This window comes from Octopus bimaculoides, chromosome 23 (genome assembly GCF_046866305.1).
Source record: "Octopus bimaculoides isolate indiv1 chromosome 23, ASM4686630v1, whole genome shotgun sequence".
NCBI classification, from domain to species: Eukaryota; Metazoa; Mollusca; class Cephalopoda; order Octopoda; family Octopodidae; genus Octopus; species Octopus bimaculoides.
In genome coordinates this window covers 38627333-38688280 of record NC_142950.1, presented here as the reverse complement: position 1 = coordinate 38688280, position 60948 = coordinate 38627333, and the positions used below count along the sequence as shown (strand labels likewise).

General features: G+C 37.9%; 4 protein-coding genes across 5 annotated transcripts in view; 2 read left to right on the top strand and 2 right to left on the bottom strand.

Moving 5' to 3' along the window:
- Positions 1 to 1733: 1733 nt before the first annotated feature.
- Positions 1734 to 27934, bottom strand: LOC106875825 (coiled-coil domain-containing protein 25). 2 transcript variants are annotated; one of them, XM_014924112.3, is made up of 9 exons: positions 27249 to 27934; positions 24028 to 24075; positions 22603 to 22642; positions 13767 to 13818; positions 11449 to 11524; positions 9876 to 9979; positions 6821 to 7023; positions 5645 to 5690; positions 1734 to 2399 (listed from the first exon to the last, which is right to left on the bottom strand). In XM_014924112.3, the coding sequence occupies exons 1-9, from the start codon at positions 27271 to 27273 to the stop codon at positions 2367 to 2369; spliced, it is 627 nt and encodes a 208-aa protein (XP_014779598.1). In that variant the 5' UTR covers positions 27274 to 27934; the 3' UTR covers positions 1734 to 2366. The 2 variants fall into 2 exon arrangements, with proteins under 2 accessions (XP_014779598.1, XP_014779597.1); XM_014924111.3 differs by lacking the exon at positions 27249 to 27934 and adding an exon at positions 26257 to 26492.
- A 1444-nt stretch (positions 27935 to 29378) lies between these two features.
- LOC149131364 (uncharacterized) lies at positions 29379 to 32195 on the bottom strand. Its single transcript, XM_089340609.1, has one exon. It carries the CDS (start codon positions 30713 to 30715, stop codon positions 29963 to 29965), a length of 753 nt encoding a protein of 250 aa, XP_089196735.1. The 5' UTR covers positions 30716 to 32195; the 3' UTR covers positions 29379 to 29962.
- On the top strand, positions 32195 to 35227 carry LOC106875827 (D-aminoacyl-tRNA deacylase 2). Its single transcript, XM_014924113.3, has 2 exons — positions 32195 to 32596; positions 34816 to 35227. Exons 1-2 carry the CDS (start codon positions 32461 to 32463, stop codon positions 35196 to 35198), a joined length of 519 nt encoding a protein of 172 aa, XP_014779599.1. The 5' UTR covers positions 32195 to 32460; the 3' UTR covers positions 35199 to 35227.
- Positions 35228 to 56265: 21038 nt separating this feature from the next.
- The window catches only part of LOC106875824 (beta-1,3-galactosyltransferase 5), a 16800-nt gene continuing 12117 nt past the window's right edge, over positions 56266 to 60948 (top strand). Inside the window, exon 1 of the mRNA XM_014924109.3 lies at positions 56266 to 56459. The gene's annotated coding sequence lies outside the window, so the exon portion shown is untranslated. The remainder of the gene's footprint in view (positions 56460 to 60948) is intronic.

Below are 60948 nucleotides of genomic sequence, written 5' to 3'. Positions count from 1 at the left end.
CTGACCAGGGAAACCTTTATAATCTAATACATTTATAGCCTTGTCCATGCATACTGCTTACACCTTCCCTTTCCTTAGAAGTAATTGTCCCTTATGCTATCACCACTAGATAAGAGACAATAAAATCAGAGACAGTTAGAATTTTTGCCTAGAATCAATTACTAGCCTGATAGACTCAGCTATGTCAAGATGGATTTATGTATTCTTCCTCCCACTTGGATTTTTATGTATTCTTCCTCCCACTTGGATTTGAAATGTTGCCACAATTATAATATGTCTATTCTACTGTAATTTTCTGCATTTTCGTGCAGCTGAAGATTGCTCTACATATTGCATTTAATGTAATGCTCGCATTACTTAAATAAATGGAGTAGCATGAAACGTGCATACTGCAATCATCTTAGAAATCCATGTTGCTTATTTTGATTTATATAAATATATATATATATATATATATATATATATATATATATATATATATATACATGCATACCTAGCAATCTATTTACTTATCTTTCTATCAATCGCTCTATCTTTTTTGTCTCTCTATCTATCTGTCAGTCTAGTTATGTGTCTATCTGTCTGTCTTTCTATTTATCTTTACATGTATCTCTCTATATGAATGCCTCTATTTATGTATGTCTATGTATACATCTATCTATCTGTGTGTCTGTCTTTCTAGTTATCTATCGCCTTTTCTGTCTATCCCACTATCTATCCATCTCACCTACTATCTTTCAATTTATGTATCTTTATCTTTGTTTTTATCTATCTACACATCTATCTACCACACTATCTGTCAACCTACCTTTCTATGTGTCTATGTCACAAATAGGAAGAAGGTTTATTAACAATTAATTATTCGTGACAGAAGCAGTATTAGTACAAAAAGATAATCATTAGATTAATACTGCTTCTATCATTAATACTTAATTTTTAATATGCCTGAAGGCAATTTATGACATTAGCTTCTGGAGAGATAATTGAAATTTGACAGGCAAGCAGCTACCTCATGCTTCCTGCTGAAGAGGTCCAAAAGACCAAAATTATGTGATATGAAAATTCCAGTGTCCGTAGCAGCTGATTCTCACCTGCTTTGATCTATCTGAGTCCATTTATGCTTCAAGCACCTATATGAGAGGGTCCCTCAAGGCTAATATTCAGTGTCCTATCATGGCAGCTATAATAAGTAGGATATATATATATGTGTGTGTGTGTGTGTGTGTGTGTGTGTGTGTGTGTGTGTGTGTGTGTGTGTGTTTGTGTATATATATATATATATATATATATATATATATATATATATATGCATGTGTGTACATATGTAGATACATATGCATATACAAATGTGCACGGAAATTGCACACGCAGGCAAATGCATACACACAGCCATTGCTTTAAAAACATTATTTTAAGATATTACATAAACAAACAACAATGCAATTTCATTAGGTTAGTTATTAGAGTAACCTCACTTATATGAAGTTTAACATGTTTGGAATATTCTCACAAGAGTTAATTTTAAAAATGTGAGCTTAAAGGAGCTGTCCTTGTACATGTAGCTTACAAGGGCTTGTTTAAAGTTAAGCGTTTTCTTCAAAACTGTCAAATTATGTTTGACACATTCAAGCATGCAATATAAAAACAAACAAATTAATGCATCTGATGCTTCATTGCTAGTGTTTTAAAGGGGAAAGACAAATAAACAAATACAAATAAATGAAAAGACAATATTCAAATATGTCCGCTTATGTTTATTGTGAAGTTTATTAACAAAGCCACACAAGAAGCTTGGATGTCTTTACAGATTGGAATCACATTTCACTCAGTAAAAATGCTCAGGTGTTGTCTTTTATACACTTGTCTTTCACTCACTCACTCGCTCTCTCTCTCTCTCTCTCTCTCTTCCCTACTGTCTTGTTACATTTATGTATATGTGTATACATCCATAACCACACAAGAATGTGTTTGTGTATAAAGTCACACAGATATGTGTTTGCATAAGTGTATATTTATATATACATGTGGGCTTATATAATAAACACACATATATACAAGTACACGAAGACAAACATATGTATACAAAGTCATATACACACACATTACATACAAGCATACAAACAAACATTTTAAATATATATATATATATATATATATATATATATATATATATATATATATAGCTACAGAAATCAAATTCCAAAGTATTCTGGGTGTTTGGTGCTTCTTCAAAGTGGAATGTAATATAGCCAAGAGGTTTGAGAGGGTCTAGATTGGGAGGATGGCAAGTGAGAATTCCCAAAATGAAACAACTGGTTGTTTACCCATCAAATATTTGCTGATATCATTTGAAAAAGAAGCTGGAGTCACATGAAATCATCAGAGTCATTGCCAGAGTCCTGTTAAAATAATAATTGTCAAATGAGTCACAATTATCATGTCATGGGGTAAGAAAGAAAACATGTTAACGCTAATTATTATACTTTTATAATAGGCACATGCATGGCTGTATAGCTGAGTAGTTTGCTTCCCCATCATATGGTTTTGAGTTCAGTCTCACTGCATGGTTCCTTAGGTGTCTTTTATTGTAGCCCTGAACTACTCGAAGTATTATGATTGCATTTGGTTGCATTTGGTACATGGAAACTGAAAAAAACATATCATGTGTGTGTGTGTGTGTGTGCCGTAAAAACCCATATAATTTACACACTATTTTTTGCAAAAACAGAAATAAACTTTAGAGGGTGCGTAAATTACAGGAGTAGATTGTTTCCAGAATTTTTTAGAAATTTCTTTTTGTTGAAAAATGTCATACAAATGTAAACATTCATACCAGTATTTGACTCATTTAAGGTCAGAATAGGTTTTTACAGAAAAAATATAATGAAGTTAACTTTTATTTATGCTGGACGGTATAATGCTTGCTTTTTTCTGTATAAATTTACCAAAACCATTAAACGGTTAACTACTTTTTGAATGGCCTGGGTCATATTTTACTGCATCTAGTGCTGACAACAACATCATAATTCATCCTTGCCTATGTAAACTCACTAATATGACTTAGCATTCCTACAGAAACTTTCATTTACCTTATATGGTGTTTAATGTTGTTTCACATTCATGTTGAATTATGCAGTAATTTTATGTTCTCTTCATAGAACATTTGTAATGTATATATTACCAGTTCTTTTGGTACAGATTTTGGCTATTCTTGTTTGTCTCCTCACAGACTTGTATATTCTAACAAGTTGCTTCTTAAATTTCACACCTCTCTTGTTCAATAAACACTGAGTTAAACTTTCAAAGGTGGAAAATCAGAGCTTGAGACAAGAAGACACTTTCAACTAATCAGAATTGTTTACATAATCAGTTTGATTGGTCACCTTCCTGTGTCGGCTGAGTAAAGTGTCATCCAAGCTGATGTTTATTGGTAATTAAACTTATTTTGCAACACTTGTGCATATTTATCAGCTTTGTTTTTGTTGATAAGAATTATCAACAACTTTTCCTGTGATTGTGATTTGAGAAAACATACAAAAGTATGCTAAAGATCGGACCTCATCTCTTGTGGGCAAGAAATGTAAAATAAAGTTTATCATAAACAAGACAAACACTTTGTAATTTTATAGCTTTTATTTTTATTTAATGAAAATTTAATAAAATCTAATCATAAGTAAGTGAAATTATGCTAAATACAACTAAATTGAAAACCTTTTTCCCCTGGCCATATTGGTAATTCTGAAAACTTTGGGGTGTGAATTTTACACGAGTAGAAGCTTTTTTTAATAATTGTTATCCTGGAAATCACCTGTGTAAATTGCACAGGTGTGCAAATTACTTGGGTTTTTACAGTATATACATTTATATGAGTGTGTTTGTGTAAGTGTGTCTTGACATCATGTGGAAATTGTAAATGAGTGCCAGTGTCACATAAGAAGTATCATACATTTCCAGTATTCTACGAAAACATTGGCCATGGGGAAATATTACCTTGCTTGGAAACAGGTGATGGTTAGTGACAAGAAAGACATCAGGCCATAATACTTCAGTCTCAATAACTCCATCTAACCATGCAAGCATAAAGAAGTGGATGTTGACATGAACTTGAATGATTTATTTTCTAAGCAATTCTATTCTTCTCCCATTAATCAATGTACTACTTTGTACATAAACTTATTTAGTTTTTTTCATTACTGTGACAATAATGAAGGAAATGCAAACATGTTATTTAGGGTAAAATGACACAAGCTGAAGATAAGAAAAATATCATTTGCTATGAATGTTTTTTACATCAACAGCCTGGACCTTCTCATTTTGCAAGTAGATCTTCTGGTTCAGCTCTTTCATCATGTATACTGTTCATGAAGCCAAATCTCCTGGAAATAATCCAAATATGGACAAATGCCAAAGGAACTTGGCTCTATAACAATAAGTGGATAGAAACAGATTCTGCTGAATTTAGGAAGTTTATTGGATTGATTATTCTTGTAGTTTACAAATGAAAGCATGAAACTGTTACATACATCCACATGTACATATATATTAATGATGTACACAAATACATCCAATATATAATGATATTTGGACACCTAATTAAAGCTGGTCCTTTAAAATCAATACCTTTCATGCTCTTGATGAGCCCAGAGATATGATAAGGTTTCAAAATCTATTAGATGATTGTTAAACTTGATTTTTTATGTTGGCTACATAAATCTTGTGGAAAATACATTTGAAACTAAAAAAATTTACAAGACTTTAGCTCTCATCTCACAAATAGAAAACATAAGAGTAAAATTTGTAATGCTCTGCTTTAGAGCAGAAGATGAACTAGTGTCATTGGTCAGCTGATGGAAAAATCACAAGTTTTCCTTTCTAAATGTCATCGCCAGAGATTTAGAATATGAAGTGTGAAACCTTGGGGCAGTAATACAGGATTGTGGGCCCCAGAGAGGAGATGTGATGTTTACTTCAACTGGGGTAACCAGATGATGATAATGAATCATCATCATCATCATCATCACCACCACGACCATCGTCATTTAATGTCCTCCTTCCATGCTGGCATGGGTTGAACATGGCAAAAGACTGCACCAGACTTCTGTATCTGTTTTGGCATGGTTTTTATTGCTGGATGCCCTTCTTAACACCAGTCACCCTGTAGAGTGGGCTGAGTGCTTTTTACGTAGCACCAGCACAGGCAAGGTCAGTTTTGACATGGTTTTTACAACTAGATGACCTTCCAAATGCCAACCACTTTACAGTGTGGACTGGGTGCTTTTCAAGCGGCACTGGCACAGTCACCAAGTAATTTTGCAAGACAAGAAGTCTTTGAGAGTGCAGGGAGCATTAGAAGAGGTGATCTTATGTTGGATGATGAAAAATTAGAGTGTGACGGAGAGACAGAAACAGTTGTCTTGCTGTAGAGAAGGTACATGGTTACCCAGCCAGAGAGAGAAAGGGTGGGAGTGAGAGTTAACAAGAAAGGGAGCAAAAACAGGTGCGCTGCTGTAAAGGAGATACATGGTCACCTAGCAGAAGGAAAGAGCAAGAGGAGAAAGAGAGAGGGAGTGATCAAGAATGAGGGCCAATGATAATGATTTACTAAAAACCTTGAGTTATACAAAAGTTAAAAACCACAACTTACGAAATTTGATGTCATGTTTTCTGGTTTCATCAGAGACGCATAAGACCTGCAGAAGAAAGAGAAATGAAGAGAGTCAAAGGTAAATAGAGATATTTGGGTTGATGGGTAGGTAGGTGGTTGAATGAGAGAGAGAGAGAGCAACAAATGCATTAGTGGTTCCCAACTTGTGTCCATATGACTCAGGAGGCAGGGTCCATAGAAGATTTTTAAAATTTCTGTGGAATGAATAGCTTATATTTTTACAATATAGAAAATATTTAAATTTTTTTAATACAATTCCTAATAACATTTAATTATAAAAATACAGTACAATGCACAAACCATCCAACTTACACCAGCATGGAAAATGATGATGATCAGTAAAATATGAATCCAAAGGGTCCATGGGCAAAAAATGGTTGAGAACCAATCAGACAGACAGACAAATAGATGAGACACAGACAGAGAGATAAGGCAGAGCTAGAAAGTTTTGAAGAGGAAGAGAAAGGAGATACATGAATTAGAACTAAGTAAAGGTAAAGGTGGCAGAAAATCTTCCAATAAAAGCAAGGGAAGTTTTCCACTGTTGGTTTCCATTGCAGATACTAACTGTTGGTCACAACTACTAACAGAGGTGTCCTCATTCTTTTTAACAAAAAATAAGATTTGAACTCAGAAAGCAAGGGATAGGAACAGAGAACACAAGATGTCTCATTTAATGCTCTAAAAATTCCATCAATCCACTGCTTTAGATTGGGATTTTATTTATTGATTCCAAAAGGACGAAAAGCAAACTTGACCTCAGCAGAATTTGAACCTCAAAAGGCAGTGACTTTGACAGTCCTGGTCAAACTGTACAATCCATGCCAGCATGGACAATGGACATTAAATGAAGATGATGATGATATACTCGTTACATGAATATATCCATACACACAAATATATAATTGTCTACTTCCCTTAAACAGTTAAAACATTTGGAGATAGCTTTTGGTTATACTAACAGTGTATTAAACATGAACAAATGACTATCAAAAAATTAAAAGTTCTGAATTTCATGGGGATGCAATGGGACTGATCTTGAAACCATGTACTTACAAAGTGATTTTAACCACACAGCCATACCTATACCAACACATTCACAACAACATTGCAACACACTACCAAACTCTATCATACACACACACACACACAGACCTTAGCTCTTCTTGTTCTTTCCGTCGTCTGATCTCCTCCTTCTCTCGCTGTTTCTCCAGGAGAATCTGCTTCCGTTTCTCAGCTTGCTCCTCTTTGTCTCGTTGCTCTCGTTCAGCTCGAAGGTCAGGTGATCTTTCTTCCTTGGTCTTTAGTAACCGGTTCACGATACTATTCTGTCTCTTTTCGACATGCACTCTGTGTACCTGACATACAAAATGCAATAATATTAATGTTTCTGAACATTGGCAAAATACCACAAACATTGTAGGGAGAATTCAATCAGTTACACAGACTCGAAAGAAAGACAAATTTCTTCCGGCAAGAATTGAATTTAGAATCTAAAAGAATACATACAATTACATATGCGCTACTGATTCTGCAAATTCAGTACCATACCACCACCACCACCACCACCACCTACTAGTAATAATGCTTGGTAATTATGTCCTAAGGCCAGCAATTCTGAGAAGCAGGAACAGTTGATTACACTGTCCCTTGTAATCCACTGGTACTTATTTTATTGACCCCAAAATATTTGACAGGCTAAGTCAACATTAGTTGCATTTGAATTCAAAATGTTAAAAGAGAGAAGAAATACTGCTGAACATGTCCAGGATGGTAACTATTCTGCAAGCTAACCACTTTAATGCAAGCAACAATAATGTAGGATCAAATAAACAGTGAGAGAAAAATGACACAAGTCAATGACTTAGAGGTTTTGCGTTTTAGAATTCTGCAAACCACATGGCTTCAGGTTCAGTCTAACTAAACAATACCTTGAGTGGCAAGTGTCTTCTACTATAAGGTATTCAGATTAAATTTGATTTTTTTAGGTCTCCATTTTTTTAAAAACAGTCTGATGTATTGTGAACAGTCAACAGCATTGGCGAGTGTAAAGATTAAAGTTGTAGTTAAGAGAAAATTATATGACATGGAGGACTGGAAGCCATCTGAATTTTGGAAAACAGTTAGCTGTATCATGACGATTCATGCCAGGTATCAAATGGCTGATATCATAACTGTTGTTCAATGTTCAGTGAACATTGTAAAGGCTGTAAAATGTGACATGAACAGCTGCAATGAAGACTATGAAACCATGGCTAGCAGGAGAGAAAACATTAGGTATTCTGTCTGCACACTGGAATTCATGCTCACATCTTTGAACAGGCCTGTGAATTCAATTCAGACTGTTATGTGAAGCTGCTAGAGACTGTGGTCAATACCTAGCTGGAAGACTATTTGAGTGACAGTAAGATTCAGCCCCTGCCATACTGCCACAAAGTGCCAGAAGTGGTTGACAGAGATTTTCTATGACTTCAGCAGCCCAATTTCTGGTCACCTAATTCTCCCAATTCTACCAATATAATGTATGGGGATATGGCTGAGAAAGACGCCAGTTGCTCTGTTTTCAACACCAAGGCCAACGTGGTGGACAAGATCAAGGAGTTGTTTGAAGAATCTCCCAGGATCACAGTGAGGAATGTATCCACCAGGTTCCAGAGCCATCTTGAGGCTATGGAGGAAGCTGAAGGCAGCTACTTTGAGTAAACTGTTATCTCCCAACCATAATTTAGTTGATATTTTTGGATTTTTTAAATTGCCAGAACCGCCTGACTGGCCTTCGTGCCGGTGGCACGTAAAAGCACCCACTACACTCTCGGAGTGGCTCGCGTTAGGAAGGGCATGCAGCTGTAGAAACTCTGCCAAATCAGATTGGAGCCTGGTGTAGCCATCTGGTTTCACCAGTCCTCAGTCAAATCGTCCAACCCATGCTAGCATGGAAAGCGGATGTTAAACGATGATGATGATGATGATGATGATACATATATATATACATATATATATGAGAGAGCGCACAAGACTAACCAATGTCTTGCAAGAGAATTCAGTAGCCAGAAACTGAAAGCTTGTGTGTGTGTGTGTGTGTGTGCGCACGTGCGTGTGAGTGCAAATTTGTGTCTGTAAGATTGGTAACAAAAATACACTAAGTTTTGTCTACAGTGACACAGCTACAGACAATAACATCTTTTTGTGGCTGGGCTGCAACAAGTGACATTTGTTGACATTTCCAATCAGCTAATCGGAAGCCAACACTTTGCTTTCAAATTATTCTGAGATTAAAAAAAACATGCCTTCGTTAGAAAAGAAAAAACAATAATTGGTGACAAAGGGTGCATTCAGATTTAGAAATCCTATCTCAATGTTCATGTCTAAGACATGCTAGTATGGAAAAACAAAATTATAAAAATTGTGTGTGCATATATCATATAGTTAGGAGTATGTAGCAGTGTACTTGTGAGGAACTTTAGAAGAGTAAAATAGGGTCAACAAGCAATGAAAATGAAAGAATTGTTGATGACCAACAAATATTTTTGTTTCCATTTTCTGGCAAGGGACACAATTCTTGATCTATATTAAACATCAACAGAACTGTACCTTCACTGTAACACACTGTGAGGTTAGGGTTAGTAAACAAATCGTTAAGTAAATTTACACAGATGTTGGTGATGTAGAATGTCAAAATTGCTTAAAAATTAAAATAATTCTATGACGCCATCTACATAATAATATATAGGATAAGCTGAGTTATTTCGCTTTGCTGCAGGAGGACATAAGGTTACTTAATATAATCAGAAATTTAAAATAAACAAAATATATAAAAAAGAAGAAAAGAGAGAGACATATAATCCTAACTCGCATAATCAAATTTAGAATTGAATTGTTAATAGAGTGGCTTCTCTTCTTCCAACTTAGTCGGAATCTTTGGCTCATCATTGAAATGCATCCTTTGTCAAGACCTTTAAATATGTCACCTGCTTCTCTTCTCATGTGCATCATTTCACTGATGAGCTTTTTTGACATAAGTCCTTTTATTCAAAGAGGTTCTTTCCTGGAAATGCTGCTCTCTGTAACTCACTACCATCATCTTCTTTGATATTCAGTCCTTTAAACCTTCTGTCTATCAACATATTTTGAATCTGTAGGCCTGTCTTTCATCTCTTTACAGTGACCTCAAACCTTGTTTGGGACAAAATCATAGAAAAAAAATACTGACCTCTTTTTCTGAATTAAATCCAACCTGCCCCACATCCATACTTGGTGTTTTCTTCAGGTTACTCCACATTGTATAAACTACATCTACATTGTTCATTTTGTTGCCTGCAAATAAAAGACAACATCAGTACTAACTCACTTGATTCAAACCAATCAAAACTGCCCCTGGTTCTGTGATATAAATTTCTTATTTAAAGTTATCTAAATTAAAATATTTCATTTATGTAATTTGGTTTGCAAGGTTCTTGATGAAAGGACTTTGACAAATGTAGCTGATTGATTGATTAAATAAATGATTAATCAAACAATCAAGTGGCATAATGACCCTCCCAAGATACAACAAAATTAAATAAAAATCTTTTATCAAAACTTTATGTTAATTTATGTTCCAAATGAAAACTAAAAGTCCACTTTCGGTCATGAATGACCATGGGATTGTATCTAGAATGTTCCTTTCTTAAGCACAAGTCCAGGGGAGGCTGTTTATGGAAGACCAGCAGTCGCCCATGCATACCAGTTTCCTTTCTCCATACCATCAATGTTATCCAAGAGAAAGGCAAAGGCTGATACAGCTTGGTACCAATGACGTCGCAACTCATTTCTACAGATGAATAGACTGGAGCAACATGAAATAAAGTGTCTTGTTCAAGAACGCAACACATAGCTCAGTCCAGGAATTGAACTGACAGTCTCCCGATTGTGAGCCTGATGCTCTAACCATTGAGTCATGCACCTTCACTATATTCCAAATACCAGCTTAATAATGATAACGTTATTTTACTACATTCTCCATTATTTCTTTTCAAAATTAATTGAAATATAGACTCATGCTAGCATGGAAGGCAGACATTAAACAATGATGATGATGAATGTGCAATTCAGTAGAAATTTGGAAACAAAAGAGTTAAGGATTTCCTAAGTAGCAGAGAGGGAGAGAAGTGCTGATACTAATATGACTCCCAATAACAATTATGAAAGTTCATTGATATTCGAATTTGCCATTAATGGTAACAAATTATCTGCGGTTGCCAAAGAAAAGATTGTTGGGTGAAAGGTATATGGCAATGGCGATTATCCTAGAGAATTAGTGTTCATAGTGGTTAACTCTGACAAAAAAAACCCCACAAAACTGTTTATTGTGACTGCCATAAATGGGAGTAGCCATATTGAATAAAACTGGTTGAGTCCACCATAGACATTGTATAACATCTTGGCTCAGTGAAAGACTATGCCATTTATTTAGAACTAATATTTGAGAAAGGCTTTATAACAAGAATAAGGGCCACCATGAATGATATAAATTTACCAGAAACACAACCACTGATGACAACTGGCACATCCATATGAGATGGTATCAAAAATTTCCAGACTAATTTTGTAGCATACCAACAGATGGCAGCACATGGTTGCATGCACAGTGAGAGTTAGTAGTGACCTTCATGTGCCAGCTTAACCACATGACCATGCATGTGCATATATGAATTCTCTTATAAAATAGATATAGCTCTAGTTATAATGCTGATTCTGAAATGAAAAAAACAAACAAAAGAAGATGTTACCAGCTGGCTGCTCACCTTGAATGCTGTTTGCTTTGACTAACTGAGCACAGTCATCAATCACAGTCTGTGGGATATCATCTATTGAGTCTCCCTGTTGAGAACAATATGAAAAGAGAAGACACACGAGATAAAGTATAGATTCTAGCAGAACAAATGAGACGGTGTCTATGTTACATTTCAAGGTTTAAAAAGGGCAGTGGATTGAGGGTTGAACAAAAGACCTTGCAATTTTCAGTTACCACTAAGTTCTGAACTGAAATCCTACAAATTATAACAGTACTATGATAACCACTACACCACGAAGAAACTTTACAGGACTGCTTGGCTTGATAGAAACAACAGCATTTGTTACCTCACACAAATACACTTGGATGAAATGAGGGAGTACAGTGTTATTGCAACATAAGAAAGAAAAAAAGAGCAAAAGAAGGAAAGGAAGGAGAAAAAGAAAGAAAGTAGGAGAAACATTGAGCAGTAATCGATATCTCCAGTATACCAAGAAGAGAGCCTTTACAACAGGGATAAGGGAACTCCTCACCTGTGTGCAAGATGTTCTTACCTGTATTCAAATTTGAAAGAGCCTACTGAATGAAAGAGTCATTAAAATCCAATATGAAATGAAAAACTTTGAGATCCAAGACTTAAACAGAAATTGACCACAAGTTCCAAAACTATGAATTGGTAAGATTAATGATTAATTAACCATTTATGTATTATACTTCACGTATATACACCATTGATAGGTCAGTTGCTGCAGTATTCATCCAGAGACAAGAGTTCTTATGGGCATGCTGTATTAAAAACAATAAATACAGGAGTAAGACAAAAAATTACCCCAGCAGCAGCAGCAGCTGAGGCTCAAAATGACTGACATGTATCTGACATTCTCACTCACCAATTCTTGAGTGATTTTTGTCTCCCTCTGATAGTTATTTTTTAACATATCACATCCATAAGAAATGTTATTTTAACACAAATACCATAGTAACTGGCCTATCAATAGCGAATATATGTTAAGTATAATACATAGATGGCTATTTTAATTTAATATTGCCTTGATTGCATAATGTTAATTATTTTCCTGAGCATGAATGAATCCTTTCAAGTCATTATACACCTGCAATTTAGTCTTGTAATGCAAAGATAAATAAGGGTCCAAACCTCTGTTCTATGTTGTCACTTGACCAGCTAGAAATGGAAGTAAGATTTTCTTTAAATCACATAGTTTATTGTCTCAAAAAAAAAAAAAAAAAGGGCAATATTCAAGGCTACATGGGATAACAAAATATTAGAAATACAATATCTAAATAAAAAACAGGATGGCTGTGGTTGAAAAATTTTTTGATTATCTACAAAAGCAGCATTGCACCAAGGGCTACACAATAACAAATACCCAGTCATTATATCTCATAGCATATAGGGTAGAGACAAGATGGCAAAATGGATTAAATATTGAGTAGCCAACTCATTGGTCATTGAGTTCAAAACCCACAAGAGAGATGTCTGTTTGTGTTTCTAGGTAGAACACTTCATTCTGCACTGCTCTAGTTCATCTATCCCTCTGAGAATGTTACCTATCATGGAACTGGTTTCACATATTTTGTGATGAAGATTTATGTCCTATATACTAAGTTCCAATCTCAAATCAACAGTCACACACTTCCCTACTTACCCATCTTTTCTGTTCCTCTATCTCTGTTCTCTCTCTTCCGTTCACCTTTGTATTCATCTCTTCAACAAAACCCCTTTCCCTATCCCTCTATCATACTTTCACATCCTTCAATAATATATCCTACTCAGCTGAGGTCTTGTCTTATGAGTACTTGATGACCTCATTAGTGCTGGGGCCATGTATAAAGTGGTACTGTATAAAGTGGTAAGCATTAGGAAGGGCATTCAGCTGCAGAAACCATTCCAATGCAGATGTTGGTGCTTAGTATAGCACTCTGGCTCATTTTCTGTTGAAACTATCCAACCCACACTTGCATGGAAAAAATGGAAATTAAATGATGATGATGATAATGATGACTTCATGCTAACCTTAAAAGCCAAAACGGAGCACTTGCACTCAGAAGCATCCCTTACCATTATCAAAGATTTTCAAAGGTATTTAGATTGGAATCTTTTTTTTAATGGTTCAGTTAAGAGGAAGGAGCTGTGCCTATCTCTGCAGGCAAATAGTAAAATTGATATTATTGGTGTTCCTCTCAAATGAATGCAAGTTTAATAGCTGTAGGAAAATCCAGGAGTTGATATTCAGGGAGAAGAACTCAAAGTGGTTAGGGCAGATATGGAAATGAGGACACAATATGGAAAAATACAAAGGGAGTTACCTTATGTAGACGTAGGTAGACATGGGCAGAGGAAACTTTATCAACATGAAACCTGAAACAAAAAAAAATGATATGCTGTTGTGACTATTTAGACAAAAAATTCTTCAGTAACCACAGGGCCCAACTCTGGCATTTAGGCAGGATTCTTTAGCTTATTTACAGCTAGCTACCTCATTTATCTACAACCAGTTACCTTGGCCATTCTCGAATGGAGTAAGTGGAGCAAGAACACAAATGGAAACGAAAAGTGTCACTGAAGAGGTCACCAATGTGTGATGAAAGATTTCTGGACAATTGACAGGCATTAAAATAATACAATAAGAACAGTAATAAACAAGTGAAGAAGAAAAAAAAAGTCTGTGCTTATTAGGCAGAAAATAAATGAATAATAAATAAAATGACCCTCTCAAAAATACAACAATATTTGTTTCAATACACAATTTCATATTAGGAATCTTGTAAAATGAATTTATAAACATATATATATATATATATATATATATATATATATATAAATAAATAAATGGAGTTAAATGCAGATGTTATTCAAATTCTTTTACTTCCGACATGTTTCGAAGATATCACTGGTATTATTCCAAAGGAATGAAATGGGGTAAAACAATGTAATCTTCTCTTCAGGGAAATGAAGAAATGAAACTCGTCAATAAGACATCTTAACAGAATATGATGGAAATGTAAAGTGATTAACTGAACGCTATTAAGTTTGTTTTAAAAAAACGTTAGAGGATATAACGTCAAAGGTAGCCTATAGAAGGAGGGGGGGGGGGGGGGGTAAAGGAAAGAAAAAAAAACCAAATAAATGAGAGGTATATAACAATATGTAAATTAAATAAAACTCTATAGTCATGGAAAAAGATATATTTAGTGAATGTGAAATGTAAGAAGAAAATCAATGTTTAAATTATATATAATGATAGATATCACTTATATGAACAAAAGGTGTGTTTCTGCCAACATTTACATTGGTATGCACGCTCTATAACCGTGTTTACAAGGGGATTTTTAGAAAAAAAGAATAAAAAATAGTTCAGAATTACAGAGAAGACAGAATTCCTTGCCTTTAACATAAGGTATTGAAATTGAGATAATCAACCAATCTAAATTAAATTGTTTATTGTGATTTTTTAGATACCAAATTAATTTACTAAGCCGGGAGAGAAGTTGTGGTTTTTGGGTCTCTTGGGGAGTTATTGTTGAAACTTGTAATCGCGTGAGCTCGTTTTGTACTGCTGTTGTTCTTGTTGTTTTTTCTCCCCATTGTGGGTAGGAAAAGTTTTAGCTTCCCAATGTGGAGGGCTGTACAGGGGCTGCTGTGGCGAGGGCAGCTGCACCAATGGAAGTGGCACCAGTGGTAGTAGACATGGAGGATGTTTTGAAAAAAAGTGAACAGTTGGTGACGGGGGAGGAAAGTGCCATCAGACTGGTGCCTCTAAGGGAAACAGTGAGGGACAGGAAGGTGGGGACGGTGGTGTGCTGCACGTGGGTAGTCGCCGCCAGTGGGATTGAAGAACTGTTGGAGAAGGACGTCGAGGAGTGTTTGGAAGAGGTGTGTGAGGAAGCAGTGTACATTGGCAGAGGTGGAAAGTTCGGTGCGGTTTGCTACCAGGGAGGGGGCGGCCTGGTATTCCACCAACGTCCTCGAGGATGGGTGGGGGGTATAGCACTGTTGCCCTCTTTCGGGGGAGGGTGTGGCATGAGGATGGGAATACCAGGGATGCCACCTAAAGTTGAAGCTGAGTGGTTGGTTGCAGCCATTTTGGCAGCAGCAGAGGGCAGCCCTGAATTGGGAGGGGCGAAGAGGCAAAACTGGTGGGGATTCGGAGTCGAAATGTGGCTTTTTTCTACATTTGAAGACATAGACTGAATCCCCTACCAGATTGAGATTGAGGAGGGAGAAGAGCTGTGTGTGGTGGTGGAGGGATGTCCTAGTTGTTGCATTTGCAGAATGCAGGGCCATATGAGGACTTAGTGCCCCTTGTCTGGCTTTGCTCTGGGTGAGGGAGAGGAGCAGGAGAAGGGGAGGGAGATGGAGGGGAGAACTGAAGTAAATGAGGATGGAGGTGATGATGAGCGCGTTGGCGATGTGAGGGAGAGGGAGGGGGTCAAGGTGAAGGAGGGGAGTGAGGGCTTTATCAGCCCCAAAGGAAGGAAGGGGGTGGGGAGAGGACAGTATTCAACAGAAGCTGGGAGGAGGCCGCAATGGGGTGGGGAACGACTTAAATCTAGAAGTGCACAAGCAGCGGAAATAGCAGCGGGGGGGAGGGGGAATGTGGTTGTAAGGGTGTGCTAATGGTCTATGAAGGAAGTGTGGAGGTGGAGAGGGGAATGGCGGAGTGGAAGGGAGTGGTGAGGGGGAGGCTGCCCAGAGAGGTGTTTGACGCAGATGACAGAGGTGTTTTGGTGCATGGCAGCAGTTGTGAAAGATTTTTGGATGCGTTCAGAGTTGCAGAAGTGTTAGACATGATATGGTTGTGTGGCGCTCCGCCATCTGTGGTGCAGTGTGAGGATGTACGATGAGGGTGAACGTTTAATTTTGGGAATGAAGAGGAGGAAGGGACTGTAGGATCATGTATTAATGTGAACTTTTGATGTTAAAATTGGGGACAGTGAGAATAATGTATTGGTGTGAACTTTTAATTCAAAAATGAGAAATGAGGAAAGACTGTAAAACTCATGTATGACAGTATTCAACTATGATCCTACAATTGACTACAGTAATCATCTTGACATTCAAATAGGCTGCATGTCCACAATCAGGCTAATTTTGCAGAGCTAAAAAGTAGCCTGGAGAAACTCCCAGCATGTGCTGCTCCAACGGTAAGATTACAGTACCTCTTCTACAAGATCCTCCACCCCTTTTGATTGATCTTTTTGACAGGGGCGTTTCTTTATTCTCATGACTTTCTCAAGCAGATACGTGCCTACAACTGTGTGTTCCAAATGACTTCTTTCAGTGCCAACACCATACGTGATGGGCATTTCATGCCTTCCTTTAAAGTGCAGGGTCAGATTTACTATAGAATTCATTCCCTGCAGCCACATGACACTGCCTCGCCTCAGTTTCTTCAGCTCTACTTCATGGGAGACTACACTGACTAGGCAGCCTGGAGACAAGCCGTAGCTCCCTCTACAAACATAGCTCTGATACGTCAGCTGCAAGAAATGATTCACATGACAAACAGCTATGTCCACAGTTTCAGGTATGCTCTAAAGGCCTCCATATTACCTGAGTTAACTTTAGTTGTTAACACTGAGAACATTCAGGAGAACATTTTTGCCACTTCAACACACCTGCATGCAATGAAGTTGCCGTACTTATACAGGGTGAACACCACCACCACAAAGGAGACATTGTTCTACAACATCTCAACGATGCGTTCCAGTGTATTTGTGAAACTTGTCGGTCTTACGATGCCCTACAGTATCCACTGCTGCATGCATATGGTGAAGACAGCTTCAATCTGCAAATTTCCCAAAACACTTCCATGGAAAGCAACACTTCTACAAGCAAATCTGTAACTTGTATGGGATGCTATGCTCACCGCTATATGATTCAGGAAAACAGCCTAAACCACCTTCACCTTTCACGCGACCTCTTTCAGCAACACGCAGTTGATAATGCAGTTAAGATGGAATCTCAGCGTTTGCGGTATATACGATTCAATTAGGCTAAATTACACGCCGAGAAATATATCCAACAACAACATGGCACTGGGGAGTATTGGTCAACAATGCATTCTGCCTTCATCTTTCACTGATGTTCCACACTACATGTATAAAAGGACACGGGACACCATGGTTTACGTTTGACATTACAACAGACCAGACCTTTTTATAATATTCACTTGGACCGGAAAGTGGAAAGAGATCCAAATGAGCCTCCTGCCTGGACAACAGGCCCACGATAGACCTGACGTTATCACCAGAGTTTTCAGACTCAAACTGCTCAGATTCATGAATATTCTTACAAAAGATGAGATATTTGGTGCTGTCCGGTATTACATGTCTTCCGTGGAGTGACAAAAGAGGGGTATGCAGCATGTCCATACTCTTCTGTGGCTAACTACTAAAATAAACGCCAACGACAGGCAGGTTCATATCCACAGAAATACCAGACCCAGCCACTGACAAAGAGTTACACGACATTGTAAAGGCGACCATGGTTCATAGTCCTTGTGGACAGCAATTGTATCATGGATAATGTTTGCTCAAAAAAAGGTTCCCAAAACAATTTGTGCATGAAACTCATACTGCTACAGATGGCTATCCACTGTAGAGAAGACGAAAACCAGATGATGGAGGGTTCACCATAAACGTTGGAAAATTCGAGGTTGACAAGAAGTGGATCGTCCCTTACTGCCCGCTCCTCTCAAAGACCTTTAAAGCGCACATTGACATCAAATTTTGCAACTCCATAAAGTCGATAAAGTATGTTTGCAAATATGTGAACAAGGGATCCATTGCAGCCATGTTTATCCTCCAAGGCGATATCTAAAATGATGAGGTCATCCAGTACCAGGCCACATGATACATTTGCAGCAATGAGGTGTTCTGGTGTATTTTTGGTTTTCAAATACACAAAAGGTGTCCTGCTGCCATGCAGCTTGCTGTACACCTGAAACACAGCCAAGGAGTAAACTTTACCAATGCCAATGCTGCCCAATTGGCACAGGAGCCAGGGGATACAACTCTAACTGCTTTTTTTAAACTTTGTTAGACCCATTTGCACGCACACTACTATACCCATAGGTGCCGTCCTACTACATGTGTTACAACAAGACCTGGAGGAGAAGAAAATCAGGCAAACTTGTTGAAGGATACGATTAAGTTTGACGATTGCCTTGGGCGCGTGTACACCGTTCATTGAAACAAAACCGATTGCTTTCATATTCGTCTTCTTCTTCATGGGGTCATGGGGCCCACATGTTTCCAAGATTCGTGAACTGTTGACGGCCACACATTTGCAAAATACAGAGAGGCATGTCTCCATTGAGGTCTTCGGGAGGATGACAAACAGTGGGAGGCCTGCCTAGCAGATACTGCCATATCCGAATCACCTGGAAACCTTAGAACACTTTTCACCGTGATACTGCATAATTGTGCACCAAGTTGTGCCCAAGCCTTGTGGCTTCACTTTAGGGACACCTGTCTGATGATTAGAGGCAAGCTGCACAACTTCGGTTTCCAACAATCAACATAGGCTATACAGTGGCTACCTACAATCAGCCGCTCATTTACATAGAAGACATGACTTTATCTCTTAGTGGCAGTGCTTTGAGCATGTACGGTCTCCTGCTACCTGAGCATTCTGCTGTAAATAATCTTCCATCGGAAATAATACGAGAGACTACATATAACAATGACGCGCTATCACAGAATGTGGTTGTCAACGAACCACTTTTTCTTTCTGACCAGAAACATGCATACGACACCATCATTCAATCAACTCGTGAGCATAGAGGTGGCATCTTTTTCTTGACACTCCTGGTGGGACTGGCAAAACCTTTGTTACAAAACTCATTCTTGCCAACATAAGACTATGCAAACGCATTGCAATAGCAGTTGCGACATCTGGAATAGCTGCAACTCTGCTTCATGGGGGCCAGACTGCCCACTCCACTTTCAGCCTTCCTCTTAATCTTGCAAGTTATCCTATGCTTGTTTGCAACATCACGAAAAAGGGCAACTGCTTGCTAAATGTCACCGCATCGTCATGGATGAGTGTACAATGGCACTCTTGAGGATACTTTGAGATATATGAGAATGCTCTGAACCAATGGGTGGTGTAACAGTCTTGCTGTCAAGAGATTTTAGGCAAACACTTCCAGTCATTCTAAATGGCACAACAGCAGATGAGGTTATGGTCTGTCTAAAGTCATCCTCATTGTGGTGACATGTCATAACTTTGCGACTACAATCCAACATGAGAGCACACCTCCATGTCGACCCATTGTCAGAAAAATTTGCCAAAGGCATTCTACTTCTTGGCAGTGGGAAATATGTGGAAGATGACAACAAAGATGTTGACATTGACATTGGCAGCATATGCACCATTGCAGATACCCTCCAGGACAAAGTTTTTCTGGATATTGCGTTACACTATGGAGACTTCGATTGGCTATGTGAAAGAGCCATTTGGGCTCCCCAAAACGTTTCAGTCAATGTGATCAATGTCAGTCTCTTAGTACATACGAGATCATGCTTCAAGCTTTACTGTTACTGCTCTTAAATTTACGAGTATCTCAAAATATGCATGACATCATATGACCAATATCCATCCACTCGCAAAAATATACTGCCAAATAGAATTCACATCTTTCTTTTATACTCACATGTAGTGTGTTAAGATCTAGACCGCAGTAAATAGTTTCAATCATGGAGTAAATTTATTCAAATATTAATTATAATAAAAGGGTAAAAATCAATAATAATTTTACCCGGTGGTCAGTGAGGTTTTTATTTAATGAAATTATCAGGTTTTTCTAACATTAGTGTATTCCACTTTGAGTAAGAAAAATGTTAATTACTCTCCAGCCTCACCAGAAGAATCATGAAGCTAATCAGGGAAAAAATGACATTTTCATAAATGATTAACCATAGCTCAGGATTGGGAGTTCATAAAGAATTGGAATAAAGTTTGACTGGAAGCTTAAAGTTTTATTTCAAAGTGCCAAAGACAATCCTGGCCAAGATCCTACCTGTTAGGCATCAAGAGTTGCTCCTCTTTAGGCAAGGACTTCCAAAACCCACTTCTTGACTGCACCACAAGCTTTCTTAATGAGTTTCTCATCAATTTCCTCCTCCTCCTCTATCCTACATATGGAGTTTTTGAGGGCTTGCAGGAAGTGTGGGGTTTCTCACAAACTTTTCTGACCAATTCAATCCAGATGCTGAAGTCAAATCAGATGATGAAGGGGGCTAAGCGTCCTTATCTCAAAACCTGTTCCTAAGCTCATTCCGGAGAAACTTCTGAGCCATTGCACTTGTGTGACAAGGAGCTCCATCTTCTTGGAATATGAACTTGTTGGGGGTTTCCTTCATCAGGATATTTAGAAAGAATCCAGATCTTTACATCTTTCAAAACCCAAATATAACAAACTCCTGTCAGTTTTTCAGCCTTCTCAAACATGATCAATGGTATTTTTTTGCCATGAGAGGCCATGCAGGCGAAAATTATCACCCTGGCAGGGTTTTTGCACCTGAAAATGATATTTTTGGCTTTCTTGTGAGGGTCTGAAGCCAGAACATAACTGTTACATCTGTTTGTGTGCATATTTTGGGTGAAATTCCTTTCATCTGTGTAAAAGATCACTCCAGGATTATGTTTCACTTTGTTCAAGATGATCTTCGCCCTCTCTAGCCTTCAAACCCCTTTGTCCTGTAGTAACAAGGTGCCTCACAGGTCTCACATATGATTTCATTTTCAGATTTCCTATTACTGCTCTTTGAACGATCATAGCTAAAACTTTTCTCTCATATACCAAGCATTTTATAAATTCAGTTGGATCTCTTCTGATTGATCACATCAGTTCCACATTGAAATGATGATCCCACCCCCTCTTGCAGTTATGACCTACTGATCCAGTTTCCCTCTCTACTATTTCCACTTCCTCAAACTTATTCACAATTCTCTTGTTGATTCTCGGATGGACTTTGAAGATGGAAGCCAGAGAATAAATGTTGGTCCATTACTGAAGGCCTGGATGATCTTAGCCCTCTCAACATTGCTCAGTTGTGAAGGCATGGCGAGGCTGGCACAAAACGATTTCAGCCTCTTCTCTTTCTTTCCCGGATTCTAACAAAAATTGGTCAGATGTCTTATTTGGAAAACATGGAAAATTGCAAATCAATCAAGTTTATTGGTTTTAAGAAATTTTAAGAATTTATGAGAGCAACAATTTTGATGGTACACCCGGTGTGTGTATGTGTGTGTGTATTATTTATTTAAAGGCACAATACATTATTTAAGCGCTATTAATAGTTTCATATACTGAGAAATACTCAAACATATTCTTCAGGTGCAAACCACATATCATAACAAACTGAATAAATTGAATATAGAACAGTACATTATATATGACTGTGTGGTAAGAAGCTTGCTTCCCAACCACATAATTCCAGTTTCAGTCCCACTGTGTGGTACCTTTGGTAAGTGTCTTGTACTATAGCCTCGGGCTGACCAAAGCCTTGTGGGTGGATTTGATAGACAGAAACTGAAAGAAGCCCATCATATATATATATGTTTGTGTGTCTGTGCTTGTCCCCTGCCACCATCATTTCACAACTGATGCTAGAGAGTTTATGTCCTCGTAACTCAGCAGTTTGGCAAAAGAGACTGAGAGAATAAGTACTAGGCTTACAAAGAATAAATCCTGAGGTCGATTTATTCAACTAAAGGCAGTGCTCCAGCATGGCTGTAATCAAATGACTGAAACAAGCAAAAGGATAAAAGAATATATATATATAATACTAAGTCCACTCTGAGTGGTTGGTGTTGGGAAGGGCATCCAGCTGTAAAAATCCTGCTGAAACAGTTGCAGAAGACTGGTGCAGACTTCTGCCTGGCCGGTTCCTGTTAAACTGTCCCACCCATGCCAGCATGGGTGGGATATATACATATATGGAAGTTTTCTTATGACAGTTTTCTATCTCTTAGTTTGTTAATGAAGATTAAAATGCAACAGTCTTTTCATGGGGCAAGTTACCCTGTACATGACTCTAAACTGGTATTTACCTCTGAATAAATATATACATGAATACTTACACAAAAATATAGAACTCAACAGCATATACAGTGCACAATATCAATACTTACCATACATCTTCTGGAAATCCCCATTTGATAAGATCTTCATCTTCAGAGAGAAAAACAACAACCACAATAAGAACAAGAAGCATTTCAATAAAAAATAAACATTACAAATGAAGATGAATGACATTAGATATTGAAATTTATGCCATAAACAATATTATAGATTTGAACATACAAGTATGCAATCAAAATACAGATCTTCGTGATAAGCATGGGAATAGAACATATGCCAATCATGTCAAGCAAATATGTTTAAGTCTTGCTGATTTCTATTTGTTACTGTTAAGTTATGGGACATAAACACAGGCACTCGATTTTCAAGTGTTGTTTACATAGACATGGAATCAGACACACACACACACGTGTAGTTAAGAAATTCAGTTTGCATCCATTTGGTTTCAGGTTCAGTCCCACTGCATGGTATCTTGGGTAAAAATTTTCCACTATAAACCTAGGCCAAACAATGCAATGAAAAGTAATTTAGTAAATAGAAATTCCAGGAACCACATCATGTGTATGTTTGTCACCCGTTACTCTGCCCTTTCAAAGACCTGTGGAATATAGAAATTTTGGATTGGAAAAACAGGAAGCATACCAACAAAATTGTGCCTCATAACTCTCCTTTTACATGGGCATTAAACTAATACAGCCTGGTTGTTATACTGATGATCCTCATGCACAAACTGATGAATTTTTACCACATTTCTGGGTGTGGTCTTCCAGGGACAGTTTTTCCCTTTTGAAGCACCTGTGCCACTCAAAACATTGTATATGACCTACTGCCTCGTTGCCATAAGCTTGCTGAAGCATGCTCAATGTCCCTGTAGCAGACTTCCCAAGTTTAATGCAAAATTTCGTGTTGGCTATTTGTTCCAGCTTCCTGTCCATTACAAAAATTGCAGACAACAGCAGACACATGATCACAAAAATCCAAATTTCACAAATTGTGAAGTAAACAAGTGATGTCACTTGGCATACTGCCTCATGAAGGTCACTGCTAGCACTCACTGCGCACACAACTGTGTGCTGCCATCTGTTGGCACACTACTGAATTAGTCCAGGAACTTTTTAATACCACCTTGTATGTGGTAAAATGTGAAACTAAAATGTGTTCTACTAGGAAATGAAACTAGATTGTATGCCAATTAAAGCTCCCTAAGTGGTGGTGGCTTGCTTTGCTAGAAATAGCAACCAAACCTTCCCCAAATGCCTTAAAAATAGCAAGATACATTACAAAAAATTTAGTGAGATAGATTATATCAGAAGCAAGGATGGATTTGTCATGGCTGGAATACCATTAATCATAGGATACATTGCATCAGTGTTAGCCTATGACCTAAACAATCAAACTATGATGTCACTACCCATACCTGTACAGAGAGATGGTTCACACCACTAGAATAAGATATTCAAAGATCAAATACTTACTCTCATACTTGTCTAAACCCATGTAAATCTGGTAGCTCGGAGATACAACTAGAAAAATAAAATAATAAAAATCATTAATAAGAATATATTGGATTCAAATTTTGGCCAAGGCCAGCAATTTCAGGGGAGGAAATATATCAATTACATCAGTCTCAGTGTTCAACTGGAATTTACTTTTCAGCCTAGCAGAATATTTGAACTAACAATGTAAAAAAAAAAAAGATGAAATACTGCTAAGCATCTTGTCTGGTTTACTAACGACTCTGGCAGCTTAGCTGCTTTTTATAGAATTGTTTAAATATTATTAATATAATATAATCAAGAGGAGAATAGTTAGTTGACTGGAAGTGGCCCCTTAGAACATTAGATATCTTTTACTTGTTTCAATCATAAGATGGTAGCCATGCTGGGGCACCACATTGAAGGATTTTAATTGAACAAATCAACCACAATACTTGGTTTTTCTGATAAAGCCTACAATTTATTCTATAGGCTTCTTTTGCTAAAGTTTATGGGGATGTAAACACACCAACACCAGTTGTCAAATGATGATGTGACACACACATGCACAAATGTACATTAAACACCACCAGTGCACAAAAAAAAAAATACTCCCTTAACTGCCAGGGGAGGGGGATCCCTAGAAGTAGTAGAGTTTCCATTACTTAGGTGACAAAGTTAGTGGGGGTGACTGTTCCGAAAGCATAGGTGCTAGAAAAAGAATAGGCTGGGCAAAGTTCAGAGAGCTACTACCTCTGTTAGTAACAAAGGGCCTCTCCCTCAGAGTGAAAGGCAAATTGTACAAAGCCTGTGTACAAAGACATGGGCTATGACTACTGAGGATATGCAAAGACTTGAAAGAAATGAAGCCAGTATGCTTCACTGGATGGGTAATGACATTGTGCATATATGACAGAGTGTAAGTAATTTGAGAGGAAAACTCAGTATACACTTCAGATATAGTGTGCAAGAGAGAAGACTGAGCTGATATGGCCATGTAATGCATATGAATGGGGACAATTCATAAAAAGGTGCCAATTTCTAATAGTAGGGGGAACGAGTGGAAGGAGTAGACGTGGAATGAAATGGGGAGAAAGGTTCTGCAGATGTTGGGATTCATAGAGGGGATGACAGGAAGCCGAGACCCATAGTGGTTTGCTGTAGAAAAGGCATAGGTAGAAACTCCACAAGATGTACCCAGTGTAAGCTATGGACACATAAGAGGTGCAGCAATATCAAAGGAAGGCTAACTAGGAAGTTAGTTTTTGTATGTGGCAGATGTTCAGGTGCAATAAACACTGAAAATGTGCAGAAAACTTCTTCCACATACCTGAAGGTGTTTGTGGTTTGTCTACCTTTCTACTTATTAAGGACTTTGGTTTTAGCTAGGTTGACTCTAAAGCCCTTCAATTCTAAACCTTGCTTCCACACCTGAAACTTCTCCTCTAGTTCTGATAGTGACTCAGCAATTAGAGCAAGATCATCAGCATAGAGGAGCTCCCAGGGGCAACCTGTCTTGAATTCCTGTGTTATTGCCTGGAGGACTATAATAAATAGGAGGGGGCTGAGGACTGAACCTTGGTGGACCCCTACCTCTACCCGGAATTCTTCACTGTACTCGTTGCCAACCCTCACTTTACTGACAGCGTCCTTGTACATGGCTCGCACAGCTCTCACTAACCATCCATCTATTCTTAGTTTCCTCATTCTAATCTTTTTCACGTGTCCAACATCATAGCAAGAAAAGAAGAATTATATGGATGCAAACTGTATTTTGTTTTCTTAATAATAAATGAAGGTGGCAAAGAAGTTTTCCTAATATTCTCGTGGGAATAGGATTAGTATTTGTCTGTTTGAGAACTGCTGGCCCTATCCTAATTTAAGACATTGAACATAGTGCTTTCATTTCATCCTGAAGGTATTCAGTTTTCCAAAAATTTTCTCTTTTAATAAATCTAAAATCTACTCTTAAAATAGAGCATTATGAATATATATATATATATATATATATATATATATATATATATATATATATATATATATCAAGGAAAACGCGAAACATTTAAAGTTCAAAGGTTAGGGGATAGTAAGACGAATTTCAAATATGGTTTTTCATCGGTAAAGTAAAACGCTAAGTAAATTAATTATTAGTATTATTTTCTGGTTAGTGGACATCTTTAGTACTAGGAAACACTCTCTGAACTTATGAATGGTATGTATAAGTTATACCTGGGCAAAGTGACAAATCTTGCCTAGACATGTGGCTGGCTGCTATGGTACACATCACTGATAAGGCAGAATAGGACCAAAAGGCATCTGGCATTCTCTAACCCTAGTTGCTGCCTGGACGATTTTTCGTCAATCTTCGGTTTATACTGTTTTCAAACACAGCACGTCCACAGAAGACTTTTATCATGGGCGAAAACCACAGCAGCTTGTTCGTCGATAAAGTATAAACATTAAGTATGGCGCGCACACACACATATATTTAGGAGCTTCTTCTTCGTCATCGCTCTGAATTTCAAAATGAAACGACGAAAAAAAAAAAAATGAACACTGATGATTTCGTATAAATATATGTATAATACTTCAATTATTTTTTCCAGTTTTAATTCATTGCAGTTAAGGAATCTATTCTTCCTGATGGTCAGTTCTTTGTGTGTTACGATCTCTGCAATCGTAACACTCATGTTTTAAGTCTTTCTGATTGATGCCTGATTTAAACTGTGCATTACGTATATACATGTGATATCCCATGTTCAACGAGAAAACAACCAGAGTTTCTTCAAAAATTCTGTTTGGCTATTGTCCATAATTCTCAAATGAATTCTTTGTAAATTATAATTTGAAGTGACAGTGGTTATTTAATCATGACAATATGGGCAATGAAAAAGGGACATACGGTAGGAGATAATAACGAAAGGTCACTATAAGAGATGTGTGCATAGACAGAGAAAGGGATAGATAGATAGATAGACAGAGAAAGGGATAGATAGATAGATAGACAGCGAAAGGGATAGATAGACAGAGAAAGGGATAGATAGATAGATAGATTTGTGTGTGTTTACAATAGGTATGTATATGGCTAAAACCAATAACTGCAGGAAAATAATAAACTATTAATATTGAAGGTTCTGTTTTACTGATTTCCTTTAGGTTTGCACTGGATCTTAGGAATGAACAAAAATAGAAAACAATTAAATTGAAAATCTGGAACTCACCGGTGCTGGTGTAATAAAAGACCATGGTCTTTAAGAGACTCTTTAAGAAGAAATGAAAACAACGAAAACGGTGAAGAGATTTCGTTTGAAATAAATCAAATAATCTCTTTCCAGTCAGAGTACTCTGAAATAACTGTTAGATTACCAGACGGAGCTGTTAGTGAGTACTATAAATATTTCAAAATCATCGTTTTGGTGAGATTTTAAAAATCTTATAAAGTTTTTGGTCGAAGAACAACGACAATGTCGGCCAGAAAAAGCGAAGATGGCGTTGGAGAGTCAACAGGAGAGAGAAAGAGAGAGAGAGTCAAGAGGAGAGAGAGACAGAAAGGACGGTTGAGCAACATCAATTATCTGCTCGTTCTCTTCTGGTTTCCCTTTTTCTTTTTTATATGAAATAAAGGTATAACGCGAAACTATACTATTTACTTGTGAGGCAACTAAATATCTTTCAAACTACATTCTACTATTTTAAAAAGGAAGGCCACATTTGAATGTGTAGCTTTGAATACTCTACATTTGAGAGTAAAGCAAGATAATCACACTAATGTACGCCTGATTAGAGCTGATCGGGAATGGTTAAATAAGGTATATAATTTATTTAGTTAGTTCTTGTATGTTACTTTCTTTTTTCGCTGTTCGGTTCAGCTTCTCAAGTCCGACAACTCTATCAGCATTTACATAATGTTTTCTTACATTGGTACGAAACGATAGATTCTGTGGTAAAAGAGTGAATTGTTATCGATATAAAGCGACGAGTTGGTAGAATCATTAGCACGACGGGCAAAATGCTTAGCGGCATTTCGTCCATCTTTACGTTCAGAGTTCAAATTCTGCCGAAGTCGACTTTGCCTCTCATTCTTCCGGTGTCGATAAAACAAACACCAGTCGAGCACTGGAGTCGACGAAAACGATTACCGCCTCTCACGAACTTGCTGGTCTTGTACCAAAATTTGAAACCAATGTATGACTGGTATTCACTTTTCCAAACCTGGAGAAATTTTTAAAAAATAAAAAGAGAGAAATCGAATTGGCTCCGTACACGATAATCTCCACCTTACACGCTATACATAAGAAAGTGTAAATAGGATTCCTGGCAAGGGTGGGACATTGGTATATTTAGACCAATCCAAAACCTTTGATAGGGCTGACCATCGGTATCTGGCGGTGGTCCTCGAGGCGACCGGTTTTGGCTCGACATTCCGCGGCTGAATCAACGCTTTATATAACAACATCAAGTTGGTAGTTCAGGCGAACGGTTTTTTTACGGAGCCGTTCAATATCGAACGCTCGGTTTGTCAAGGTTGTCCATTCTCGCCCCTGCTGTATGTATTGGCTCTCGAACCACTACTGCGAAGATTGGAGGTGACGAGTGGAGACCCGCAAGATCAAGGGTATGGAAAGTCAGTTACAGCGTATGCTACAATGTCACTATCATCGTATCCAGAGACCAGGACCTACAGAGGGTAGGTGACGCCCTAAAGTATTATGAAGCGGTAGCAGAAGCAAGAATTAACCGGGATAAGTCGGTCGGCTTGCAGCTCGGCACTTGGAGAGGCGAGTCAATGCCATTCAACAGCATCGTTGGACACTGGACAGGCGGTCCGGTGACAATGCTTGGAGTCTGGTTTAGTCCAGACCTCCAGATAGAGAAGAACTGGAGCGAGGTTACAGGAAGGGTGGCGTCCATAACTCAGACCTGGTCTGGGCGGAGGCTATCCCTGAAAGGAAGGTCGGAGGTGGAAAATGTGGTTAAAGATGCGCTGAGGCTGAGGTGTGTCTGGCTCTACCTGGAAGGTGAGCAGGTGTGGTCTCCGTTCGTTGATGAGATATTTCCCAGGTTCACCTCTTTTGGTGAACTGGAATGTTGGATCAAGCGTAGACCAAGGCTGGGAGTTGGCTCTTTTACCGTCATACCTTGGCAAAGGAACCACAAAAATCGCAATAGAAGGGTATCCGCCTGAAATTAGATCGGCGTGGCCTCTGGCAGTCGCTTGCTCCAATATCAAGGAGGAGGTGACACTGTTGGAGTTCAAGGAGAAAAAAGTGTTAGCGTCGATTTTGATAAGAGCCAAAATGATAGGAAAATAAAAGGCACGTCTTAGAGTTTCAAAAAACTTAATTATCAGAAAAGGTTCAAAATTTAATTTTATTGATTTAGAGTAGGGAACAAACAGGCATACTCCACATTGTACAGTAGTGGAAAAACAAATAAATTGAAGGTCTTTAATTGAAACAGTCTCTTAAACGAGTAGCACAATTAAAATGTTATACAGCAAAAGGTCATGAACGATTGCAGATTTCTGAAACTAGGTCTTTATCTCAGAAAGCGCGATTGACTTTTAGAGATAATTGCATTTCTAAATTCATTGGTGTTAAGTATTGCCGAAAATCATTAAAAGCGTAACCTGCCGATCTGAAGAAACGTTCCAAGATGTTGGACGATGGTAACAAAAATCTACAGTTCAAATATTGCTGAGGTGAAATTTTATCTTTTTTCAAACAAACTGAAGCAAAAATCATCTTCTGCAGGTAAATTAGACTGTTGTGATGTGTCTGTCACTACTTTCAGCTGATGTAGAGCAGCCACTTCATCCACAGTTAGCTCTGCTTCTGCATGTTGTAAAATTTTCACAACTCTACTTTCAAAAATTTGGGCTGTGCGCATTGGCTGCTGATAGAAGCAAATATTTTTAAAACTCCTCGTAAGGATACTATGCGGGAATTTCGTCAAAAAGAATTCGAGCTTCTCCCAAATCTATTCCTGTTCTTTGCAAGGCGGCTGTTACTGAGCGTAATTTTCCTAAATTGCTTTTTAAAGTCTGCAGATCATTATGATCGCGTGAAGTCAACAGATAATCAAATAGCTTTGGATCGCCTTGAACAGAGTCTAAAAACGACTGGAGTTGGATGTACCGCTCAATCATAAGTACTGGACCAACGGGTTTTATTTCTTTGTAAAGGTTTGCAAAGGCGTTTTTTTCCTGAAGTTTACCCGCAAGTTTTAATGATTTTGTCTGGCCCATCAACGTATTAACTTTATCAAGCAGAACTTCCTGCTTGTCGAGGTAAGCAGAAACAGCTAGATAAAATTTATGAGAGGCACATCCAATCAATGGTATTCTACACAAATTCGCTATAGATTTGTTCTTTTTAGTATTATTTCCAGTAATAGCTACATTTTCTAAATTTTTGTTATAGACACTTAACACATTCTCTATGAATTCGACATAACCAGAAGCAGTGAATAATGCTTCACCTACCATTGGCAAAAATGCCAGCAAAACAGTACAATAGTCATTTTGATAATTGAACGAATAAGATGCAAGCAGTCCAATGAAATGTGTTGGTCCCTTAGTCCAACCGTCGATTACCAACGAAAATTTACTTAGAAATTCATCAGACATTTTCTTTTCCACTTCTTGAATAAGTTTCTCCATGTGTTTCTTTAAGGTCACATTTGTCATACTTCCCAAGTTTGTGGACTTACGAAGCCAGTGGGTCTTCAATAAAAGAAAACGGTTTTAAACCAATACACACCCACTCAATCCAACCATAAACATTTAAGACCGAGCGACTGACCTAACTACTTCTTGGTGAAAGAAAACTCGATTAAGATGGTTGTCGAGTTGCTTGTATGGTAGAATACCCTGGATGCTGCTTTTTATGTGATTTATAAGATTTGTCCATCCATTTCCTTTTTTCTGGGTCAACTTTTCCCACACTTGCATTTTCATACATGCTCACTGTCTATTTGCTTAAAATATTTTCTGACGATTTGCTCGTTTTTCCGCGCCATGGGTTAGTTTAAAATAGAAGATATTTCGCCACTCCACTGATGAAAGTCTGATTCAGTTAATATGTTGGGGCGGAATTCAAGATACAACTACGTTGCAGGCGAAGTTACGATTTAATTTGAAAACAGAATGTGTGAATCATTCTAGGCAGTCAGAACTAATAATCATTCGACAGCGATTATTTGACAACATACACAATAACCGATAGCCAAGCATCATAGAATGTGTATCATTCTCAATAGCCCGAATCAAGCATCGACACTTGACAACATACACAATAATCAAATCCAAAGCACAACAGAATATATGAATCATTCTCAGCAGTCAGAACAAAGCGTGAACACAATACCTCAAATAATCCTTTCTACTGGAAGCACAAGGCCTCCGATTAAGGGGAAGGGATTAAGTCGATTACATCGACCTGAATGCGTAACTGGTGATTATTAAGTCGACCCCGTCGGAATTTGAACTCAGAACGTAATGACAGACGAAATACCGCTAAGCTTTTCGCCCAGCGTGCTAACTATTCTGTCTTTTCGCCGCCTATAATACATCAAGTAATAATAGAGCACTGTATTTGCCAATTGTACGTAGAATGGAGTATAAGCCATTTGAAAAACTTTCGCTGACAATGTTGCAATTAACTGCAATTAATCGATATGATAGCAATCAATTATGTAAACGGCAGTACGACTCTAATCAATTAATTGGACCAATATATTGCAATTAATTTTTACAACCTCTGTTTCGAACGTGTCAAACGCCACAGGTTGGAAGAGATAGTTCACTGTCGAGTTCCGATACTTCAGGGTTTTGTTCCGTTCGGCTACGGAATCAGTGACCTTCTGATTTACTGCAGTATCCAGGATGTGGGAGGGAGCAAAAGAGTCGCAGACTGTGACATCCCCAATGCGGCACCTACCTCTAACCCTGAGAGGGGGCAGAGGTTCTCCGGTAATTTGCTTTCGTTTAAATAAATATCGGAATGTTTAAAGACATCTTATAAAATGACAATGTTCTAGAAGAAAAAAAAATTGTAATGCAAAGAACTAATATTTAGCGCGCTTATAACTTGATGAAGTTCCGCGCTGAATATCGTTCAAGAAAGAACAAGATTCAATGTGAAAAGACATTTGCAAGTTTTAGAGAGTTACCCTGGCCAAGGGGAACTACTCTCGACTCGCTGGTTTTGTTTCGGCAACGTCAACCTCTTCTGATAAAAACATTAGATAAGGTCTTCTTTATCATCAGCTTACTCACACCATCATCATCATCATCATCATCTACTATTATATATACATACATATACATACATATATATATACACACACACATATGTGTGTAATTTTATTTAAACTTAAGATACTTAAGAACGACAGATATTTCGTTTATATTTGTTGAAACAATCGAACAAAATGTCTTCTGAGACGAAATCCAAGTCAGAATCGTCCAACTGTGTCAAAGCCCGGTCCATGTTACAGCAATGCCTGTCGGCGAGGTTGCTGGTCCAGCCGAAAACTGATGACAAAGATGCAGAATTTGTTGAAATAGGTAACTACCACCCATTTATTGTATTTTATTGTTTAGCCTCATATCAGCGTTAATATAGCAGGGTTATGATGAAAGATATTCCATCAAACCATGACCATCCCATCTATATCTGGGATTAACATAAATGAAGGTGGCCCTCTATATTTTTTTTAATAGTAAGGATATTGAAAGAGATTTGACTGCTGTTTCTAGCAAGCTGAACAAACAGGCTCACGCACACATACACTTGGTTGTCGTTTTTTTCTTTTGGTGGTTGTTTATTAGAGAATCTCTTGATTCCATTATTAAGAAATCAAAGAACAAAATCAGAAGAAACTAGCTGTGGCCTATGTAAAAAAATATTTTTTGGAAAAAGCAAAAAAAAAAAAACCCCAATTTCTCTCAAACGAAGGGTCAGTCCTATATTGTTAGATTGCTATTCTACAGACTTAGTCAAACTCTGAATTTTCATTCCATTGCAAAGTGTTTTCTTTCCTTGCTACATCTGTTAAAAATCTTTGTCGTTAGTTTAACTTCTCGTTTATTTTTTTCTTGCTATTGTTTTATTTTCTTCAGTTTCTCTGAAACTAAAATATTATCTGGACACCTGAGCCGAGCCTCATATGATCAAAATTAAGCTGCCAGCGGTTCCTAATGTATTTTATCAAGGAACCCTTACATAATTTTAATAAGACTTTAAAAGAATTAATTATTAACTAAAAAAAAACTTCCAAAAACTATATAAAACAAGGGAAGCCTTCGACTGTTTCTGTAAACACAGGGTGTGCGTATTATTTACCTTTGCTATATATATATATATATATATATATATATATATATATATATATATATATATATACACACACTATTATTTATAACTTTATATACTCCGAGTTCCACGATTAAAAACAGTTATTTTCACAACCCCCTTAGAGAAGTACTTTGCTAAGTTAAAAACGAATAGAAGGCTCTTTACAGTTTCGATTATTTAAGGAAACTTCCTTTCACTTTGTTGCTAAATCTATCGATGTTACAGTGAAGTAAATCGGAACAATAAACTTATTAGAAATAGAAAAATCTCCCTCGGAGATTGACTATGTTGGGCATGGCTAGAATACTTTTTGAGCAAAATTCAAGTCACTTTTTCTGTTGGTAAATGTCCTTGCTTCACAAGAGCTAAAGTGTCATTGACCTGTAAAGATGGGAGAGTCACAGTTTCAATTATAGGTCTTGCTCAGAGTTGACTTAGAACTAAAGTACTCTATCAACATTATATGAACTAAAGACTGACGTTTTTAAGTGGCCACTCAATCTGGTAGAAATAGCCATCAGGTCTCCCTCAGATCACAACTTACTATCTTAATCAAGGAGTGATACATTAGATATTGTAAGTATAGATAGCTGTGGAGACACTGTGAAAATAAGATGGCATGGTTGCAGTTGGATTACTTTTTATCATAAGTAAGATCAGGTTAAACTTAGTGGATTGCAAAATTTAAAGCTGGAGAGTTTAGCTTGGAAGATGACAGTTGCAGTGGAAGTCCCTCACAAACTATCAGAAAGGAATTGCTTGAACCAGTATTCTGTTTGTGATATGCTTTTTAAACGGAATGAAAGCATCTTTTTTTTTTTTTTTTTTTTTTTTTTTGAAACAACTTTTGACTAAAGATAAAAAATGGATTGTGTACGAAAACGTAGTGCGCAAAATATCTTGGAATTTGCATAAGGATCCCCCAAACAGCAACCAAAGATGGATATCCATGGGATCATAAAAGCATTATTTATTATGAGCTTCTCCCACAAAACCAGACCTTTAATTTTAATGTGTACTGTTGTCAGCTGGCTTATGTTTGTATGTGTAATATCTGTCTGTCTGTTTTTCTCTCTCTCTGCATGTAGTTCTCCACTGCCAAATATGTATGTGTACACACACACACACACACACATATATATATATATATATATATATATATATATATATATATATATTCCTTTGTCATTTGATATTTGACATAATGCTCTGTACTCACCTAATGCTTTACTCTAAACCATCTGTATATTGGGTTCTAACAAGTGGTTATTAGTATTGTAAAATCATTATAGAAATGTATGTATATATACATACATAGATACATAGATACATATATATATATATATATATATATATATATAAATGTGTGTATGTGTGTGTATAGCTAATCAAATTATGTCTGTTAATACATTTGTCTTTCTCTGTTCAGGTCGTGGCCTTATAGCATATGTGTGCTTCATGAAAGGATCCAATGAAGAATTGGTTGACCGCATGGTGAAATCAGTTCTAAATGTGAGACTGAGTGAAAACGAGGCTGGGAAGCTTGTGTCAATTATGGACCTTCCAGGAGACGTGTTGATCATTCCACAAGCGACTCTGGGAGGAAGCATGAAAGGCAAATGTATGCAATACCACAAGAATATTGCCAAAGATGAAGGACAGTTGCTTTACACTCGTTTTGTCAATATATGCCGGAACACAGTACAGAAGCAGAACCAAGAATGCACAGTTCAGAATGGTACTTATGGTAACCGGCAAGTTTTAAGCACTGTAACAAATGGACCATTCTCTCATTTTCTTGAATTTTCTTGATTAAAATTAATATTATTTGAAACCTGTAACATTATTGTTAATTTCTTTTTCTCACACACTCCTTCTCTTCTACATTACTCCAACTGGGCCAGTGAGAGGGATGTGTCCTATATGGTGTTTCAATGTGGTAGAAGTAGCAACCAAAATCTCTCTTATATCATCCACATCTTTAATCCTGTCACTCCATGTTCCCATTATAACAGGAATAGCTTAAACGCCATCTCTGCTAAATTCACAATAAAACAGTGGTGAAAAAGAAGATACAACTGATTCTGTCCATCAGTTTGCCTGCAATTGTTACTCTTGTGTTGTGTATGCACCTATTTATCTTTTTTGCTCAGGAGCTCCAGTGGAGGGTAAAATTAGACACAGGGGACCCTGGCCTGAGAAGGTTAAAAATGGAAAGACACATTGATGGTCATGGCTGGAACACTGCTCGACTCAGGCTATAAACATCAACAACAATATCTACAGGCAACTCCAACTATGTCACTTGGCACCTCTACATGGTTGTTCAACCTGTTAGAAATTGCAGCAAAATCTCCTTCAAATCACACATTACTGACATGGAGAATATCTTGGATTCTTTACACACACACACACACACACATTCAAACTAGATGTTCATGGCTGGAATGCCTTTGATCATGGGTTTACTTGATCTGGAATGGCCTGGGTTAAACTAAAACAATCACCAATAATTGCTTTCCCTTCTCAAAAACTGAGTCTTTCTAAAATCTCAGCCTAATGTCTTAAATGAAGACAAAAAGACAGCCGAGAGGAAGGCCTTCAGTTTGAGGTTTAACCTGGAGCTAATAATTATTTCTACTCTAGGCACAAGGCTTTGAAAATTTGGAGGGAAGGAGGCTAGTCGATTACATTGACCCTCAATGTGTAACTGATACTTATTTCATTGACCCCAAAAGAAGAAAGGCAAAGTCGACCTCGGGGGAATTAACCTGGAGCTAATAATACTTCGATTCCGTTTCTTCCTCTGACATGACAGTAGTAGTAATAGTAGTAGTGATGGTGAATGAGATAGAGGGGGGGGGGTTCTAGAAACAAGGGAAGCTACTCTGTATTGTTGGCTGCTGCACTGTTTCAAATTCATAAAACACGAGGACTTTTTCCATCAAAATCAATTTTAAAATTAAGGGTTGCATATAATACATAGTCTATGGTTACAATGGGTTTTCCCACCTAATTTTATTAAGAAAAAAAAACTCATTTAATGAAACTATTTTTAGATTATTTTTCTCATTACATATATATCACATAAAATGGTATTGGATGACAGTAAATTCTACTTCTGTATCAGTTGCACATCAATACAACACACAGTGTTATAATATTTTTAGGTTTAAAAAATAGTTGTTATACATAATAGTATAATATACATGGACTTTTACTATATTTACAATAAGACTTGAAGACTAGTGAAATTAATCATATTGAGGGACGAAACTGAAAGATTTGAAAGGAAGTTGTTTGGATGCAGCTGTTCAGATGCTGATGATCTGGCATGGCTGACTGGACTTTCAGCTTATTTTGGTGACTACTTTTTGATGCTGTATGGAAACACAACACATACAAGTGTACAGAAATGTACAGATAGCAATAGTGAGGGAGAGATATTAGAATATATTAATTGAACTCAATTGACATAAACACTTACCCTCTCCTCATATCTATCTGTAGTTACTCTATCCATATTACAAGTTCAGGTTTACACCTATAATTATTGGGGCCCTGGAATATGTAGCACACGGTCTAAATACCAATCTTGAGAAATTAGGCTTCCCAAAACCAGAAAGGAAAGATCTAATTTGAAGATTATATATCCAATCCATCACTGGAACTGTAAAAATTTACCATGGGTTCATCATTTAAATATATATGAGCATGTCGAGATATGCAACTATATGCATGAGAATACATAAAGCAAAACATACAAATCTGTACATACATGCATGCATACATACATACATACATACATACATACATACATACATACCCTGTCGATGTTGAGATTCTAATGAAGGAGCCTTTGATCTTAGTTAGAAACCAGTTCTTTTTCTACTGGCAAGAAATCTTGAAATAAACTGAATAATGACATACATAACATGTAGAATATGAGGGGTTAATTCACTGGTGATCTAAACGAATAGGTACCCGGTACCATGAGTAAGTGCTATAATTGGTCATCTGTTCAGTTCCAAGTTCACAACTGAGGCTGGAGCCAGGGATCCTTATTAGGCTTCCGAGTTAGCAGGTATATAATATATTAGAGGAAAAAGGACAACAAAAACCAAGGCAGGACAGGTATCTCAAGCCATTTAGAATATTTAATTAGGGTCAGGTGGATTTGAAGTCTTAAAGCTGTTTCTGAGATATCCCAAGTGATAGACTAGCATGTCCGTACACTGGTTATACCATCATCAGAGGCAAGGTGAGTATGTATGAAAGATCTAGACAAGGAAATTCAGTTTATAAGGAATAAAATGGTAGATAGAAGAATAAAGAGTAAAACAGTAGATAGAGGAATATATATAACGTGTGTATACATATATATATATATATATATAAAGTAAATAACATGTATGGATATTCTTTATGAATATATATATATATATAAGGTTGAGGAGGGTATTGGATTTAACCAAACCCAGGAGGATACAGGTAATACCGAGTAAGTGCTGTATACCGATTAGTTTGCCCCAGCCGTTGTATGAACAGGATTGGGGATTATAAGTCGTGTATTAGCGTGTGTATATGTAAATATATAAAAACAAAAAGATAAAGAGAGCAAAGGTAAGGTTGAAGAATTTTATGGAAAATTCTTCAACCTTACCTTTGCTCTCTTTATCTTTTTGTTTTTATATATTTCCATATATATATATATATATATATTTAAACAATAGGATAAAAATTGGATATTAATTAATATCAATTTAATACCACGTAACCAGCACATTAAAAGAATCAAGGAGATTCAGGAAAATTATCTGAATCTCAAAGGATTATTTTATCTGTACATATAAAAATATATATATAAATAGATATAAAGGAGGTCACTAAGAGACCTGCTAATGTGCTAGAAGAAGATCACATGCCATGTGTCTACTAAGACCGGATATTTCACAAAGTGAATTCACTTTGTGAAATATCCGGTCTTAGTAGACACATGACATGTGATCTTCTTCTAGCACATTGGCAGGCCTCTTAGTGACCTCCTTTATATATATATATATATATATATATATATATATATATATATATAATTAAGGGATCAGCAACATATGTTTATAAATGTATAAGAACTTTTAAATAAGTTCTTCACCGATAGTGGTGTTTACATACCGAAGAGCTTGGTAAAAATTATTAATTATTAATTTATTAATAAATTAATAATCCTTTACTCTTTTATATATGTTATGTGTATTCTATCTACTGTTTTACTCTTTACACACATACACACACATACACGTGTATGAGTATGTGTGCTGGCGGTGTGTGTGTGCGTGCGCGCGTTTATATGACTACGCGTGAAAATCTAATAGATTTCTGTCTCGCTTTATTTATTTATTTATTTATTTACTTACTTATATACATATATTATAGTCACCTGACAAGCGCTGCCATATAGAGATAAGTCAGCAATTAAATACAAGTGTTTATATAAGTGGAGTAGACTATAAAATAAACAGTTGTCCCATTTTGACATAGTTGCTTGTGATATCTCACACAAAACGTCTAATGATCACAGCTTAACTGCAGCTAGGGGAGCACAACAAGTCTATTATCATACTTACTACATTAAGTTAGTATTTACATCAGTTACGTGGCAGCGTATGTATGGCAGGCTCTACACAGATATGCTGTTGTAGCTTCTCCTTGTTGAAAGCTGGCTGTTTTCAAATGAATGTTATGACAGCCTGCACATGTTATTGTTGTTGTTTTTAGTCATCACCCACCTCGTGTAAGTCCTAGTTCTTTAAAGCTGTTCCTGCTGTGATTATTTCCCTTCTTCTATTTATTTATTTTTTCCAGACATCGTGGTACATTATTTAAAAGTATCATTCCGCTTTTGCTCTCACTCTCTCTTTCTTCCCCCCTCCTCCCATCTTCTCCCACTCAGTAGTTGTTGATTGCTTTCGTATAAATGAGATTTCGCTGCTAAATTTGACAGTCCAGGCGCCTGCAAATGTTCAAAACTGTTCTGTCAGTAGGTTTTTGTGATAGTAGCCTGGCTAGAAGGAGGTGTCGTTCGGCTCTAGGCCACGCTTGTATGGGGGTGACATTTTTGGCCCTGTTGTGTTAGACCATATAGGCTTGGGGGCCTGGGGAGGGCGGCAAACCGCAGGGCTTCCCTGGGCGCACACAGTCGAGCTACGCCACAGTTTGATGAGTGACTATGTAGTTGAACTGAATGTGTAACTTTGAGCCAGCAGAAAGAGGAAATTCAGTCATTTCAGTTTCGCCTCTCTCCTATATATGTATGTAGTGGATCATGCATGCTTGAAGTGGATTCAATCCACCATAGCCAAATTTAAATTAACACCGCAACAGAACTTTTCCCACGGAGGAACAATGGTTTTTCTCTGACAGCAGTTTTACATTTTCCAGATGTCTTTAGCTAGGCCGAAACAATGTCTTCACCACTCGACCCTTTCTAACCTCTTCTACTTCACCGAAAGCTAGAATAGAGATAACAAGACCACCAACTGAATCTGTTGTTCTCAATGATATGTCTATCCTTCTGGATAGTTATAAAAGCAAGAAACCCCAAGCAAAAAGTTAGTTCAGTCACCAGTTGGTGACGACTCAACGAGTCCAGTCACATGGTGACGACTCAGCGAGAATGAAGTCTGGCTGACCAGCTAGAACCTCGGTCAGAGGGAGAAATGAAGTTTACGGTCAGCAACTGTGAGACAACGTCCTACCCCCTACAACTCTCACTAGCTCTAATTCTCTTCTCTTACAACATCTCTCTATCTCTCTCTGTAATTACTACTAAGCAAGGAAGAGAACACAAACCAAACATCGCATGCTTTTTGATTTATCATAACCTGCCCGTCGAGGTCTGGTATTTTTCAACGTAGCGGTAAATATTTCCTTAAAACTTAATGCATTGTTCATCTTTTGCATCCTGCAACAAGTCGCTATAACAACAAATTTTTATCGCCACAACTGCTGACTCCGATATCATCATAATATTGTTTATAAATCAATTTCTCCCATTACAACTGGTGCCCCTCGACTTCAACAATAAAACCTACCCGTTACAACTGGTGATCCCGAACAAGAGAATTGCAGCCTTCTCAAAAACCACACTAATTATTATCGTTACAATTGGTGACCCTCGACATCAAATAAAAACTTTATCGTTACATGTATACACTGTTTTGAATACATGTCCCTAAGAGATGTTATCTCTAGATGAATATCGCAGTAAATTTGTCTTTCAACAATATATTTACCTTAAGTGATACATAGATGGCTATGTATGTATACAGAAAGAAATAGATTAGGTAGGTAGATGACAAAGAGGCTATAACCGAGTCCATATAAGTTCTAGGCATTTGAGTAATATATGTAAAACTGCAGCAAAAACGTGCATTCCTATAGTTTCATTCCATCCATAGCTACCGGTCATCTGTATACGACTTGGTGTTCGTATCTCTTGCTAACTGACCCTACATTTTTGTCTCCTTCCATGCTGTTTCTCTTTTTTTTTGTGTGTGTTCTTTTCCTCTTTTTCTTTCTTAACACAATTCGTATCCATGTTCATCAGTTTTTTCGTTTGCCATTTTAGGATTCCAGCTCCATAGCGTAGTGATGCTATCGCCCTTGTATTAATTACTTCGATTTTACTCCATCCGGTCAATTTTGAGCGCAACACTAATCTTAGTCAACGGAAATATTCCATCCTCAGTTGCTCTTTCATTTGTTTCTCCATTACCTCGTTGAATTCAAGTATGTTAATGTATTTGTAGCCTTCTGTTTCAATTTGTTTAATCAATTTTCTATTAGGTAATTCTATCCCTGCTTGGGACTGTGCCCTGCCTCCTTTCAAGTACACTATACCACACTTCTTGAGCCCGATTTCTATTCTAATATCAGCGCTAAAACAGTGGATCATGTTCACCAAAAAATTCACTTGTGCCTTACCCTTGCCATACAGCTTCAAATCATCCATGAAGTGGAGGTGGTTGATTGTTTGAGATTTTAGCTGATATCCCAGGTTCATTTTCCAAGTACCAAGGTCAGAGGGGTCATGCAAAGAACAAAATGCAATGGAAATAAGCTATCACCTTGGAAAATTCCTCTTCTGATGCGCAGGGTGCCCAAACTTTTTCCGTAGGATGTCAATTCTACCATACTTCTCTTCAGCAGTCATGTTACATTTCTCGCAATTCCAAGCAGATCTAAGCACTCGATAATCCATAAAATCCGTATGTCCTGAGTTCAAATTCTGTCGAGGTCGGCTTCGCCTTTCATCCTTTCAGGGTCGATAAATTAAGTCCCAATGAAACACCGGGGTCGATGTAATCGACTAAGCCCCTCCCTCAAAATTTTAAAAGGATCACGTTTATTATTGTCGCTATACACAGTGAAGTCACGATAACTTAGAGCTCCATAAGTCTTAAAAACATTTAGAATGTTTGCAGCCTGTTAAGGCCCCGTTCATTAATTTTAATTGGTACAGCCTTAACGTTGGCGTTGCCAGGACTACGCTAGTAGTATTTTTGATTAGTGAAACTCTCTATTTTGCATGTGGTACACATCAATATTTTTAACTATCTCGAAAAAACAAACTTCTTGATACTTTTCAAACATTTTAAAACATATCGGAAAAAGAATTCATAATAACGTTCTTATTTCTTTATTGCCCACAAGGGGCTAAACATAGAGGGAACAAACAAGGACAGACGAACGGATTAAGTCGATTACATCGACCCAGTGCATAACTGGTACTTAATGTATCGACTCCGAAAGGATGAAAGGTAAAGTCGACCTCGGCGGAATTTGAACTCAGAACGTAACGGCAGACGAAATACCGCTAAGCATTTCGCCCGGCGTGCTAACGATTCTGCCAGCTCGCCACCTTAAAAAGAATTCATAATAACGTTCGATAACGGGACACGTTCCACATCCCCGTATACATGTGCATGCATACATACATACATATTTATAGTTGTCTTCGGAGAGTCCATATGACAGGAGAGCCCACCCAATATAAGTAATATAGTAAGTATTATTTGAATACAAAATTATAAATTAAGAACCATATTTTAACCAAGCAAAATAAGAAGCAAAACCAGGGCGGCGGCGAGCTGGCAGAAACGCTAGCACGCCGGACGAAATGCTTGGCGATATTTCGTCTGTCTTTATGTTCTGAGTTCAAATTCTGCCCAGGTTGACTTTGCCTTTCATCCTTTCTGGGTCGATAAATTAAATACCAGTTATGCACTGGGGTCGATGTAATCGACTTAACCCCTTTGTTTGTCCTTGTTTATCCCCTCTATGTTTAGTCCCTTGTGGGCAATAAAGAAATAAGAAGCAAGACCAAATAATCGTCAGACATGAATGACCGGAACAACTTTAGCTCTTTTGCACTAAAGATGTAAATATCTATATTCAGACAGAAGGGCAAGGGTGAAAACGTAAACCACTAAGGGAAATAACCTAAAAGACCACTGGCATAATTTTGGATAATTAGATTAAAATGTGATGCATTGAAAGACGTACATAAAATTTATTTTATTAAAATTTCTATTCTATTAAGTTGTCAAGAAAGTTCTTGCGGAATTTTAAATTTTGGTTTCAAATGATGTATTTCCAAATTAATTTTCGTTAAATTGCTTAGACTTTATATATCATTTTAAAACCCGTTTTTCGCTCTATCTAATCGTATTATTCTTTTTCTTTCTGAATAATTAGACCATTTTTTTCGGAACGTTGAATACAACCTGGGCAAAAAGCAAATTCGCACAATTTTCTTATTCCAGTTCAAACTAGGCCGAAAAACTGCTGAAACAGCTCGCGATATTAACGGTGCGTTTGGCCCAGGAACCACTAATGAACGTACAGCACAATGGTGGTTCAAGAAATTTCGTAGCGGTGACGAGAGTCTTGAAGATGATAAGCGTAGTGGTCGGCCATCGGATGTTGACAACGATCAGCTAAGAGCCTTAGTGGAAGCCAATCCACGCACAACTGCTGTAGAGCTTGTTTCTGAATTAGAAGTAACGTATACGACAATTTCCAACCACTTGAAAGAGATTGGAAAAACAAAAATACTTGAGAAATGGGTGTTGCATGAATTGAACGACAACCAAAAAAAAAAGGGGGGCGTTTTGAAGTGTCGTCTTCCCTTCTTTTACGCAACAAGAACGACCTGTTTCTCGACCGGATTGTGACTTGCGAGGAAAAGTGGATTCTTTATGTCAACCGGCAATGCTCAGCTCAGTGGTTGGATTCCGACGAAGCTCTACGGCACTTCCCGAAGCCAAAGTTGCACCAAAAGAAGGCCATGGTCTCATCCATCGCAGCTTTTTGGATCCAGGCGAAACCATTACGGCGGAGAAGTACTATCAGCAAATGGATGAAATGCATAAGAAACTCCGACAACAGCCAGCATTGGTCTATAGAAAAGGACCAATTCTTCTCCACGACAACGCTCGGCCGCACGTCGCACAACTGACCCTGCAGAAGTTGAACGAATTGGGCAACGAAACTCTGCCTCATTCGCCACACTCACCAGACCTCTTGCGTATCGACTACCACTTTTTCAAGCATCTCGACAACTTCCTGCCTGAGGAATGCTTCAAAAACCAAGACGATGCCAAACATGCCTTCAACGACTTCATCGCAACCAGAACGCAGGATTTTTACGCTACTGGCATAAATAAACTTGTTTCGCGTTGGCAAAAGTGTGTTGATTCCGATGGTGTTTATTTCGATTAATAAAGTTTTGTTTGAGTCGAGATATGTGCATCTGAATTCAAAGGTTAAAAACCGCAAGAACTTTCTTGACAACCTAATAACTAGAGAAAGAAAGTAAAACTGTAACTGAATTGTCAGCGACTCTCAATGAAAGTGAGAGATAAACGCAAGAAATTAACTTATTCATGAAGTTAATTTTCATGTTTAATATAAGGACAGTCAAAATGGACATATTTCAGTCTACTAGTCCTCATTACTATAATATAAATTAGCCAAGTCTTCCAAGAGAGTCTAGGAGAGGATTAGTATCAAAAACTAATATAAAATTATATCTTGAAAATCAATAGTTTATGATATGGCTGTATTTATGAAACTGCGAGGCAAGTAAAGAAATATATATATATATATATATATATATATATATATATATATATATATATATATATATATATATATATATATATATATAACTCTACTTAATTTAATCCATACTAGTCTTAGAACACCTTCCCACTAAAATAAAATGAAAATTACAATTTGAAACGAAAATTTGTGATGACGTACAGAGGCAAAGCTCGAGTATGTGTCGTCTAGGACAGCTCCAAAACTCGGAAGTTGAGTAACGTTTTCATGCTTGGATTTGTAAACAAACGATAAGAATAACACTGGTCAACAAAGAATTTGTCTCAAGGAAAGAATACTTGTATCTCATACGTTTTTGCATGCAGAATTCAAAAATAATGTCAAATTATCTGTACTACCCTTGGTTTCTCTGTTCCACAAGATCCCTCTCGGTTCCTGTTACGTGGGCTAAATTTCAGTTAAGCTGTTGAAACGGTTTAAGCTAACGGTTTAAGAAATACTCCTAATTTAAATTTTTATGAACAGAATTAACCTAGTGAAATCATAAATCTAGCTATCTGAGTCAATGAGTCCTCAAAGATATGAAATAAAAAATATGTAAAAATCCTAACACAGAAAAATACTAATACAGAAAAAGGCACTAAAATACACTAAAAGGCACTAAAGACACAAAAGCACAGAAAAATATGTAATATACTAACACACAGAAAAATTAAAACAAAACACGCGGTTGAAAAGAATCTTGTGATGTGAAGAATTAAGTGCGAAAAATCAACACTAACAACAGCGGCACAGACACCAGTGAACCACAACACAGCGTGTGGTTGTCATGGTAACAAGCTGCCAATGTCACGATGTCTGTTGATTGGCTAAAATTACCAAAATTTTCCAACTTTAATGCCAAATAAGATCAGATTCTTTAATTTACGAGATAAAGTAATTGGCTGATCGTAGAGTTGCATCGATAGATCAAAATTGAAAGCAATCTGAGCAAAATTAAGCGGGGAGGGGTGCCTCATTTTCTGAATGAAAAAGACCAGATTCCAGTGTTTTGTGTGTGCGTGTGTCTGTGTGCGCGCGCAATACAATATTAGCAACCGTCTCTATTAGCAACTGGGTTATTGTCACACTCAAGTCATGGGAAATGTTTGACACAGGCAACTTGCATTCCTCTCTTTCACATACACACTTTCTTTCCCAGTTTCACCTTCACTGTTCACACTTTTTCACTTTCTACCCTTTTTCTTCCTCTCTTTGTGTCTGAAATGTCAATTAGTCCCATATGCACACCCATCTACCACACGGGTGCGTGCGTACACTCTCTCACACACATTCATGCATACAGACGTATTATATGGCAGTGTCTTTACTGTTTTTATACCCTAATTATCACCGTTCCCGCATCTGCCCATCTCTGTCTCTCCTCCCGGATGTCCATCTGTGTGTCTATTTATCTGTTCCTTTAGCTGTATGTCCGTGTGTCTGTCTTTTCTCGCCAGATAATCCGCCTTCCCCAATTTGTCTGCATGTCTCATCCTATGCTATCTCATTCGTCACAGAACTTGTTTCTTCTATTTACCCGTCTACCAGTCTGTCAGTTTATTTATACCCTCCTCCTCCTCCTTCTTCTAGACACACACACACACACACACACAGAGTGTCTGTCTGTGACTGGCGTCCCATTGGGCCATCTGTGTACTTAGATACTTGATACCTAGATAGGTTTCGGCCACATTGGCCCAGGCCATAAGCTAACTTAATAGCACCACCTGGATAAGACATTTAGTAATGTATTTTTGTAGAGTTATTTTTAGGCACCATTGCCCATTCGATTAAAGAGTTGTTGTTTGCAGCAGTATATCCGGGTGGGGGTGGTTTATCTGGATTTTGTTGGAGATATTCATCCAGGAACTTTTTGAAGGTTATGAAATCTTTTTCCTCCTTTAAATGTTTTGGAATGATGTTAAAAAGAGCAGGTCCAGTTGAGGAGAAGTATTTCTGTCTTAGTGTTGTGATGTACCGAGAGCACGATTTTTGTAGAGGACGCATGGCACGGGGACTAAGCCTTCGGTGGATTTTAAAAGTGATACGGATATCATTTGGGCAATACTGTCGGAACAATTCCCACATCATTCAAATAATATAGCGCTCTCGGTGGTGCTGGAGAGAATACAGTTTGAGATTTGCGAGTCGATCCCGGTAATTAAGACCAGATATGCCATCAATTTTTTTTTCTTTGTAATTGATCTCTGGGGTGTTTCAAGCTTTTTAATATTCTGGCTCATGTAGGGAGACCATGGCGGGCAATAATATTCAAGGTGAGAACGGGTGAAGGTAGAAAAAAGAAGGATAATGGTTGGAGCATCTCTAGACTGGAAAGTCCTGAGAATCCGGGAGCACGCTCTGCGGACCATGTCGACTGTCTTGTTTATGTGGAAACTCCAAATTAAGTCATCGTCGACAGTCATACCGAGGTCCCTAGCAATGTTTGATGCCGCGAGGTGTTCGCCTGATGGAAGAATATATGGTTGTTTAAGTGCAACCTCTTTACCAAAGTAGATTAACTTGTTCTCGTTCAGTTGCATGTTATGTTTCTGCGCCCATTGGATAACAGCAACAAGGTTCGATTGAAGATTTGTCCGGTCTCCCATCCTGTCGACAACCTTCAGAAGCTTAGAGTCATCCGCGAAAACTTTTATATTACTGTATTTAATGACCCTGATGGTGTCATTTATGTAGATAAGGAACAGGAGTGGGCCTAACACAGTGCCTTGTGGGACTTTTGCTGTGCTTGATCGAACACCATTGATCACCACATGCTGCGCTCTGTTCACCAGAAAGGATTTAAATCACTTTAGAAACTTCCCTTGCACTCCAATGCCGGAGAGTTTTGTTTTTTTTTAACAAGATGTTGTGGTCAACCTTGTCAAAGGCCTCGCTGAAGTCAAGACATATGACATCTGCATTGGATCTCTTTAGGATATCGTCGAAATGATGCAGGAGCTGGATAAGGTAGTCCCTGCTATTGCGGAACTTTCTAGGAAGTGACTCTAGATCGCACCACTCTCTCAAATAATTTGATGAGATGAGAGGTAAGAGAGATAGGTTGGTAATTCACTGCTTGGGACATGCTGCCCTTTTTGAAGACTGGAACGATCGACTGAGAAAGGAAACCATCAGGAATATAGCCAGCGTCTAGGGATTTCCTCCAGAGAATGGTTAGGGGGGGGGGGGGATGCGAGGTGGTGACGGCATTCGTTCAGGACTTTAGCGGGGAATCTGTCAGGACCTGCAGCTGAATTGCTTGTAATTTTACTTCGAGCTGCTATGATATCTGGGAGACCGAATGATATATGACACAGGGTTTGATTCGTCAATGCTGTTCAGATTAATCATAACAGGATTGCTAAAAGCGGAGCAGTATTGCTTCTGCAGAATCTCGACCATGTCCTCTCTACCACTTTGCAGTGTGTTATTTTCATCAATGAGAGGTCCAATAGATGAGACTACAACCTTATGCTTTTTAACGAATGAGAAGAACTCTTTCGGGTTGGCTTTTATTTTATCTTTGTGGTTTTCATTGAAAGAAATAATTGTTATTTCTTCCTGTCTGAATGTGTAGTAAAAGCAGCTGTTGTTATTGTTGTTGCGGTTGTTGTTGTTGTTGTTGTTTGTGGTGGTGGTGTTTAGCACCAGATCAGTCACGAGCCAGTAGATCTGTGATCAAAGATCTTCCAACCGCGAACATCCCCATCTTTTGCTTTCAAATGTCGTACATTTGGGGCTACATAATTCAAAGCGTCGTTTTTTTTCTTCTTTAAGTTTGCAGGGTGTGATTCAAGGGATATTTGGCTGTTATTTCTAAAAGGTAGAGGTGATCGTCTCCCACCCGGTACTCTCCATCTCCCTCCCTTCTCTTTCTTCCTTCCTTCTCCCTCTCTCTCTCTCTCTCTCTCTGGCTGCCTTATTCTCTCTACCCCACACTCTCTCCCCTCTTCTCATTCACTGTTTGCCCTATTCTGGCTGGTCTCTGTCTCACGCTACTTGGACTATTTAGATAAAATGCGCAGTTGCAAGTTAACCATATTTTTCACATTTTTTGGTGTTATTTACTTCCATTTCGTTATTTGTTTTCGTCTTTTTTTTTTCAGTGTATTTCTTGTTGTCATCCTGATACTTTTTCTAGAGTTTGGATCTCATTACATTAAGCAGAAAATAACGACGATGATGTAATTATACACGTCAAACAAGGGTGGCGAGGGTTGGAGGAGATGGAGGAGTGGTCCTTTCCTGAAAACAGAACGAAGTAGGTTAGCAGCAAGAAGCAGATGACATTTACTCATTCCACCGAAAATTGTATTCGATAAATTAAAGTCTGCACCACAAGTTGGGGAGTGGGGTGAATTGGTAGAAGCCTTAAGCAATGCGTCAAAGTAGTAACCTTCAGTATATGTTCTGGAAATTTTTTTTCGAGTTCGACAAAAAACTAGAGAAGTAGTTTGGTTGAATATTTTGTAAGCGTCGGACTCGTTACAGTTATTTTTACCGGCTTTTTGCATTCTGGTTTCAAACCCCGCTGAGGCCAACTTTATCTTTTGTGCTTCCGGGGTTGATAAATGAAATACCAGTAAAGTGTATTAGTTTGGACGAAATGCATTGTGATTATTTATTCTGGCTATTTGCGCTCCGAGTTCAAATCCTGCCGTAATCTTCTTGGGTCACCCGGATTACCACTTGATACACCACTCGCTTCAACATCTCGCCATTTGAGTGCTTTAAGCAGAAGAGTCCACGCTGTTGTTCCCATTCAAACCACTAAATTGAGACCAATTCCGTCTCTAAGTCTCAAGGAGCATTGCTCTTCCCTCTTGACTAAGCTCTAACTTTTATTCTTTACTAGTTTTAGTCAATCGATTGCGGCCATGCTGGTGCACCACCTTGAAGGATTCAGTCAGAAAAATCGAACCTGGTACTTATCTTTAAGTCTGATACTTATTTTATCGGTCTCTTTTTTCCAAACCGCTAAGTTAACTGGGAAAACAAACCAACACCAAACAGTTTATATATATATATATATATATATATATATATATATATATATATATATATATATATATATATATATATATATATATATATATATATATATATATACACACACACACGCACACACAATATATAAGTGGTAAATATCAAAGCGAGGTGTATACCGTCGGCTACTCTTCAGGCCAAGGATATCTTGATTAAATGATATTCTACATTTTCGCAGGGAGGTTGTAAACTTTCGTTTAATCAAGATATCCTTGGCCTGAAGTGTAGCCTGCGGGATACACCTCGCTTGGATATTTACCACTTCCGATGTTCCGCTCGCTCTAAAACATATGTTGTCCGGATCTTATCTACTCTATTCCTTTACTTTTGTATTCTTATTCGCATGCCCGACAACCCTTGTTGCATACCATGAAATATGAAAAGAACTTTTTTCAGTTTATCGTACTTCGATAAAAAAGAAAAGTCCTCAGCCTCCCGCCTCAATAAACCACGATTAGGCCCCTTATTTTAGCGCTTTGAGACCTTTATCCTCCGTCTCATTAGGATTCTTCTATCTTGGGGTATAATGTTCTTGTGCGCGGTGGCTTTCTTCTCTGAGACAAACTTAATGCATATGGCTCGCATTATAGACATAAATTCATTGAAATTCATGTCGGTGTCTTGCATGGACAGACTTTTAAGCCAGTTTTGCTGGAGTATCTCCTAGTTGATGGACTTCCAGTCAGTCTTGGGGAAGTTCAGGTTGGATAGCGCTTGGAATCCAAGAGTGTTGTATGCTTTGGACCATATGTTGACAGTTCTATTATGTTTTGGTCTGAGTGGGTAGACGGTGATAGGTTTATGTTGTGGATAAGGTCTATATTGTTTGTAAAGCAGAGGTCCAGGATGTTGTTATTTTTGGTTGGGGAAAGTAAGGTCTGCTCCTTGAACATCATTTTCGTGAGATCTACCAGAGATTCTGCCTGATTGCATTCTTTTCGTGTCAGTCCTGAGGTTATGACACCTTCGGGCCATCTAATGTTGGGGAAGTTGAAGTCACTCATCAGAAGTACATTAAGGCATTGATCTAGGTTTGTGAGTACTTTTTTATCTTTGTAAGGCGTTCCTTAAACTTGCCATCGTAGTGTGAGACATCGGAAGGGTGGTCTAATGTAAATATTACCAAGTCAAGTTCCTTTACACACAGAGACATATATATATATATATATATATATATATATATATATATATATATACACACACACATATACATACTAACATATATATATATATACTAACACACACACACACACACACATATATATATATATATATATATATATATATATATATATATATATATATATATATATATATATATATATATATATATATATATATATATGTATATATATGTATATATATATATATATGGCAATTATTGATAGCATCAAAATAGAGGAAACTGATGTGATATCAGCCATTGATGAAATGATCTCAAACTCACCCACAGGCCCTGATAGATTCCCAGCAGTCCTCCTAAAGAAATGCAAAGGGGTTCTAGCAAGACCACTCCACATTCTCTTCCAGAGATTCCTCACAACTGGGAGACTTCCTAAAAAATTAAAGGAAGGCATAATATGCCTTAATCCATAAGGGAGATAGCAGAGCAGACGCTAAGAATCATAGACCTGTCTCTCTAACATCTCATGTCAGCAAAATCATGGAGCGCATTGTCAGGAAGAAAGTAAGTGCATTCCTTGAAGATAATGATTTGCTTCCTGACGGCCACAATGGCTTTCGCTCAGGAAGAAGCTGCCTTACACAGCTTTTGCAGCACTATGACTGGGTGTTGAAACAATGAATGCATCGCTCAAACGTGGATGTGATATATCTCGACTTCGAAAAGGCCTTTGATAAGGTTGATCATGAGACGATATGTCACAAACTATGGAGATTCAGCATAACTGGGAAAATCGGAGGGTGGTTGCATGACTTCTTAAAAGACAGAAGCCGAGCTGTAGCAGCCAACGGAGCCCTCTCCACGGAGTAATTAATCAACAGTGGAGTGCCTCATGGAACTGTACTGGGGCAGCTGCTGTTCATGGTGGCTCTTTCAGACATGCTATCAGTTACACAGACAGCCACAATTACTAGCTATACCGACGACACAAAAGTAGTACAAGCAGTGAAGGAGCCTTCTGATGCTAATCTTCTACAGAAAGATCTAGATGCAATATATAAATGGGCTGAGGACAACAACATGCAATTTAATGCAGGAAACAAATTTTTATCGTTACAACTGCTGACTCCGACATTTCATAATATTGTTTACAAATCAATTTCCCTCGTTACAACTGGTGACCCTCGACTTCAACTAAAAACTTTATCTTTACATATATATAACATCAGGGAACTAAGAAGTACCAACTTAGCTAAAAATAGGAGTCAAAAACATCCGGAAGCCACATGAATTAACACTAAATTTTTACAGACATGGTTGAAAAAAAACTAAGTAATTTAGGATTGTCTTACAAAATTGCAAGCAGGAATGCCAGTTAACCTGGTATCATGATTTCGAATTTTGCGCCAAAAGCACTCGATTTTCTTCAGCCAGATCTATCGCAATACTGGTAATTCACTTCAACAATGCCTGTGTTCGTTTGAGGGCCCCAACTACATTGAAAAAACGAACTAAGTGAATTCATTTATAAATATATAAAGAACATTATTCTCTTAATATATGTGTGTGTGTGTGTGTGTGTGTGTGTGTGTGTGTGTGTGTGTGTGTGTGTGTGTGTGTGTGTGTGTGTGTGTGTGTGTGTGTGTGTGTGTGTGTGCTTGTGTCTATGTCTGTCACCCCCACCATCACTTGACAACTGATGTTGGTGTGTTTATGTCCCCGTAAATTAGCGGTTCGGCAAAGAGATCGATAGAATAAGTACTCGGCTTACAAAGAATAAGTCCTGAGGTCGATTTGTTCTACTAAAACCCCTTAAGGTGGTGCTCCAGCATGGCTACAGTCAAATGACTGAAACAAGTAAAAGAATGAAAGAATACATACACGTATATAATGGTATATTCAATCCAAACAAGAGCAAGCAAGAAAAAACAACAATGCGAGCACGTGGTACAAGTGTTTTGTCGTATATATTGATATATTTTGATACGGTCATTTTTGTTTTGTTCGCCAAATAAATCCATGTATTGTACATTCGTTCTTCAGTTCAGATTTACTATTGTTCTTATATTATGCCCTTTGCCTGGAAATTTTTCGTCACACATCCTGTGAATTTTTCAGTGACTCTGGATCCCATATGTCTCCTCCTAAACAGGACAAGACTAAACAGAACAAGAGGAAACTCATTACAAAGTGGGCCGCACTGCTAAAAGAATTCAAGATTAGTTTTCGTTAGGTGTGCTGTGTGTTGCATTTAGTCATGGGCAGCAGTGAATTAGCAGAGATATACCTTCAGATCCCTATTCGGGCTCTCTACGTTCTTAATCTGTTGAGGGCAACTTTTCAGCCTTTTGAGGTTGATAAAGTACCAAGCCAGGGCAGTGGTTCGACAGAATTGTTAAAACGTCGGAGGACAAGATCCTTATTTTAAATCTCTACGTTTTGAGTTTTAAACTGCTGACCAATACCTTGGGAGTGGATTTGACTAATGGAAATTGTGTGGAAGCCCGTCGCATATGTATATATATGAGCAAGTTGTGCGTGTGCGTCTTTGTATTTGTCCCCCCCCACCCCGAACAAAAAAAACCCACTTGGTAACCGTTGTTGGTTTATTTACGTCCCTGTACATTAGAAATCCGACAAAAGATACTAGCACAATGGATCTTTTTGGTTTGACGGGCAACACTTGTTTTCTTAACGAAACACTTTCAAACTTGGGATACTGGTAGAATGTGTCATATAAAACATCTTTTTGAAAGTGTTTCGGTACCAAAAGCACTACATAAAACATTAATGAAAAATGTTGCCCGTCAAACCAAAAAGACCCGGTACAATTAGTTACTAGACTTAAAAATAAGTACTGGGGGTCGTCCAATAACTGAAACAAGTTGTAGTAACGCCGTGCGCATGCGTGGAATTCAACAAGCAAGCTTTCCCGCTTCATTCTGTCTCTTTCTCGGTCGGCCGGCCATGAGCATGGACGTGTCAAGCAGTGTCTCCAACATTCCAACTCTGGAGACAGTCTCTTTCTTGCTGGCCAGCGATTGAGCATGGACGTGTTTAGCTGTCTCTCACCATCTTTCGGACTTACGCTCGACAGCTCGCTTACATCTACATACCAACGTCCCAACAACAATGCTCACACACACAGAAGCTGTAACAACAAACAAGAGCTAAAGATGTATATATTTACCACCTGAATAAATGTTGTTTAAGTTGATAGTCTGGAGTTCAGCGTTCCGTTATATTTCTTAATTTTATATAGGAAAGTCAGGTATACATCTAATGATGTATAACCAACTTTCCTATACTGGTGACCCCGACGTGATTCGAACACGCAGCCCGCTGAGCTGCAATAACCCACTTTCCTATAAAGTGGTGACCCCCGACGAAGAAACAAACGCAGCATGGACTCTGGACTACCAACTTATAACTGGTGAACCCCGACTAAAGAACAAATGCGGCCATGGAGACTGAACTACGTATTACCAACATCAACAAGCGCGGTTTTTATCTCGCCTCTGTTAGAGTGGATTTTTCCACTCACGATAAACAGACAAGAATTACAGCCTGCGACTTTCCAATTGTGTACTAAAAAAAAACTTGGTATAAAACTCTCACGTGTACTGACTTTCTATCTGCTGGTGATATCTCACATACATATAGACGGCCTGTTTTTATTATGTTCTTATATGTCGCGTTCACACTCTCACATACACATACATCTTTTATGCCACACTAAAAATCTCTTGTTATTTCATTTCATACGGTCATCTTCTATCGTCTCATTACTGGTATTTACGAAATCTATGTTATCGTAGTATAACATATTTGTATATCATCATTGAAAAATTATTTTTGTGTTCGACGTGTGACACGTTTAAATAAAAGGAGTCCTCTGTTTTTCCATTCGTCACCATTTCTCCTTTTTGAGTTCGCACGGTCGTTCTTTCATCTTGGGTTAAGAAAATTTTCTTCGAGGTTTTCGCTAATGGTCGTGCAGAGATTTGTCTGTCGATCGTCTGTAAAAGCGCACCTCTTCAAACACCATCACCGAGTGACCTTTTCACCACCAGCTTCGTTCAACCAAGATTACCACCGTGACGACAACAATTACTACTACCAACTACAAGCATTCCCCCCGACGTCGCCAAGTTTCAACAGGACATCATTACCACTGTCAACATCATTACCACCACACATACAGAACACAGCTATATTACAGTTCCTGCGCCGACGTCTTCACCATCAATGTACTGTCTACCACAATGTCGTTCGCCAACAACCCCACCACCAGGGACACACCAGATCAACACACTCGGTTTTATGTTCACTGTGGAGTGGAATTTATCCACTCACGCACAACAGTAAGAGCTAGCCGAATTGAATATTCCGTACCAGGTAAACGGTTACAACTGACCACGACTTCCTGAGTAGACATTCTATCTCCTTGTGGAATTTTAATACGAACTGGTTTTCTCTATCTCAGTGTTTTGGGACTTTTCGCAGTCTATACTACAGACACTTTTATTATGTTCTGTGTTTTTTTTCTCACACATACACTAGTGCACTCATATATTTTCTTTCCTTTCAGGGAAAACAAACAATCAGACTTTTACATCGCGTGATTCCAGTTTCCTGGACAGTTGTCATCACGGTTGTTTTGTCATTGTCATTTCATTTGTACATTGCATGCATGTATCACACGAGTGTACATTTCATTTCTTTCATTTTTCTTTGTGTGTGTTTGTGCTACATCTTGTGGGTGGTTTTCAGTGGCCATCCTGCCTCAGGCGTTCCAACAGATTTCATATTATCGTGCGTTTCCGCACTGGCAAGGGAGCCCTGTAGTAACGCCGTGCGCATGCGTAGTCTCACGCATGCGTGGAATTCAACAAGCAAGCTTTCCCGCTTCATTCTGTCTCTTTCTCGGTCGGCCGGCCATGAACATGGACGTGTCAAGCAGTGTCTCCAACATTCCAACTCTGGAGACAGTCTCTTTCTTGCTGGCCAGCGATTGATCATGGACGTGTTTAGCTGTCTCTCACCATCTTTCGGACTTACGCTCGACAGCTCGCTTACATCTACATACCAACGTCCCAACAACAATGCTCACGCACACAGAAGCTGTAACAACAATCAAGAGCTAAAGATGTATATATTTACCACCTGAATAAATGTTGTTTAAGTTGATAGTCTGGAGTTCAGCGTTCCGTTATATTTCTTAATTTTATATAGGAAAGTCAGGTATACATCTAATGATGTATAACCAACTTTTCTATAAAGTAAAAGATAATAAATAATGGCAACAACAGCAATGTGACTTCGACATCATTGTTGTCGTTGTCATCATCAACAACAACAACAACGTCGTCATCATTGTAATCGCCAAGATGACAACAAAAACGTATTCTCGAGTTTCCACCCATTCACCTCACCACCACCACCCCTAGCACTATTGTTACCATCATCACTATCATTATCATCAGCAGCAGCATTAACACCAACTCCGCTGCCACTACTACTACTACTACTACTACTACTACGCAGAAACGTCAAGTAAAGATTGAAAAGGGAAAAGGCAGTAGAAAAAGCTAACCTCAATTAAGCGTGAAATAAATCCAGCAGCAGCAGCAGTTAGTAGTGGTGGTGATGACGGCGGTGGCAGCGTGAAGTAGCTGTTCGTCTCCTGTGACAAGAAAGAGAAGTTGGAAGCACTTATGATTTCTAACTACAAGGTAAATGTATCGTTTACACTCACACACACACACACACACGTACATCTGTCGGTTGTTGTTGCTTAACCCCAGGTCAACTTCGATCGAACAAAAACTGTGATCGCTGCATGTTTGCTTGTTTTTTGGGGGGTTTTTTTCCTCTCACTTTTTATTCAAGTATATATAAGTGTATCTGGGAGAGCATTATTCAATGTTTCTTCCACTTTCAAACATGGTATGAGAGAGATCGGAAAGGGCTCGCAAGATCTCGTAAGTTGAACGAACGAGCGACCAACCGCGAAGAGGATCCCGTGAAATTACCATTTATTGGCACGCAAGTCAGACGTGCAAAATTATGCATACCTTTTGTATATACACGTCATTTTATGTAATGTATATGAAGCGTTATATATGTGTGTGTGTGATAGAATTTGCATTCACATTGTTTATATATATATTCGTGTATATGTATACATACAGAATTTACTTTAAAGTTTCTTTTAGAAAGTGTGATGTGATTTTCTTATATGGGAATCGTTCCGGCAAACATTTGTTTACTGAGCATTTCTCTACACGTGGACTATTGATGTTATGTCTTTGTTATCATGTCTCACAATCCACTCATTCGAAACTCAGCCTAACCTAGAGAATGATAAAAAGAAAAGAAAACTAGAGCATATGCGTATGTCCCAAACACTCTTGAGGAGACTTTTAGGCGATTGTATAGCACTTACATCCTTCTGTCTGACGCGCGCGCGCGCACACACACACACACATCCTCTCTCTTTATCACTCTTTCTCTTTTTTCTCTCTCTCTCTCTTTATCCCTCCGTCTTTCTCTTTTTTCTTTCTCTCTCACAAATCGTATTTCTTTCAAAAACAGAGACACTTAAGACAATTCCTGGTTTTATGACACAAACTTCTTGTTTTAAAGTGATTTTAAGTTAAAACCTCCTACGATTTCACGTCCATTTTCCAAACACTAGCTTAATAATGAATGGCAAAGTTATTACCTCCGCCTTCCGAGGGCGGAGATGTTGTTTCCAGTCTGTTTGTTTGCTGGTTTGTGGACAAGACACCTCAAGAACCGTTGGATGGATTCGGATGAAACTTTCAGAGATGTTTGTCTTCGTGACTGGCACGAACTCATTAGATTTGGGGATCGATCTGGTATCGGACAAGGATTTTCGATTATTATATTTACTTTTAGGATTACTTTGACGTTCAATTTTTTTCTCAATTAGCTTCCTTGACGCTGTTGTAAAAGTTTTATTTTCGTTTCTCTTTAATTAATTTTACTCGTGTCTCTAAACTGATGAAGAAAGAATTCAAACTGCATAAACAAACGGCAGCAAAACCGTTCAGAAATTAAATAACACTATCTTATATTTTTATAATGTATATATTAAATATATTATACATACATATTAACACTTTACTTATATACATACATATACTTACATATATACATCGATCTAAAACGAGAGCAATACTAAAGGAAGGCCGGAATTTAAGAGAAGAAACCAAAAGGTCTCATGCTATTCATTTAAAAATTCCTGATTAGAATTTATTATTACAACCGCTCTTGAAAGTATTTTGAATGGTGAATTTGTTAACTTTCACTTGTATTATAACTTAGATAATAAAAAAAAATCTTAGATATGTTTCGACCAAAGATCGATCCAGGCCATGTCTAACTTAATAGATAAGGATAAACTATTTATTACAATTACTAAATTTTCTACAACCACCTTCACATTCCGTGATTACCATTGGGATCGATCAGGTACCGGATAAGGATTCTGGATTATTTTTCCGGGTTTTTTTTTTGTTGTTTTTTTTACTTAATTTTTGAGATCGGTCAGGTTCATTTTTAGTATTCTCGTTTGTGAGACCAGTCGAGTTTATTTCAGATATTCACATTTTAAAATACATCTCTGGCTAATCGTTGAGAGGACGTTAGTGTTACCTTGGCGGAGGTTTGCGCTCTTGTTTTACTAGATAATTTCATGATTTTCAAAATTGTTTCAACAGAAACAAGATAACCAAAGTGTAGGATGAGCTATGCCTGTCAAGGCAGTATGGTCAGGGATTGATTGCTTTTGATCATAACCTGGAATTAAACTCACAACAATCACAATAACAAACGTATTAAAGGGAATCAAGAGGAAAGCCCTTACGTCGTTCACTCGGCTAGCTCGAAAAAACAACCACATCTTCTTTAAATCGCACCCGGCTGCCTTAAAATAATCGAAGGACACATTGGATTATGTAATCTGGTTCACTGTGCATAGAAAAACAAGGTTCCGACTGAAATACTTTGGATTTTTAAGTCTACTCAATGAAGACCAACAATGTGACGCATCTAAGTGGTCGTTCGTCTCGCTAGAAATGGCAGCAAAATCCCTCCCATATCCCATACCCCAAGGTCTTAAAGGCGTATCCGATAATGCAGTCCTACATATCCGTAAAACGAAGAAAAGAAAGACGGGATTGTTATGGTTAGAATGCTTTTGATCATAGATCTGGTTGAACAGGCTTTACCAGGGGCTAAACAACAACATGTATTAAAGAATGCTTCTTTGCGTGTATGTAGCATGTTCTAGACGACCTCTGTAGATGTGTAAATCTGAAATCTTCCTTCAGCGTTTGTTTGTGTGTGCATATTTGGCTCCTGGATACATAAAAAAGGTAATCTATAAATGTCACCGAGAAACGGCGGAGGTAAAGAATACGCGCACTACCCGTTTTCGGCGTAACCTAACCCTAAACGCTGAAAACGTGTGGTGTGCGTATTTACTTTCGCCCTAGAAATGACAGTCAATATTTCCCTTTCAAACATTCTTACAGTGTCAAAATAAAATTAATATTCTCTTTCACATATTTAAAAGTGTAGTCCTAGGAACATGTATAAACACATAGTAGTCATGCGTGGTTTGTCCTGACTGGTATGTGTCGTCGCTCGTTCACGAATGACCAGGAGCGAAGACAACAACAGCAACAGAAGAAAGGGGAAAAAACCTCTACCCAGTCGGTTGGTCTGCTAAAAATAACAGGGTGGACATTGGAATTAGACACTGAGGGAAAATGGCTGTAACTTTTTTATTTTTTAATTTTGACGATTTTCGTTTTCGATAATGTGTTCTATATGTCACGGTCATGCGATTCCCCCTAAAAAAAATTTTGGACCACCCCCTCCCCTCCCCCACACACGGGGGATGGGGGCGATTTTCATTTTTGACATTGTGTTCTACATGTCCAGGTCGTACGAATAGCCTTCTCGCAACTTAGATGTGAAAATGAACGGCTTACATTTATATTGAAATAGAAAAAGGATCATATGTGGAGTCCCCACCACGAAACTTGATATGCTAGAAATAACAGCTAAACGCGGACAATCCAAATCTTGCATTGGTCCAGATGGACTATATGTAAATAAATATGAAGGAAAAAATGCGCTTTGGCAAACGGGGTTAGGGCTAGGGTCGGGGTTAGGGTAAACCTAACCCTAACCAGATTTGGCTGTTATTTCTAGCATGTAAATAGCCTGCTTGGTGAGGTGGGGGAATTGAAATTTTTCAGAATCGGAATCTCCATAGCCTAAAACGTGGGATTCCGTAAAAAAAAAAAATAATAAATAAGGGGGGGGGTTCAGATTACATATAGTCCATCTGGACCAATGCAAGATTTGGATTGTCCGCGTTTAGCTGTTATTTCTAGCATATCAAGTGTGGGGGGGGGGTAGGGAAGGGGGGGTCAAAAAATTTTTTAATGGGGAATTGCATGACCGTGACATATAGAACACATTATCGAAAACGAAAATCGCCAAAATTAAAAAATAAAAAAGTTACAGCCATTTTCCCTCAGTGTCTAATTCCAATGTCCACCAATAACAGTTAGCGTTCCCTGTTGCATCTAAAGGGAAAGGAGTCATTTGATAGAGTAGTTCTTGAAACTCTAATGCATTACGACAAACGGTCGTGACTGGGAAATCTTCGATAGTAGGTTTTGTTCATTCAGAAGCAGCATAATCATACGAGCTAATAAAGAAAAAGAAAGAAAAGAAGCCTCTACTATGTTTGCGAGAAATAACAGTTAGCTTTCCCTTAAATCATACCATAGAGTGTCAAAAGAGGAAGAACGCATATGTAATGCAGTTGCAGATAGCATTCTGGAAACTGTAAGAGGCAAACTACAAATCTTTCAAATCACATCCTCATTGTCTAAGAGGCAGGAGGCAGACATTTGATGTAAAATGGGCTGGGATTTTAACAGCAAGAATACTTTATCTGGATCTGAGTTTAACTCATAACAATGACATCATCATCATTATTATTATCATCATGAAAAACCAACGAGTGAGCCTGTAGGTGGTCGCTCGACAAGCTAGAAATAAAGGTCAAACATTTCCCACAAAGATACTATCATATGCATATTATTCATGCCTATATTTAAATCCCATTTTGTGTGTCTTGTCTCTAGAGTCTGAAAAGGAAAAGGGAAGGATGCA

Bases quoted from the DNA above. Each gene is read 5' to 3' on its own strand.
- LOC106875825 (XM_014924111.3), bottom strand. From the start codon at position 26,350: ATGCCAGATGCCTTTTGGTCCTATTCTGCCTTATCAGTGATGTGTACC. The intron at 11,525-13,766 runs GTAACTCCCTTT...TGTTCTCAACAG, and splicing joins TCTACCTACGTCTACATAAG to GGAGACTCAATAGATGATAT. The intron at 2,400-5,644 runs GTAAGTTGTGGT...TTATTTTAACAG, and splicing joins AAAACATGACATCAAATTTC to GACTCTGGCAATGACTCTGA.
- LOC149131364 (XM_089340609.1), bottom strand. From the start codon at position 30,715: ATGACAAATGTGACCTTAAAGAAACACATGGAGAAACTTATTCAAGAA.
- LOC106875827 (XM_014924113.3), top strand. From the start codon at position 32,461: ATGTCTTCTGAGACGAAATCCAAGTCAGAATCGTCCAACTGTGTCAAA. The intron at 32,597-34,815 runs GTAACTACCACC...TTCTCTGTTCAG, and splicing joins TGCAGAATTTGTTGAAATAG to GTCGTGGCCTTATAGCATAT.